We start from the raw sequence: 59341 nt of genomic DNA, 5'->3' as shown, positions 1-59341 counted from the left end.
TGAGAACGAAATATGATAATTATTGAAATTTATTAGATAAGATGAACTTGTTGATGTTGATTGTAATTGTACTTGATCAACGTAGTAAGTTAGGGCTTCTTACTTTCCACCTGAAGAAAGCTCATGATGATATTGATGTAGAAGAGTTGGTGTCGATTGTGAAATAGTTATTTGCAGACTTGTACATGAAGTATAATGCAACATTCAGTTCTAACTCGAGTAGCCGAAACAAGAGCCCCTTCCAATATCTACAACCACAAAAGATGGTGAAGATAATCTTGAGTCACAACTGTTCTATGAGTGGTATCAAGCATCTTTCGCACTACATTTACAGTTTCCAAAACAAAGGTGGACTGGTATTTATCATGTGGTTATGAGGCACTCAACCCATCTTTTGACTTGTTAATTTAGTAGAAAATTAGTGAGCCTAACTATCCTAAACTTGTGAGGATTGCATGAGAATTGTTGGTTGTGCTTATTTCTACAGTTGCATTTGTCGACATTTAGTACGGGAGACTGTGTACTTGATACTTTTGGGAGTTTGTTGGCTCTGAAAACAGTTGAGGTACTTATTTGTACTCAGAATTGGTTGCAACATCTATCAACACCAATTGATATCCAACAGTCCATGGATAATATGGAGAGTTTTATAGTAAAATCTAATCATGTTTTCCTTATTCAATATTCATTTGCTTTTATAATTTTTTATTTTTTATTTTTCATCATTCAAATTTAATAATTTTGATATTTTAATCTTATTACTGTTTCTTTATAGAGTTGAGAGCACAATCAAGCCTAACAACTATTGAAAGTTAAAGAATTAAGAAAATCAAGAATTATTGTAATTTATTTATCTTATATTTTTTAGTTGTATTGTTGCTTTGGAAGATTTGTTTTTATTTGTAATGTTTATTATTTAGTGGAGTTTCTATTTTTTTTAAGTTATCTAGTAATTAGTATAGCAGTATATACTTAATAGTTTCTAGTTCATTACTATTTTACTATTATTAATTAATTTTTTTAACCTAAGGATAACATTACAAATGATATTAAAATTAAAATGAAATTTAATATTTAAAATAGGTTTTAAAAACTCAGCAAATTAGAATTTCAAATCAACTAAATAAGGTCCAATAAGATCTTGAATTGAGCAAAAAGAAAAGGCCTAAAAAGATGTTGAATTGGGCAAAAATAAAGGCCCAAAAACAACCCCAAAGAAGTGGCCCAAACTGGCCAAGAACCAGTCCGGCTTACTTCACCCATTTATGTTAGTCGATTTCGGTTGGTTTTTCCAATGAAAAATCACCTGTTGATTGGTTTCGGTTTTGGGCCAACACCGAATCTATTGGTTTGGTTTTCACCTTAGGTCATAGCATGACTGGATGCCATGTGGCAGACCCTCATTCAAAGGACTGAAGAGTTGGTAGGTCATAAGAAGATACAAACTATGGTCCAGTCATTGGAGATTTTTGGATGGATGGATGGTTTTATTTGGACAATGGGCGTTTCTATCTAGTGAAATTTATTGTATGTGTATTTAGTCCATTCCAATATGTAGTAGAGACATTTTAGACCAACATCGAAACTATAGTAGGTGCACTCTGGTTGGATTAGTATCCATAGCAAAGATATTTCAATTCATGATGAGATCTGTAGAGGGGTAATTTAGGTCAAGTCATCACAAGAATTTCTACCAAATAGAATCTAAACTCGCCCTTTATTATTGATAAATTTGACTTATTTTTAGCCTAGTTATCATCAACCCAGCACATGGATCACTTTTAGCACTTTGAGATCCAAAACTACTATGTATATTCCAGTATTTCTATTTTATGCATCACCTTATGTTACTCTATCCTAACCCTTCTATAGTTGCAACAATTTATAATCCTTCACTAAACATTTAGTCCCTTTATATTTAAGTAGATTTCAACGAAATCAATATTAAGTAATACCCAAAAAATTTAAACCATGGTACAAGTTCTAGAAATTGTAATAGAAAATGCAATATGATAATAAATAATTCATAATAGCCTAGAATAACCTCAAACCATTTTTTTGGTCCTTCACCACATAAGTTTAATCAGCTTAAATTTTATAAAAAAGAATAGGAATTGATCAAATGACCTCAAACCCTTTTTTTGCATTTCTATATGTTGACTGAACCACTGCACGCCGACTCCAAAATTTGTATCTTGAGCCCCAATCTCTCTCTCTCTCTCTCTCTCTCTCTCTCTCTCTCTCTCTCTCTCTCTCTCTCTCTCTCTCTCTCTCTCTCTGAATTTCCTCCCTCATTTCGTCAAGCTCTATTTCCTATTGTATTTTTGCACTCTTGGTTAATGTATATATCTTTCACATTGTCGTGGATTTTTTTGGTATTTGTGATTTGTTGTCTTTTGATTTCACGAGGGTTGTAGGTGTTGTTTATGGTTGTTGAAAATGCTTAAAGGAGAGCTGCTAGAAACATAAAAGGATCCTACAAACTGATGTGACACCCTATCAGTATAATGTCCCGGTCTTGATGAGGTGGGAGAGTTACTTCTTGTCACTCAAACTTACATTCCAAAAATATATTTATAGACTCTAATTTCTCATTCATTTAAAAATTATTATTTCAAACTAACTATCTCAATATAATCAATTTCCAAAAATACCATGATACCAGAATACGACAAAAATACTTAATAAAATTCGCCAATACTCATTAAAACTTTCTATGCTTATCTCACTAATGCTCTATAATCTCAATCCTCAACTGGAATATTTAAATTATCTAAAAAATATTGTAGAGATAAGAGATGAGTTATCAACAACTTATTAAGTATAGAACATATATGAGTGTGTAAATATGAGCATTTACAGAGTCTAAAATACAAAGCAAAACATCTTTACTTTCATAATGTAGAAATCAAAATGCGTTAGCAAAAATATCAAAGTGAAATTTCAAAATATTCATATTCAAAAGTATTATCTGGCATAGCATAACTGAAAATCATCATCTTATTATATCATATCAGATTATTATATAATAACAGAGACTATGTTTAACCCCTATAGTAGGATTGTGCATTCTGCAGAAAGCCAAGCAGAACATAAATCATCATAACACTAAAGCTATTGCACTTAGAATATAAATCATTATTATATTCTGGGGTGGGGCTAGAGGCCACTATTATGTCCCGTGGGAGGGCCAGAGGCCATTATCATGTCCTGTGGCACACTAGAGGTCACTATTATATCTTGTGATAAAGTCAGAGGTCACTATTATATCTAATGAATGAGACAAAGGTTATTATTATCACCCTTGACAAGACTAGAGTCTACTATTATTACCCATGGCTGGGCCATATATTAGAAAAAAAAATAGAATCATAATCATTGAATCATGACTAGAAACAAAATCAGATGCAAAATCAAAAAGTTATGCCAAAGATTTTTCATATGCCATGTCATATCAAAATAGAGTACTGAACAACTTCATATCATTTTCACATATTTAAAACAGATTCAGAATATTTTTATATAACATATACAAATTTTCAAATTTCATATTTGTTATTTTTGTATAGTTAGAAACAGAATGCTAAAATTTTGCTTATGTCTACTTCAATCATAACAAAAATACTTTTATCTTTTATACAAATTTCATGAGTAATAAAGAACAAATAACTGAAATTGTTTCAAATTTCTTTTCATAACAAAACATGCATATTTGTTCAAAATCAATCACAGTTCATTTCTTTTATATAAAGTCTAGCATAAAAATCTCGCTTACGTGAACTTCTTAATTTCTCTAAATTTTTTTCACAATAGTGCCAAGAGAATATCAATTGTCACCTATAAAAAAAGTCATGTAACTTGAGTAAATTTCTAATTGAACACGTATTTCATAATTGCACATGAATAATTAAATAGGTTATTTAAGTATTTGCACATGAAATACTTAAATAACCTATTTAAATTCCTTAAAACTTAAAGTTCTACTAACTCTAAAATATTATCACTTCCCAAATTTATCGATATCTAGTAATTTATTTGACCAAGACATTAAACTCAAAATTATTTAATACTGAAATCTAACTAAAACATTTGTATAATAGATAATATAATTTATATCAAACTCTTTAAAGTATACAACCAAATTTTGTTTTAATAAAAATAGACTAAATTAGATTTAAAGTGTTTCAAAATAAAATTACACAGTAACTATATAATTCTGAAATAAATTATAAAAATTAATACCTAGCAACATAATTTAAATCCTTTAAATATTATATATAAAATTAAAGTTTCTGAAATATTATAAATTAAAACTGAGCCCACTTAAAATATTAAGCCTGATCCATTAAGTATTGTAACAGTTGTTGTAACCTAAATATTACCAAACACAAGATGATTTTGAACAAATCCAACCAAATAATGTCTAACTTCATAATCATTCAACGTTACCCAACCGGCTAACTTCAATTAATAACAAGCCGAGTACGTAAACAAAACCCATGTGAGCCCGAGCGCCAGCCCAAGCCCAATTGTATTATTAAGGACATAAAGATAATATCAGTTAAAAGCTTCCTTTTATTAAAAGAATTTTAATACGTATAAATAAAATTACATAATAATTTATATATTAATATTGATTATTTTATATATAAAATTTAAATTAATATTTTTTTAATAAAATTTATTTTTTAACTAATCATAATAAATTAATCGACATATTAATACTGCTCACAATTAGAATTTTTCTTACCAGACCTAAAGAACATATTTCAATTTTGTAAACAGAACTCCACTGAGCAGAGAGGAGCCGTGCAACGGATCCTTACCGAGAGCCTCGTGTGGTGGCGATCTGGGTGAATATCAACGGCGGCGCGGCAGGGTTCAACGGTGGTGGGAATTTTGAGAGAGAGAAAGACAGAGGGCGAGAGTGTCTCGCGTTGAGAGAGAGAAAGAGTCGAGGGAACTCACAATCCTGCAACACGGAGGAGCAGCGGCAGAGGAGGTGGTTGCTCTGTTTTTTTTTTATTTTTAATGTGTGGGGTGAAACAGAGGGTTTTGGTTTGGTTTACGGTGGTTTGCACCAGTCCGTGGGGCAGATCACGGTGGCTGGATTTGTTGGTATTGGGTCTTCAAGCAGTGGCCACTGGTTGTTTGGTTTCGGCGTGAGAGGGTGGAGTTCGATCCTTTGTAACCTGGGTTACTGCCGATCGATGGATAGGCTGAGGTGGGGCTTGGGAAACAAGATTCACAGAGAAGAAGGAAGAGAGTTCGGCTGGAAGAAATGATATCTAGAGGGCTGTTGGGCAAATAAGAAACAGAGAGGTAAGAGGAAAAACAAGAAGAGAAACTGATTGAGGGAGAGGAAGAAACCGAGATGTGTAGAGAGAGCAAAGTGAGAGAATAAGATTGTGAGATGTGTCATATTGTGCTCGTTGTGTCTGACCAGAATAACGAATGGCCCCTGTTTGTTAAAACCAATTATTGGGCATGTCTTGTTTGAGAAAAGTCTCAGCTGGGAGTAACATAGAGATAGGAGAATATCATAGCTAATCGTGCATGAGAATGAGGACCCACATCATCAATTTCATAACCAAACACCCCCACCAGCCTTCCATGGGTGTCCGGTCGAAAGTGACCTCTTCCCAGTATGTAGCATCAAGAGCTAGAGACCCTGTGTTTGAGAAACTGATGGACAAGTACAAACACCTTGTCAAAGTGATTGCCATCCAAGACCTCATCCTTGCAAACCCAAAGAACCAATGTGTATCTCTTGACTTCTTGTCCAGGCTCTCCCAAAGGCTCCACCTCAACCGCGGTGCTGCTGCCTTCCTACGCAAATGTCCTCACATTTTCCACATTTTCTATAATCCCACCAAGTCCCATCCCTTCTGTAGATTAACCGATACTGCTTTTGATATCTCGTGCCTTGAAGCAGAGGTTATTAATGCTTCATTGCCACTTGTTGTTGACCGTTTGTTACGGCTTCTGTCAATGTGCCAATCCAAAATGTTGCCACTTCGTGCCATTTTCAAAGTTTGGAGGGAACTTGGCCTTCCTGATGATTTTGAGGATTCGGTGATAGCTCGAAACTCTCATCTTTTTCAGCTTTGTGATGCTCATGAACCCGGTACGCATATCTTGAAACTGGCCGATGTGAGTCCTAGTTGTCGCTATATGGCAGCAGTTGAGAATTGGAGGGTTGGGGAATGTTGTAAGCAGGACTGCAGCGTTGATAGGATGGAAATGAGATATAGCTTTAAACATGGGTACCCTCCAGGTATGAAGTTGAGCAAGAATTTTAGGGCCAAGGTTAAACAATGGCAGAGACTGCCTTATGTGGGACCATACGAGGAGATGGGAGAGGAAAGGGCTAAGGCTGGAATGATGACACTGGAGAAACGGGCTGTTGCAATCGTTCATGAATTCTTGAGCTTGACAGTGGAGAAGATGGTGGAAGTGGAGAAGATCAGCCATTTTAGGAATTGGTTTGGGATTGACTTAAATATTAGGGATTTATTCTTGGATCATCCGGGAATATTTTATTTGTCCACCAAGGGAAAGAGACATACTGTCTTTTTGAGAGAAGCATATGAGAGGGGATGTTTGATTGAACGAAATCCAGTTTATAATGCCAGAAGAATGCTTCTTGATCTTGTTGCCTTGGGAAGGCGTGGTTTGTTTACTGATGAATGAAGCCAAGTACATTATTGGTTGCACTTCAAGGAGGCTGAGTTGCAGAAAGAGGACATGACACCAAGATTATGACTTTTGAGTATCCTGACTAAAGCCTTTCAACTTCCAGTACCAGGTGCATTATTTTTTCCATCCATTTCTGTTGTTCTATTATTGCTTTGTGCTAGAAGTTATCATGTATCCTAGGTGTTCACTTCATTGCCTCAGCGTGATTGTAAATTAAAGGGTGCAAATTTGTGCAAGATGATCATATTAACGAATCTTGTGGAGGTGATACCCCTCTCTCTCTATCTGTGCGCGCGCACATGACTTACATGTCTGTGCACGCCTGATTGTTGATGTGTAACATATATGCGCGTCTGATTGTTGATGTGTAACATATATAGTATAACTTTAAGCCCGTTAAGTCCTATTTGCAAAATTTAATTTGCTGCATGGAAAGTGGCGATTTTTATTTTTATTTTTACTCAGGTGGACACAGATATTTTTTTTTTTTTTTTGAGAAATGAAACTATATTCATTTAGATTAGCAAATGATGGATACAAGAAGGGACTCCCTCCAAACTAATGCTCTCCTTAGAGAGTTTAAGTGCATCATTAGCTAAACAATGAGCAACACTATTAAATTTCCTAGAAACATGCATCACAGACCAACTCTTTAACTTCTTGAGCATTGTCTTGATGTCTTGAATAATCATCCCTGCAGTACTCCAATTCATAGCTTCACCATGGTTTCTTTTACCACATTCAGCGCAGCTCCCTCGAGAATTATCTCCTGCAGGTTTAGCTGGTTGCACAAGATGACAGCCTTTAAAGCAGCAACTGCCTCAGCTAGCATTGCATCAAGAAACAAGTCTCTCCAAGATCTGAGGGTGGCTATCACTTTGCCATTCCAGGCTCTCACTACCACCCCTATGCCCACTCTGCAGTGTACTCTATCCACTGCTGCATCTGAATTGGCTTTGTACATATTCAAAGGAGGAGCTGTTCACTTTTGAGCCACAATCCCTTCTGGTCTCTCCTTACTACTTTGCTTGCTGTTTGCTTCCTTTAAGTCAAGTGATAACTGGGTAGCATATTGCACCACTCTCTTTGGTGCTTCGAACTTCCCTTCAAAGACATACAGGTTTCTTCTCTTCCAAAGTTGGTAAACTATAGAAGCAAAGATAACCATTTCATCCTCATCAAGAGCAGAGATCAAGTGGCATACTATTTCTTTGAAGCTTGATTCTGAAACACTCTCCTTTTGTAATTTCCTTGACTTGACTCCCCATACATCTTGATCTGATGAGCAAGACCACAATGCATGTGTACTCGTTTCTGGCTCTCTTTTACACAGGGCATAGTGGAGAATCCCTTATCTCCCTTCTACTCAAGTTCTGGCGTGTGGGCAAGGACTCATGATAGGCTATCTAGAGTAGCATTTTGGTTGTATTGAGCACATTTAGCTTCCATAACTTGGACCATATTTCACTATTCCTTGAACTGTTAGAGGATTGACCCTTTGAACACAACTTCATCTCACTAAGTAGGTGGTAGGCACACTTAACAGTGAACATTCCATCCTTTGTGTGTCTCCGTACCAATTTGTCTGAGCAACTGCTCAAGCTTATAGGGATTTTACTTATAGTGGCTAATTCATTTTCTACAAAAATCTCTCTCAACACAAACATGTTCCATGCCTTGTTTTGTTTATGAATCAGCTCACTCACCTGCCAACTTGCATGCCTGTCAGTTAAGGGGGATTGAATCTTAGAAGTGGAAGGTTGAGGAATCCATTTGTCTGTTCCTATGTACACTAAGTCCCTATTTCCTATCCTTCAAACCAGGGCTTCTTCCAAAATTGGCTTAGCCTCCATAAAACTCCTCCAAAGGTAAGAATCATTACTACCCACAGATTTTGACTGGCTAATTATTTTTCAATGGATCCATGGAGTCTTTGTCTTGTCTCCTCTGCTTCCCTACCAAAAATATTGCATTTGTATTGTCTCTGTGACTTATATCTCTCCATAAACTTGTCGAATTTGGCTTGTCTCTCCATTGGATGACATTCTCTCGTAAGTCATCAAGCTGACCCTTATAATTTGAAGTAGCTTTTTCAAACTTTTTTGCACGTTTTGTTAATTCTGCTATTCGAGCATTAGCTGCTTATCTAGATGACTCAGGAATAACCATCTCGTTGAGCCCCTTTACATACCCTGATTTGTGGTCCAAAACTTCCCTAAAGATTGTTGTTGTAGCCTCCTTATTCTGTTTCTTAGGCTCCAGCTCTGACATCTTTGCAGCAATCTCCAGCTATTAACTATTGAAAAATCACACATTTTAGGATTTTACTGTAACATTCACATATTTCTCTTCCGCAATGGGAGTCACAAATATGTTCTCTTTCTTTGACCACCTCACTTCTTTAAAGAAATCAACCAAATTCTCTTCATTTTCAGATTGCAAATACAAGCAAATTAGATTCAACTTAGACTTAAACTATATCATTGTAATTCTTCTTAGTCCAATCGAAGATGAAGTCAGGTTAGGGACAAACAGCAAACATATATATATATATATATATTATAATTAGTGCTACAAGTTTTACATTAGCAACGTTGGGATTTCAATTACTCTATTTCATTATGTATGAAATTCTTGTATTTTTACTTGAACACGTGTAATCAATTCTTACTTCTCATTAGCTAGTATGGCGTACCAGTTAACATGACTCAAGTTCACATGGTGCTTGACCAACCATGTAACTCTTGTAGTAAAAATGGTAGCATTTACACAATAAAGTGCAGTCTCACCAATTCTCAGGGGTATCCTTCCATGCTTTCATAGCTTTCCAAACTCTATGCTTTCTGCTGCTCCTCGCCCACGCTTCTGCTAGGTGGTGCTAATGTTTTCAATTGCCATGCTAGCATCATATATAGTTCAATAATCAAATTAATCAACATGAAACATACAATGTAAAACAATACCAATGAAAATTAGATTAATACCAGATGAGTTTGTACTTAGTGAATCGACTGCTGGCATGTCATTTGGTTTTGTTCTCAAGATGCAATCAGGTGGCTCAGTTAAGTCATCTGAGCTTGAGAATGCATCATCTCGGGCAGAGGGCAGCAATGGGTACTGAATTCTGAACTTTATCATTTATTTGAGATCTACCTCGACCGTAGCTCATGCCATGTGATAGATCTCGACCTCTTCCAGTTATCAGCATATCCAAGGTTGTGCAACTGAAATTATCCCTACAATCACACTATATATATATATATATACTATTAGACCAATAAACTTTGCCAAATTATTTGAAAAATGGATGTGGGGATTCCTCAATTGTTGCTTGTACTTAATATACCAATAAACTTTGCCAAATTATTTGAAAAATGGATGTAGGGATTCCTCAGTTATTGCTTGTATTTAATATATCAATAAACTTCGCCAAATTCTTTGAAATATAACAAACTAATTAATTGTCAAGCGAATCACACAAAATGATACTAAATTGAAAAGAATACTTCTGTTCGAGAGAAATGCATAAGGGTGTGAACACATCCATTATTGGAAGATCTGATATTCTTGAAGTATCAAGAGCATTCAAACATCAATACAACAAGAAATTGCACGCCGCTAACGACCTCCTAACTCCTGCATTAGATAAGAAAAGATGGAAAAGACAAGAGTATAATTAATGGAAAAATGATATTTAGAATAAGCTAAACACAATGGGTTGTATGGAGTAACGGGATTATTACCAGCTTTCATATGGCTAGTTCATCTCATCCTTCGTTGAGAGACTATCTATTTCTATGCTACCCTCTAGTTCGGCGTTGTGAGTAGAATTGTCTTTGCTGCTATCGTCCTTAATAAAATCTTGCTCAAAGTGGTCCCAATTAGAACTTTGTATTACTGATGTGTCAACATCAATTTGCTCCGGCTCAGCATTTGGCCTTTGCATGTCTGTTTGCAGTGGGATGTCATCAGCATGGACACTTAAGTAAGTATCACCAGAATTATCTTGTTGGTATGCATCAGTTTTGTTAGAATCAAATTCATCATTTTCAATAAGGGATTCTCATGGAAGGTCATAGACATTTCTATGTTTGACCTTTTGCATTACATACGAATCACCACGGATGCTACAATTTTTTACCTATGATGCTTGACACGCCAAAATAAATGGATTGTCCTTATAAGCTATCCAAGACATATTCATACTAGTAAGATGTTGTTCCATACGTATCCCTCGTTTGGAATCAGAGATGTCAAACCATTCATATTTGAATAAGTAAACACGACGCTAACCCATGTAGCAGACTTCCAAAATATCTGTTAGTCTACCAAAGAACTCGAGTTTTATAGATCCTAGTTGTTCGCTAATGACCATGACACTTGAGATTTGACTGCAATGATGTTCTTCACAATTTTTGTGTGAAATCTTATACCGTTGGTTATGCAATTAGAATAGGACGCATCCAAGGGTTAGGACCACATGCTAGGGCATATAGATTCTCCAAAACTTCTCCAAGATTATTAGCATGCCTACCTTCAATTTATCACAAGTTCAAACAAGGAATCACATAAAGTAAAAAACAAACATATGTGGCTCGAGGAAATATGGGTGAACTTCTAAATGAGTTTGCATATGTGTGACTTGAACCAGTCTGAAAATTTTACAGTTTGCATACTGTCGACATTATCAGGATACTCTTCACTCACATGTAGTGCTTACTAGACAAAAGGTCAACACTGGTTAATAATTATATGTAGGGGAGGCAACGTAATCAGTATATTGAGAATGAAAAATTACTAAGTTGGTAAGTAATTTGGTTACTTAAGGTATTCTTCAATCTCTGTGTAATTATTAAGAACATACCATATGGCTTTTATGAAAATGTTATCGTCTAATCAGTGACGTGATGCAAAACCCATGGATTGCACCTTCTGTTAAAAATCAAATAGTCCCTCTCGTACACCTTCTTCTGCTTCATCGACGTCATATTCGGGAGGATTGAATCTAGTATCAACATCATGAAGGTATATGGAACAAAAATTCAAGCATTCAATATGAATATAAGCCTCAGCTATTGAACCTTCCGAGTAGGCCTTATTCTAAACATATTTATTGAATTTTCCAAGATACCTCTTGAAAAGTTACATCTATCTATATTAAATTGGTCTTACAAGTAGGACTTCACGTGGCAAATGGTAGGCTAGGTACACCATTATGTCAAAAAAGGTAGGTCGAAAAACCATTTCAAGCTTACAGAGAATGACGATGATATCAACTTGAAGTCACTCTAAGACATCAATCTTACATGTTTTAGCATACAATTCTTTGAAGAAAGTGCTTAGCTCAGTTAGTGTCAATCATACATCTTGGCGTAAATATTTAAAAATTGCAACAGAAAGTAATCATTGCATGAAAATATGGCAATCATGATTTTTCATCTCCAAGATTTTGCAATCAATTACACTAACACATTTGGCAATGTTTGAAGTGAATCCATCTGGAAATTTCACACTGTGCAACCAATTACAGGAACCAGTTTGCTCAACTCCATACAAGTATAATAGGCATGTGGCATACTAATGCATTGTCCATCCTAAATAAGGTGTAACTCCTTCCTTATATTGAAATTGGAAAGGTCATGACGTACATTAGAATGATTTTTAGTTTTGTCAGAGATATTCATTAAAGCTCCTAAGATTTTGTCACATATGTTCTTCTCAATGTACATTACATCTAGATTATGTCTAATCTTTATAATCGACTAATACGACAATTGAAAAAAAACACTTTTCTTGGTTCAATTAAACTCCTCTGTGGTACGCTTTCTTCTCTTTATGGTTTTGTCAAAATTTACATCAAGAATATTTTGGAGTTGAATGAGTATATCTTCTTCTGAATACATTATAGGTGGGTCGCAATACTCTGCACTGCCATTAAAAATAGTATTTTTCTTTCTCTAGATGTGGCTTGGTGGCAAGAATCGGTAATGACCTATATAACAATACTTTCGGCTATATGGAAACTACATGGAATCTATTTCTTATTTGTACGACGGACCCGCCATTCTCTCCTTACCCCTTAGTGCTCCACCTGGAGAGGTTTCCATAAGCAGTAAAGTTGTTGATTGTCCATAGTAATGTTACATGTAATTGGAAAGTCTCTCTGGCCTTTGCATCGTATGTATCAACACTATTATCCCATAGACTAATCAATTCATCTATTAGAGGCTAAAGATAAATATCAATTTCATTTCCTAATGATCTTGGTCCAAGAATCAAGAGTAAAGTGATAAAAATCGATCTTTCATGCATAACTATGGGGGCAAGTTGTAAATGACAAGAATCATTGGCCATATGCTATAAGGCGTAGCCAAATTATTAAATTGGTTGAAATCGTCGCTAGCTAAACCAAGCCTGACATTTTTTGGATCTTCCACAAACCAAGCAGGCTCTTGATCAAATGTTGTCCACACCTTAGAGTTAGTAAGATGACTTAGAATACCCTGCTGAATGATGTGCTGATTCATGTGCCACAGCATATCAACTGATTTTTCTTAGGACATAAACAATTTCTTCACCCTTGGCTTTAACGGGAAATGTCGTAGAACCTTTTGAGGAATTTGTCTCTTTTTAGTGTCACTGAATTTCCACCTTGGGAGTTTATATTTTAGGCACTCATCTTTATCTATATTTTTCCTCCAATAAAGTATGCAGTCATTCAGACAAACATATATCTTCATGTAAGTAAAGCCCAGCTTTTTCTCCAAGTTACGTGACTCTTGATATGAGTTTGGCAAAAGGGCATTGGGAAAGTTGACTTTAGCAAGTGCAAAAGCATGTCAAAAGACTTTACACTCTAACCACCAAGTATTTTAATAGAGTTTTGTTACATACAAGCACAGTCGCGTACTAATCTGTGTACCAATACTGATTTATTCATACTTAAAATTTAAATTAATATTGTTTTCAATAAAATTTACTTTTTGACCAATCACATCACATTGGTGTACAGATTAGTACACAATTGTGGTTGCAACTATATTTTTCCGTTTTAATATGCAACAACTTGACAGTGAATGACAGTTTAGAATACTTTATACAACCTTTATAAAGAGGATGTCAGAAATCAGCCAACAGCTGGTCGAAAGTGCAAGATGAATCAGTATCAACCAATGGCGAACCTTTGGCATGGAATGACTCGATTATGAGAACATTAGGAAATCCCCCAGCCTGAATATCTTGTAACATAACATCAACGTCATCAATGAAGTCATACTCTTGTTCGGGATCATGTACATCATCATCATCACTTATGATTAAATCTTCTTCCTCATCATGAAAAATTCATAACGTGTAATTCTTTTCAATACCTTTAATGAACAACTGTCTTTGTACCTGACTTACAGGTAGGAAGTAATTATTTGAACATCGGACACATGGGCAACGAATTTCCTCACTTGTAGTATAAGTTCGGGCTAAGGTAAGGAACTCCTTAACTCCTTTAGCATATTCCCTAGATTCAAATCTATATGTGATTTGCATCCAAATTTTCCATTTAGAAATAAGTAGAGGTGCAAAAGTTGTTTAGTAAGGGATAAATGCAGCACAATGTAGATCATAGGTTAAGTAAGTTGGTAAAAATAATAAAAAAACAGAAACTTGAGAAGAGGAAAAAGAGGGAGAGATAGAAATGCTCCATGTTGTATGTTTGTTGAGAGTGTTACGCTTTCTTTGGAGATGAGAATTAGAGGCTAATGTTTGAGGGAATGTGGAGATGGTTATGGCGTTTTATAGGCAAGTTTGATTTTGAGTTTGAAAGGGTAGGCAACTTTACTCATTTGAATACTAGGTTAATTGGTAAATTGGTCTCCACCAACTTGTTTAATTTTGGATTAAAGATGTATAACTCATTGAAGAAGTTTAGGGGTCTATTGATAATATATATGTATATATCTAGAAGAGGGGCTGGAATCTCAATCATGTATTGATAATATATTCACCTAAATTCTCACTTCCCACAGCTCATGAGTCCTAAACACTATCCAACTCAAACCATAAGCTAATCAAGATTCTATCTATCCTATATGGCTCACAGTATATCAGTAGTCATAGCTATAGAAGGGTCATATTATATATCTTAAAATAATGGCCTCTTGTTCAACTATTATAAGCTATATAATAATAGCATGAAAACCCAGCACCGATTAAGTATACCATACTATTACATTCTAGCCTAATAAAAGTATGATGATGTGGCAGTCTAGGTTTTTGATAATCACAAGTGATTTGTGAGTAAATAACTCAATTTGCTTGTTTCAAGTTCCATACTATACATATTTTTTAATCTCTCCCTTTCAATAAGAAATATGGGATTTATTAAAATGGATGAATGATTCTACCATTTTGAAATATTGGAGCATTAAGTAGGGAAATTACCTTGAGTAATTCTGCACTAGATGGAGAAATATATTTTTATTGAAGGTCTTAAGCTGATAGTTTGGGTTCAGCTGTGTATGTTAAACTTTATTCACTCTATGTTGCAAGAAACTTTAGAATTTGTGGTCTCCAGCCAATACCCAATAGCTATGAGATTAAATCAAGCAACCGACCAAAATGAAGACCAAATATGCATAATGAATGTAATGTTCCATTATAACTACAAGCATATAATAGAGTGAATGGCCACTTTGCACAAGAAAATTTGATCAAAAGTTCAGTTGTAAAATGTATAGTAGCTAAGACAACAGAAACTGCAGATGATTCGAATAAGTAGGCCTTCAAATGACTCCAATATGATTGTCTGGTATTAAACATTTGAAGATGCCCTTTGCACCCTTAACCACATCCCTCTAATCTGGAATAATATTACAGTATCTCGGGTCTCAACCACCTATACAATTTATATTTTAGATTTTTTAAGAAAGAATGAACAAATTCTTTTGAAATTATTTTTATTTATTTATTTAAAACAAAGGAACAGAACACGGAACCTTTCTCTAATTAGAACCACCACTTAAATATCATTTCTATAATGTTATCCCAAGTACATTATATTACGGGAATGTTATCCATTCACATCCTTTAAGCATAGGATTAGTTGTATAAGTTTAATGGATAGTTGTATAACTTTTTTCTTTGACCTTTATTCTTTTGTGACTTCAATATGTTAAAAATGAATAATAATGTTTATGAGTCATGAGTGAGAGAGAGTACTGAGACCACTTGATTAGTTTATCATTTCCTTAAATTATGCAGATCTTATAATAATGTTTGTGTGCTTGTATCTTATTTAGCCAATAAGCTTGTTTCCTAAATGAGTAGATCTTGAGGCTCATAGGCAACTTTCCTATCAAGTGTCTAAACTGCCCTTCTTGATCTGATGGTTATTACATGTGGAACAGAAGACCTTGGAGTCAATCAAAGAGGTATCATAGGCAAATAAATAAATGACCAATGATTTATTTCACTTCAAACTTTTATCTCAACTTCATTTCTATAATTTTCTGCAATCTCATGTTTCATGAAGGGAGAATTTATTTATTTATTTTTAAATCCCATTCTCTTGTCTATAGATTATATATATATATATATATATTTATATGAAGTGGCCCTTTTCAAAAAATATCAAATTCTGCATATTTTTTGAAGACTTGTTGGATATGCCACTACAACATATTTGGTTTTTAGTGACAGTTGGGAAATTGTGATAGTCCCCAAACCGTCACTAAAAAGTATTTTCTATGACGGTTTTGGAAACCATCACTAAAGATCAGATGAGTTTTTTTTACATTCGAACGTTACATATACGTTTGAACATTGAGGCTATTGACGAGCGAACATGAAATGGTTTGGAGCCAACGTTCGAACGTTAGTAATTAACGTTCAAATGTTAGTTGTAACTTTAAGTTAAATATGATTCTAATTTAAAAATTATGTAGTTTTTCAAGTGCATAATTTGTGAACAAGTCTAAAAAATTGTAATATATATTTATATATACACAATTTGTAAAATATAATTATATATTTATATATACATATATAACAATATATTTATGTCTATATATATTTGAAGTGCAGTGATTTAATGTTATAGTTAAAAAATCTAATATTAAAGAAGATTGAGAATTGAAATTAAAAAATAATAGATATATTAAATAATATTGTTCCTTACATATACTAAAAGCAAAATATAAAATATGATAGAATTTTGTAAATAACACTGATGAATGTATTGTTCACGAAATTTGTACTCTGTATCTCCTCAGTCAAGGATCCAACCTGTCATTGAAGATATCTATGCGATGGGCTATCTCGACGACATACTTCTCTACATTCACAATCTGTCAATTAATATGTGCAGTCAGCTGTAAGATCATCGCATCAATCAAAGCAGGCCGTGCATCTCCCGCAGATGTACTCGTTGGCTGCTGACTACTAGTCCCCACATCAGGTTCGGGTTGCGTCGGCAGAACTAGATTCGCTACAAGGGGTGGCTGATGTCGAGGATCCCTCCTCACTTGTCTAATGCTACGTTGATACATGGTCATGTCGAGGGGGCTCATCTGCTCTGTGACCCGCTCACCCAACTAGACTGGCACGCTCCGATCAAGTAATAACTGGCTGATGATGACATCGTATGGGAGCTTGTCCATGGAAACGATGCTCGCCTCGTAATGGATCCTCTCAAAGATGCGCATCGGGAAATCGAGGGGATCTTCACGTGCCACTCGAATCAAAAATTGTGCCTGAGTTCGACTAAACGTGGTCTTATGTGCCACAGGATCCACGTTTGTTGTAACAATAAGTTGTAACATGCAAAAGAAAGGTAGTAAATGTATTTGGTTGAAGGCATTCTTTCTCTCGATCAGCATGCAATCTCTCCAGGTGAGGATGCAGAAATCCTATTCTCGGCCATCATCCCAAACCTCATGGTCAGTACCCTTGGTCTCTGACCAGTTTGCACCTCCAGTTGATGATGGCTCAACTAGGCCAGTAGAAGTCCATTCACCTACCTCGAGTGTGTCATGTGCAGATGTAGATATAAATGTGCAAACCATGGTTGCATCGCCAGTCTGAAATTTAGCTATAGTCAATGTCTCAACTGCTCGACGAATCCCAAGGTAGTCGGTGATGACAGCTGGTGAAATCTCAAATGACACACTGCATATAGTCACAGTGTGAGAGGATGCATCTTGAGGCATGGAGCACATCCCCATATAAAACTCTCGAACTATTGAGGGGTATACCTTCTCCCTCAATGTGCAGATATATCCCCAGCCTCTACTGAGGAAGACATCTCTAAGGCTCTTATACTCCCATCTGAACTCGTTAAACTGATTAATTAGGACCTCTCACTCTACCATAACAGTGCGAGCCCCGATCCGAACAATCTCCTTAGTGGCTACTTCCCTCCTCCATTTTCTTGTATGCAAAGGATGAGCCATATTCTGAAAATAGAAAATGAAAAAAAATTATTAGCATCAGAGTAGTATTAATTTTAAACTGCTCTACATTCCACCATCTTGTTGAAAAAATGGTAATTAATAAATTATATAATTCATTTATTTTTCTGATATTCTTTTATATAAGTACTAACACTATCTTTTTAAAATTGCAAATGTCACTTTGATAGAAATGTGATGATCCTGAAATCTTTTTCCTCGTTTATATCTATGTTGCTGCTGACACTAGTAAACTTAGTGAGTGGATGGATCCTGTCGGTGTAGATAATTATGTAAGCGGTGTTAATTTTGTTAAATATATTATGCAACATGTTATCTAGATTATTTTTTATTTGTATTTCTTTTAATACATTACTTATTGTGTGTTTTCTTTTAAATTGTAGGAAAAAATGATGAAAATGCAGTCAGTTTTTGGAGAATTCACTCTGAGTGACATAGACATATTCACACAAGTGTTCGGGCCCAAGTCCAATATGGCAAGAGGTTTAGGACGATCTTTCAAGCATTCCTCCTGTTCATCTTCCTCAATCTCATCAACTTCACAAATTAAAAATCTTACAAAAAATTTAGAAGCTACACAGCCCGAAAATGAGTATATAAGGTTGAGACAGTAAGAGTTGGAGTCCCTCTTAGAGAGAGTCTCATTTAGAGACGCATTTGCAGGACCAATAGAGAGATCAAGAGCAAAGAATACGCAGTGAAATCCAAGAACAAGTGCAGTAGGAGATGATGGTGCAAATGAAGCGTGTTATGTCTTTGCAATAGAATCACAGGGGGAAAGGACAAAAAAGAAGAAATAAATTTTATCAATTTTATCAGTGTTTTAATATCTAATTTTGAAACATTATAAGACATTATTAGTTATTAAATAATGGTGTGTAAATATGATACAATTGATATGCTTTTTAATTTTTTTTTTTAATTTGGTAAAATTAATATTTCTAATCTATATATTTGAATATAAATACAAAACGTTTGAACATTGTTTCACTTTCGAACAAATGTTCAAACATAATTGAACAAAATTTAAAAATAAAGTTCCAACGTAAAACTAAATGTTCGAATGTAAACATACTCAAACGAACAAAATGTTCAAATAGTTAAATGATTAATGTTCGAACAAACATTTGAACGTACACACATTTGTTCGAACACTTCTTCGTTAACATTTGAATTAGTCTCCAAACGTTATACTAGTTACACGAACATTGGTCCGTTAATGTCTGAACTAAAATTAGAACGATTATTGCAATTAATATTCAGATGTATCAACGTTTGAATGTTTACTGATACGTTCAAAAAATTATCAACGAACGTCAACTTTTGTCATTCGAATGCCAATTGGTCAGGTTTTAACGAACGTCAACTTTTTTCATTCGAATGCCAATCGGTCAGATTGACGTTCGAACGTTATGTCATATGTTTGAACGTTACTTTTTGTGATAGTTTTCAACCGTCACAAAAAAATTTCACATTCAAATGTTATACCAAACGGAGCACATCCAACCGTTACTAAAATTTTAGTGACATTTGCATAGTAAACTGTCACCAATTGTACCTTGTGATGCACATTAGGTGACGGTTTCAAACTAACACCAAATGTATTTGGTGACGTTTTGGTCAGTTTTTGTGACGTTTCCTCTATCACAAAATATAAATTGTGTTGTAGTATGCTTAATTTCTCGAGTACTTGGTGGCATGCAGTACTTTGACATTTGCCTGTAGAGTTGGAACATAGAGTATATTGGGCCATTAAGTAATGCAATTTTAACATTGATAAAGCTGGTTGTGTGAGAAAATTGCAGTTGTCTGAGTTGGATGAGGTGAGGATGGATGCCTACAACAACTCTAAGTTGTCCAAAGAAAGAATGAAGAACTTCCATGACAAACACATCTAACGTAAGACTTTTGAGTCTAATCAAAGAGTGTTATTGTACAACTCTCGGTTACACTTGTTCCCTGGTAAGTTAAGGTCTCGATGGAGTGGACCTTATGTGGTACAAACTGTTTTTTCTCATGGTGCTATAGAGATAATGAATCCTCTCAATGGTAACATTTTTAAGGTTAATGGTCAAAGGCTCAAGCCTTTTATTTCTAACTTTGCACCTGAGGAATCTACTCTACATTTGCTTGATCCTAATTGATGGTTCTTGATCTATCAATTTCTTTTCATTGTCTTCTTTTGTTCTTCAGTTTTTATTTTTTATTTTGGCTGCATTCCTTTCAAAGTTATCCAGGTACTTCCTTTTCCTCTTTCCTTCAGTTTTTCTTTGAATTTTCGGTTCTTCTTTTAGTTGTTTTGCCCCTTAACTGCTCTCTTTGTATAAATTTTTTCGATTCTCTTACATCATTGAGGACAATGCTACAATCTAGTTGGGGGTGGAAGAGAATTTATTTCTCTGTTTGCATGCCTTAGACATATTTTGGTCCACTTTGGGGGAGTGTTAGTAATGAGTTGAAAGCAGATTAAATCCCTCATTCTTGAAGTTTACACGTTGGAAAGTGATTCAAAAAAAAAAAAAAAGAGATTTGTTGAGGTCATGGAACATGTGGAATGTAGTGCAAATATGAGTATATGTCAAAAGAGAGACTTATCCAGTTTATTTAGTTGTTAAACCAAGGGAAAGATGTTAAAAGTTTTGCTAAAACACACACAACACATACCCGGAAGGCCTAGAAAGACTACATTGAGTCATTGTTGGTTGATTTACACTTCAATCGTTTGAGACTCTAATGAACCATATCCTAATGGCTTAGAAAGAAATTTAAAATGAATTAAATGAGAAAAGGGACAAGCCAGGGATCAAAAAAAAAGAAAAATCCTTTAGGTAGACTAGTGGTAAGGGCTGACTTGTGAAAGTGTGGGTAGGCACACATTTATAAGTCCGATTCCCCCACTAGGAAATCTAAAAACATAAATTACATCTGTGTAGTGGAAAAGACTGCCTACTACCGGGGTCCTTACAAAAAAAAAAGTAAGTGCCTTTCAAAGTGTAATAGCGTGAAAGCCGCCACTACAATGGTTTTGCATTAGAGTAAGACCATGTGGTTTTCTCAGATTGGTTGTTGTAATTGAAACTATTAATATCTCTTGGTAGTCAATCTTGAAATTCTAACCCCATTTCCATGCACTTGAAAGAAAGCAAGCTTTGTTACATGTAATTCCCTTGGTTGATTAACTAAATGGTGTATAAATCTCTCAGTTGATACAAAATTCATATTAATCTATCTCCAGTGTTCTTAAACTCAACAAGTCTATTTCATGGCATGTGATCTTCGAACTTCTTTTGGAATTGTAGTTGGAAAACTCACCTTCACATGAATTCATTCACTTTATTTGCTAGAGTCTAGCAAAAAGCTAGTTGGGGGATGTGATGAAGCGCTAAAACTGCATGATTAAGCTCCTTAAGTGAATAAATTGTTTAATAAAAGATGATTTAAGTACTTAATTATGCAATAGATCACAATACTTGAGTCAATTGATAAATTCTGGTATTTTTGTGCTTAAAAAGATTTATTATACAATTGTTTCACATGAAAATAAATATTTCATTTTTATTTCTCTCATAACAGGGGTAGTTTGGGCAATACACAGCAAAGATATCATTTAAGTGTGAATGCACACGTGCAGCAACAGACTCATTCGGACACAGCACGTTGCAGAAAAATGCACACATGCAGACCAGCCTTCGAACAACACTCATACCCATTCACACATGCAGACCAGTAAAATTGCAGGACAACACATAACCTGGACGTTGTAGACGTTGTACAGCAACAAAACAAACTCACTCGGGCACCACATGGACAACACACAGCTGGACTCACACATGCAACACACATGCAGAAAAGTGACACCAACTCACACATGCAGAACACTCACACATGCAAAAAGAAACTCACTCGGACAGCAGCCACTCACACCAGCTCACACATGCAGAAAAGTGACACAGCCGGACTCACACATGCACACATGCAAACCAGCCTCATTCGAACAGCACTCACTACACGTGCTGACCATTGCAAGACAAGCAGCTCACATGCAATAAACGTGACAGCAGCCACACACACATGCAGAAAGAAACTCACTCGGACGGACTCACACAAGCAGAACACTTACACATGCAGAAAAAGATCACATGGAAGCACTCGAACGTGCAGCAGCAACTGGAGCAGCAGAGTTTTATCTTATTTCTTTCTTTTTCGGTTAGCTGGACGTACAGGAGATGAGTTATTTATTTAGTGGCAGCAGCAGAGAAAGGAAGCAATTTTTTTTACTTATTTTCTTTTCGTTTAGAAGCGAGCGGCAGTTATTGTTTCTTTGGTTTTTCATTCGGCTACAGCTGAGCAAATGAGTTTTTGAAGTTTTTCTTGTTTTCCCGTTTGAGTTTTTCATATATAGCAGTAGGGCAATCTTGAATTTTATTTCTTTCCTTCTCGGTTAGAGAGGCGGCTGGTATTTAGTTTATTTTGCACTCTGTTTTTTGTTAGCAGCAGCAGCAGCAGATTAGTTTTTGAGTTTCATTTCCTTTCTCTTTCGATTAGTAGCAGGCGGCTAGTTTTTTTGTTTCTTTCGTTTAAGCTGGACGTATTTTTTTCCTTTTTTTTTTTACGTTGCAAACGGGAGGTTTACGCATATTTTTTTCTTCTTTTTCATCCTTCGGACAGTTCAGTAGCTGAGCTGGGAGTTCTTAGTTTTTCTTTTCTTTCGAATAGCTTCACTTTGTTTTTCATCTTTTAGATGCTAGCAGCTGTTTTTTTGGTCTTACACACATTTATTTACTTTGCTTTTTTTTGGTTTAGATGCTAGGGGCAGCAGGAGTAGAGAAGTCTTTTGAGTTTTAACTTCTTTTCACTTTGCATTTTCGTTAAAGATATTGAGTGGCTTAATATAACATTTTTCTGCTTCTTTTGGTTTTCGTTCGGCGTAGCAGGAGTAGTCTTGAGTTTTTTTTTTTTTGTTTGAGAGAGAGACGGTATCTTTATTTTTATTCGGTTGCTTCTTCGTTTTATTTTTCTGGCTTGCTCTTCGTTCTATTTTCTGCACTTTACGCTTCATTTTTCATTTTAGTGTTTGTTCTCCTGCGGGTAGTGGCAGCATCTTTAGGATTTATCTCATTCGGATATTTTCTCAGATTTTGTCATGACTCAACTTAGATTTATTTTTATCGCTAGAAACATCATGTGTAGCTAATTTTAGAAACTTGGGTTGTGGAATGAGATTTAATTCATTTTAGGTTCTAGTTTAATGCAATATTTTGTTGTTGAATGATGATTTCACTATATTACTAGTCGAATTTGAATTGAAAATAGATTGCGGCTCTTTCTCTTGTTTTGTTGTTGACGTAAGGCACAACAAAAGCTTGAAAATTATCAAGGCTTCTCTCGATTATTTGTTAATGTGTGTTGGGCTAGTAAAGTAGAGAATCCCTTAAAAAAAGTATTGCAAAACTTGAGCATAATTTTTTATCTTTCGTTTATCAATGCCTTGACTGGATTGTTAATCGAGAAAATTATCTAGAATCTGAAAAAAAAAGAGTCTCATACCCAACCCAAGTGTTCGTTAATTTGTTTTTTTTTAGAAACTCTAATTTCAACTTCGATTATTCAATTGCATTGCAATTGAATTTTATTTTCATCTCTCATACTTGATTCATTTGTTACTCACAAAACTCTTATTCGCTTTGATAACCCATTGTCCCTGTGGAATACGATCCTGAACTTATCCTTGATACAACTTGACACTTCTACACTTGGAAGCACATTCGACCACGAGTCAGAGAATTATAGAGAGAGAGATCGATGGAGCCTAAAAGTTTCAAAGAGAAACTCATCGGCGTCGGCAAGAAGCATAGATGGTGGCAAGAAGACTGCAACACTGGCAATGATCAGAAATCCTTGTGTCAAACCACATAGAGAGAGAGAGAGAGAGAGAGAGAGAGAGAGAGAGAGAGAGAGAGAGAGAGAGAGAGAGAGAGAGAGAGAGAGAGAGAGAGAGAGAGAGAGAGAGAGAGAGGGAAAATTGGAGAAACTGTGAGAAAATAAGGCACAGGAGGGTAAATGAAGACAAATTAATAAGTAGAAAATTTTGCCATAACAAAAGCATGTAACAAAAATCATCAGAAATAGTGATTTTTTCTGGCGATTTTGCAGACTGACACAAAGGTTTTTCCAAAATTAAAAAGGTACCTTTTTGCGACAATAATTATATTGCTGGAAATAAAAATAGTTGTAAATTCTATTTTTCTTGTAGTGTTTATTCTTGTCGAGCACAAGGATTGTTCATCCGACCCAATCCAAACTGAGAGATAGTGTTCCGACCTGACTTGAAATCAGCTAATTCCAAAAAGGAGAATTTTCGATTTCCACCATTACCCAATTAACCGAATCCAAATTTGATTTGGATGAAAGCGGCTATTCCGACCTCAAGCATCATTAAATAATTTAATAAATAATAAAGAATACTCTCCACGAAAAGTAGTTGAGACTTGAGTGGATCTTTTACCGGGTCAATAAAAGGGAAGCCATAGTTACTAGAGATTTTCGTGATCTGAAGCTCTTTGGGTCCAAGAGACTCGATCGTCTCTGGTGAAACCTGTAGGTATGGATTTTTCGAAAATAAGGAAGCGATCGGAGGGAAATAGTTGTGCTGTATCATGGGTTGCTGACTTCGATTGAGACTAGTTCAGCTAAAGGCATCAAGGACTTTCACATACAGAAGGCAATGAGGCACTCAACTCGATATTTTAGAAGAGAAGCACATCACCATGGAAGATCCATATTTTGTCGTGACATATGAGATAGAGGCAGACAAGACATTGAAGAGGGAAAAGTAAGTGCAGGATAGTCTGGATAGAGCTAAGCGTCCACTTTTTTGCCTTCTTTTTCAATTTTTATCAAGTTTTATATCCAATTTTGTAGAAAAGAAACTGCAATCATGATAGTTGATTTCTCCCAAGTCAAAATTTTTTTTTTCTCTATTCGATTAATGAAGCCAATTCGGCTAACAGGTAATTACCCGAATCGACCCGATATCAAACGGTTAGGAAACAGAATTACCCGTTTCCGACCCACTTTGTTTTGGGTTGGTTAAAATCTAACGGGTTGGATTGAATGATCGGGTCAACTGTTCACCCCTATTGAGCACTAATTTGGTTATTTTTCAGTCAATTGAAATCCTCTGCCGAAATGGATTTGGGCATTTTTAGCCACTCTAAATGCTTTGCAAAAAATGGTTAGTCCTTCATTCTTTCATTAGTCTAGTCCTTTCTTCTTCCCTTAGTCCCTCTCTTCAATCACTAGTTCAAATATTGAGATGCTATTTCTTCTTGAGTAGATGGGTTGCTTGTTTCCTTTCATTTCTTTTGTTTTTTTAATTATTATCAAAAGTTGACATGGCAGTTGCCACATCAGTCGGTTACACGACTATTCCGCAAGGCGGTTGTATGTGGAAGAATTGTTTTTAACTTAACACTTATTTATATTCGGGATTCACAACCTTTTTTAACTTCCCATAAATACATATAAACTTATCTTAACATTCAAATACATCTAAATTCATTTCAGGTGGGTCTCACAAAATCTACTCTACCTTCTCAACTCACTATTATTCATAAAAAAATCAATTTATCTTAACTCAACTCAACTTCTCAACAGGGCCTAATAAGTTACACATACGAAGTTGGCCACATAGCATTTATTTAGTAATTAATATTGTTAGAGAAAGTTATTTGGATGATTATAAGTATAGATTCATTTTATGTGTTTATTTTTCTTCCACTCAATGTAAATCTCTAGAATTCAGTCAAGAACTCTAGGGAAGTCAAATCCTTATTTTATTATCAAAAGATTTAAGTACTTGACAAACATAGAACTACAAAATATTATATCAGGTTACAACATTTAACACAAGTTAATTAATATCATGAGATTCAAGTCTTTAGTTCCAGTCACTCGATAAACAGTATTTATGAAATAGATATTTCTTATATATCTACCCAAAACATGATTTGATGCATGCAGTGATTTTTCCTCGCCTCTGAATACCAATGGACAGACGCCAAGAATCAAGAACAGTGTCAGGGAGGAAACGTGCAAAGCACCACTGAAGTGAGTGAGCCCAGTAGGGCGTGCATCGCACTTCATACCCAATTCGGCGAACAGCAGCTCTTGCATAATCCTCTGCCGATGGTGTAAACATGGACGTTCTCTCAATCGCTGCTACCTTCGAACCCATTTTTGTGGCCACATATAATGGTACCTGAAGATCATCAGCCCACTCCGCAGCCCATATTCAGGATCCAATATTCAAGGCTTTGTAATTTACTTCTTTAACGTTCTACTTGTCAAGAGTAATATAATATTTTCTATTTTTCATTGGAAGACGGAAGCAGAGACGTCACCAGAATGTCGATCGTACCTGACACTGGACGTGGATTCCGTACTGCATGTATTCCACATGTAAAGATCTTGAGAGCTGATCTATGTAACTGCACATGCATCATATTCTCCATTAAAGGTTCGTTGAAATGAATTCGAAGGTTGCATTAAATACAGAGACCAAACTGATCCTACGTCTTCAATATCACTGTACCGTACGCATGCAAAGAAAAGAAGAGAAAACTCCTACTTTCTTGTCAACTACAGGAATCGGTCATTTCCATACGGTATATTGGTATGGGAAATACTATTTGCACTTAAGATTTTTATCGAAATTGTTTACCGAAAACTTTTTTTTATTTTTTTTATTTTTGTACTTAATAATTAAGTAAGTATATTTTAATAAATATGTAATTTTTTTTATTTTTAAAAAATGTTTAATTATTTTAAAAAAATGGTGAAAAAAATTACACTAATTGGTAGGAAATTTCAGTAAAAATCATCTGTATACGTGGCAGGCTCCTATTGGTTTACGTGTGTGATTGTGTCTCCATTAATAGGTGATTTTTTATTCACACGGTTGAAAAATAAATGCAAAAGCTTCAGATGGGTAGGGAAAAAAATAAGAGAATTTTAAGAGTAATGTTATCTGCAATAGATGATCCTTTTTATCATCATTTCTTTTACTATTTTAAAAAGATGAACGATCTAACCACTAAGGCCTCATTTAGATAATTAGATGCGATGGAATTATATAAAATTTTTTATAAATAATAATAAGTTAGTTTATAAATAGTAAGTGAAATATTTTGAGTTAAGATTTTTATTGAGTTTTGAAAAAGTAGAAATAAAAAAAAAGTTGAATAAAAATATTATAAAATTAAAATAATGTTAGAATATAATTTTTATTTTTTAATATTATTTTTATATTGAGATTTGAAAAGGTTGAATTTTGATATGTTTTATATGAAAGTTTTAAGAAAATTATGATGATTAGATGCAAAAACATGAAAGAAAAATTTAAAAATCATGTTTGTATTTGTGTTTGGATATTGAGATAAAATAAAATGAGACCAACTATATATCCAGATGTACGGGGCATATATCAGATTTTCAATATTTATTCTTACATTATTAAATAAATTTATCAATTTTAATTATTTCTCCTTTTTAAAAAAATCTTAATTTATCAATGCATCCAAAATTAATATGATTATTCATGATATGGAAACGCCTCATATAATATAGTATATAGTTAATAATTTAAATAAAAAAAGGGCTAAAATTCTGAACTTAAGTTTAAAGATGTTATATGAAATCATAGCATATATATTCTTTTCTTTCAAAAAAGAAATAAGAAAAGGACTCCATGACTAAATAAGAAACAGGGTGGCCACCGTACATATATCAAGGGGTCCGACCGCTGCCCAAGCCAGCATTAAATAATCATTAATATTTCTTTTCGTAAATTATTGCATACACATATGACATATACACACACAGGCATTTACAGATAGACACGTCATCATCTTGCATGATTAGTACTGAATTAAAGCCCTCGAAATTAGATATCACCAATTATTCACTCTATAAGAAAAATAAATTTTTTAATTAAAAGAATTATTTTTGACGAAAGCGTACTGAGTGATAAAATTTTTTGCAATATAATGTAGGATCATATTAATATTTTTATATGTAATTATTTTTATATATTTTATTAATGTGATTGATTATATCACTTTTTTTAATATTGAACAGCAAGCTATAAAGTATGTAGGTAATATCTTTTAATTGAATTAATATTAATTGGTCTACATGTACACGTACTTATTATATCTAGATCTCATCTAGTTTCCGATTTATTTATTTCTCTCATGAATTCATCGTAAAGTTATATATTTTATGTACTTCTTAATTGTAACTAACAAAAATTTCGATGGGAGTCATGCATGCATTAATCCCAAATATATATAATAAATATTGGTTTACAGCTATAAAGAAATTTAATAAAAATAAATATGAATATTATGATAATATTTATATTTAATTTTTAATTTTTCTTACTGGAAAATGAATCATTTCCATTCAAATAAAATTTAAAATTTTGAAAAAAAAAATGAAAAGAATATTCAAAATATTTTTGTTTATCATTGTCAAGATGGTTTGTATAAAGTGCCATGCATTCTTCAATATTTTTGAAATTAAAGTACCGTGTGACTAATTAATATGCGAGACTTACGCTTTAGTAGCAGCATAGATTGTGTAAAGAGGATGCGAAGGTACGACAATGGCGGCTCCAGAGCCAATATTCACAATCGTCCCTCTCTTCCTTTGCATCATACCTGGTAGAACTGCTTTCGTAACCCTAGTAGTCCCCTCCAAGTTCACCTTAACAACATTCATCCACACCTTCTCATCCACCTCATGAAAATACATGGCCGCAGGATATGTAATCCCCACGTTGTTTATCAGAATACCGACGTCCAACCCTTTGATGGCCTCCTCTAACAGCCGGACGCTGGCCAAAATGTCGCCGGAGAAATCAAACCTAACAATCTTAACGTGGGTATTTGGAAAATCAGCTTGAATTTCCTTCGAGACAGTTTTGAGCTTGTTGGGGTCTCTGCTGACAAGTATTAGGTTTAGGCCTTTGCCGGCTAGTTGGTAGGCAAAGGCTTTTCCGATGCCGTCTGTTGCTCCGGTGACGACCGCCCAAGAACCATATGATTTCTTGAGATTTCTTGGGGGTCTTAGGAAAGTGATGAAGACCCATTTGAAAAGAGAGATGGAGGGTTTCAGGAGGGTAAGAAAACCGGTAAATGAGAGAAAGAGAAGCCATGGAGGTTGGGGTTTGAGGTGATGAATGCATGTTGATAGCATTTTTGTGGGTCTTGAGTTTTGGGTAGTTAATGTTACTGCTTTGGGTTGGTAGATTTTATCTAGATTCTTTCTCTATAAGATGCTGGTCTGTATTGCTGTTTGGAGGCTTCTAATTTATAGAGTGAACGGATTGAGACCTCTCGCTTCGAAAAAGAAACTGTTAAAAATCCTACCTTCTCTGGTTGGACATCTCATTTCAATAATTGTATTGGAAAGCATTTACACTACCCACCATGATCTACTTATATGATTTAATTTAAAATATAAATTTTAAAATTTGAATTTTACTAATTAAATTATGTTTTATAGATAGTGTGCAGTGTAAAGATCTTCAAATGATAATATTCGAGATTGTATATAGATCAATGCAATTTCATGAGATTTGAAACAAATAATCCATGATGAATTATATGACATGAGGTATAAGATCATTAATTGTTCATATTAATTAATAGTAACTTTATTTATTATTTATGAATATTATTTAAGTCTAAAAATATAATTATCTGAAAGAAAAATATTATTAGACAATTTTAAATCTTAAACATATGGATTAATACTTTTAAGTCTTCTTTTCTTTATATAACATATTGTCTTCTCTATTATAGAAGTAATTTATAGAATCAAGAGCCAAATTAGAAAGACAATTTTCATTCAAAGTAGGTTTTTGAAAGAAGAAATGGTATTTGTAGTTCTAGGGTGCGCAAACCTCGTGCGCCCATTTAAAAAATAGATAAATCCTAGACCCATATGAAAAAACTAATTTTAAATGGTGGCTTTCACTTTTTGTCGAATGGAGTATGCGGAATTTAAATAGTTTAGAATGTTATATAGCATTACTCTTAAAAAATGATAGGATGTATCCAGTAAAAAAAAAAGGAATGGAAGAGATTTATCCATTTATGAGAAATTTTACATAAAAGTCTTGAACCACACACCTCTACTTAATTAATATGTGATTTATTATTTTTGCAGTTTTATTTTAATGCTTAAACATGTATATATTTAAATAGAAAGAGATAAATAATAAATCACATATTAATTAAATGAATGCATGATATGGTATAAAACTTCCAACTTGTAGCATTTATCCTCCATTTATTCATCTAAATAGATTTTTCTTTTTTATTCACCGAACTTCTTTTCACTAATGAAAACTAAACTCCATTATAATTTTTTTTAAATACAAAATTCTCATCTTATTATTATATTTTTTTTAAATTTTTATACAAAATATAATAAATAATTTAAATTTTTTTAAATCTCAATTCAATTTTTCTAAATTTCAAAATAATAATAATAATAATGATAATAAATAATATTTTAATTAACTTTCAAATTTATTTCAAATTTAAATTTTTTATCTCAACATCCAAAAGTGATGTAAGATATATAACTAGCAACTACACAATTAAAATATGATCAATTAGGACGAGAGAGAAGATAATCAATTAAAATATAATAATGCAGCATCGCACCGCACCCGGCGCATGGTGCAGGAGCAGGGCTACTACCAATTACGAGGAAATCATGTCCTTGGCCAGATGCCATATATTTTCTAGTAGTTCACGCCATTGTTACCGTTTTTTTAATTTTCGCTTGTAGTTTTTTTTTTTTTGTTACTCTTCATGTTTGACCCAAAGTGAGGAGCTGCTAACTCGGACATATTTGAGGTAAGAGCTGGTTGAGAGTGGCGGGCGATATTATATTCAGTAGTCGTATGGCTAGCTTGAGCGGTAGAGGTTGCTATCCATGCATGAGTTGAGTGCTCATGCTGTTTGGGCTCGTGATGTTGATACTTGTAGGGGGCCTACCGTTTGGGCTCATACTGGTGATTGTGATTTTGTTGCTTTTGTTGTGTTTTGTATTATAGTTTTGTATTGTTTAATTATTAATAAAGAATAAATAGGCTATTGGATTTGATATCCATAGTAATAGTGTCTCATACTCCGTCTCTTTGAAAGAATTGAGGGGGCTATTCAATTCTGTTTATACAGAGCATTTTTTATATTAGGAGAAAGTTATTGAGAGAAGTTAAGGCAATATCCACAATTATGTGTGCAGGAATGCCCCAGAGTAGATGCGTAGTTTGACTTATATTTTAGATTTCCTATATTGATAAGTCACTGTTGTAATTTCGATTCATAGAATGAAATGAAGTCCATTTCCATAAAAAAAAAAAAATTTAAGCCTAGGAATTTTGATTATGAAGCGTTTGGATAGATAAATACTTTCAACTTATCTTATCTTATTTTATTATTATCATTTTTTTTAATTTTTATACAAAATATAAGAAATGATTTAATTTTTAAAAATTTTAAATTAATTAATAACATTAAAAAATAATATTATAATAATATTTTATTTAACTTTTAACTTTAATATAAAATCATCTCATTTCGTCTCACTATCAAAATAATCTTTATATATATTGTTATTAAGAAAAAGAAAAAAAAGGATAAAAAAAGATTAAAAAAAAAGAATAATAATAATAAATGTTTCCACGAGGGCTAGATCGAAGGGGGCATGGTTTCATTAATGACTCACACCTACTATATATTCACGCGAAAGTAATGTGATCATTTAGTAATGCCATGCCGACCGCCTCCCAAATTTGTGGTGTGTGCGGTTCGGCACATTATACATTCAACTAGCCGACCATCTCCTCCTAGGTTGCCACACCCAATCTATAAAAATCGTCTAAAAACAATCTTACAAGGTAAATTTTAGAAAAATATATAGTATATATATACATTAAAAATAATGTTACTTTATCCTTTTCATTTCGTCTACTTATTTTGACCGTTCATATATTTATTTATTTTTATTTATTGATTAATAAATTGATTATTACTGTATTGATATTTCTTTTATATTTTTAAAAAAAATTAAAAGATGAATTTTAAATCTATTTTATAATAAATAATAGTTTACAATTTATCATAAGGTACTGAAATATGATACATGCAACAACCAAGATTAAAGCTGAAGCTAGGTCTACACGTGCCGCGTTGTTTTCTTCATTGAAGGATATATTGGCGTTTATTTTGGAACGACTAGAGAGCTTAGTTGGTTATATGCATATCACGTGCCTTAATTTCCATTTTCTTTACTATTTTAAACCTTATATATATACATATCAAATTATTATAATTATTATAGTCAAGCAATGGAATCTGAGCAGAAGGTTCCCTCTGCCACTTAATGGCATATTATAAATAGGAACCTTTATTTACTTTCTTAGTGGGTCACCATGCTCGCTTGACATGTGTAAGGTAAGATATACCTCATGCATAAGGCATATTTCAGTGTCAAGCAATCTAAACCTAAGCTAAGAATTGCGGACCTTATTTCTTTACGTGTATCAGGGAAAACGGGAGAAGCATGAAACAACACGTAGATAGGTTGTACAAATTGTACTTCTTTCTACGAGGAAAACGAACATAAATGCTACAACTACTTTTTGAAGTCACCATTGAGACGTGCGACCAAGGTGCATGTGACCATATGTATAAAGAACAGGTGTATTATTATGACTACAATAAATACGGCCTTTTATCAAGGGAAAGATTCATGGCAAAAAATTGACTTTTTGTGGGAAAAGTTTTATTCCCACAAATTATTGTTGTGGACAGCTCGTGGCATAAAATTCGTCGCAAAAAATATTATCACTTACGAAAGGTTTAATTCGTGACCAATACATATATTTTTCCACGACACATTTCGCAGTAAAAGCCAATGAAACTCATTACAAAAGCACGTCCATTTTCGTTTATGCTCGTGGGAGTATGAGCAATTACCATGAGAGGTACTGGTGGGTATTAGTATTAACCCACTACAACATTTGTAGGAAAAAACTTCTTTTGGCAAAAAAGTCCGTATTTGCTGTGAGTTGTCTTTGCGACAAATGCTAAAAGAATTAAAAAAAATATAATTGTAAAAGCCAAAAAAATGAGGCTAAGCAAAAAATGAGCATAAAACATTATCTAATATAAGCTAAAAAATTATATACAAACCTCTAAGATTCAAATTGACACTAATAACACTTTCTAAAAAACAAGCAGTTAATTCTACTAACATGTTTACAAGAAAAACCTTGTTGCCCATGTAATCCAATCTAATACAAATGTAGATATTTAATCTATCTAACACTTGAGTTCAACACAATAAATAACACAACTGTATAATCATAAAACCAAATTCACATATCACTGAACTGGTCTGCTAAATAACTGGAGATCTTCCTTTAATCCACAAGACCTAGTTCAAGCCAGCTAGTTCAAGTCAGATGGAAGGACTCTCTTATAGGACTAAAGGTCTTCAAAACAAAGCCTGGATAAGAGAAGGAATATAGAAGACATAATTGAGTGTATTGAGTCAAGTTTAGTAAATACATAATTATAGGTGAGGGGATAAGAACCATGCCGTCTTGATTTGTATGACCATGATATATAGTACAATAAGTCATTCAAAAAGTAGAGCTTCAGACTTTCACAAAAGATTGCTTCATTTTTTAAATGCACATGTTCAAATTTACCAACTTGAAGACACTTGCACATCCTAGCATACGACATATTGATAACTTACTTTTTCCTTTGAAAAAACCTTAGATAAAGCATCAGGGGGGACTGAAGGCCAAATTGCTAGCTTAGGCCAAGGAAGCGTGCTGAGTGAAGCACTGCTCCAAAGAAAAGATAAAGCTTAAAGAAAAAGTAAGATTCCAGAAATTACTTATACCAGAAGGGAAAAAGAGTCTAATCATATGATAGACTTTTGCTCTTAGAAAAATCTTATAGGCAACCAAATTTAGAGAATGCTAAACTGGGTATTTAAACTCAAATATGTACCTGTTGACAAGACTTCTTTCTATCTCTATTCCATAACCAATTAAATATGCAAGCCTTATGAACTGCCAAAATCATAAATAGAAATAGCAAAAGTGAAAATATTTTGTAGTAAATGTAAACAACCACCAAAAAGGTTGTCAAACGCTAAATCAATGCATTCAGACAAATTTCAAAATATTAAAAAATCACATTCCCAATTTAGTGAAAAATTTCATAGTAACTTTAGACAAACTGGTAAATCACCAAAAAGAATACCGAACTAGACAGAATATGCAGTAAATTTATTAACACAAAACCAACCTTAACCCGACACAGTGAATAAAGGTCACCTTGAAGTCGGTACAACTCCTTTTCTATATCAGGTGCCACGAGTCCATCAACATAATGAGAAGCAGTTGCATTGACTACATCCAAGCAAGCAGTTATTACCCAAACTTCACGCATACAAAAGGGTAGTATATTCTGATAAGAAGAAGAGAAACAGGACAAGGAAGCACTAAGAACCAATATTCTTCAATTGAACCTCAAAAGGAGTAACATATATTAACAAACACATAACTAGATGATTATCAGATACCTCATGCAGTGCCAGGGCCTTTGAGAAGCTTATATATGAATGAATAATGAATTAACCCCTTGATGCAACCTCAAAGAGATTCAGCTTAAACAGAAGCTACAATTTGATATATCACTAAGATGCAGCACCAATTTTTAATTTCAAGAAACAAAATCTACCATGTAGACCAATTTTTGAGAAAACAAAGGCTCAAAAGCAACTTTGTAGAAAATGTTATGTGCATTTTTGAAAAAGAAAACAGAGCAATATCCTTAAATACAACTACTATCTATTATCTAATCCAGTTTGCTCTTTGTACAACCATTTAAGTATCATGTAAGGGATTCTTAGTTTTGGAAACCTTTGATTGACAGGCAAAGAGATACTGCCTAAATTCAAACTCCCAAAACAAGTCATCTTGAACAATTTGTGTCAACGGTTTGTTTCCAGGATTAAGCAATACTGCCTGATCATCACCACGGTCTACTCCTCCAAAGTCTCTATGTTTTCCAATCATATTGACTGCATAAAATTGATTTAAGTTTTGATCCTCTATTTTTCAGAAGTAATAAGAAAAGAAAAAACTTATTTCACTAGTAAATAGAAGCATAAAAGAGTACGATCAGATTAATAAGCATATTTCTTTTCATCAGGAATGATAACCAATTTTTTATTTTATTTTTATATAATTAGGATAAAACACAAATACCAAATATATATCCATTAAATGTATAGATGTGGTACCTCAAAATCCTGAATTAGAATAAAAAGGACATTACCAATTCCACAATCACCAATAAAAATCTATCTTATAACTCATTTTCTGAGAACCTGATAGAATAAATGACACATGCTTGTTACTAAATAGGACTGGCTTCACCTAAGGAGAATGATCCCCTTGAATTATTATTTTTTTGATAAGTAAAAATTTATTAAAGCCAATAGGTGTAGCCAAGCACATTCCCTTGAATTATTTTTTTTTATAAGTAAAATATAACGATTTATTTCTTTTTCTAGAGATAATACATATATTCAAAGATATGTAAGCATGTTCATATCATTCGAAAAAAAACTGCAAGGAAAAAAAAACTGCTATGAGAATTAAGCCACGAATTCGTGTAGCAGTATACAAATAGCAACAGGCAAAATAATTGAATTAACACAATCGTGGTAAACGTTTCAATATCATTTGAAAATGGGAGAAATTGATCACGAGAGTGGATTTCGAAAAAACCCTAATCAGAATTTAATTTAGAGAATCCATTTCTCAAAAGCACACTCAACATAATTAAATCTCCACCATTGGTACCGAAGTAATTCAATCACCAAAATCCATTTCTATCAAGATTAGGGCTTTTTCTTTTCTGTTTCTGATGTGAACCCCAATCGACTCGCTTTGAGACCCAACAACAATATTGGAAAACAAACCCAAGAACGCCAAACTCAAGTCTATGGATGGAGAATTTAGACCCGTTGAAATCTCGTTCCAAGAACCTAGATTATATTAAAATCTAGACCCAATGAAATCCCGTCTCAAGAACCCAAATTACAAGGAGGAACGCTACAAAGGTTGTGATTTACCTTTGATAAGTTCAAGAGTTCAATTAAGAACACGAGGAGAAAACTCACTCACAATGAAAATTCAATAAAAAATGTTTTACCTCTCAAATGAGGCTACAAGTGCCTTAAATAAACAATTCCCAAAACCCTAAAGGAATAGTGCCTCGGGTACTGTAGCGTGAACAGTGCCGCGCTACAGTAACTTCTAAAACCCTAGTTCACATAAATTAATAACTTTTCAAATATGCCCTTGGCCAAAATACAAGGCCTTCCCAAAAACCCTAGTTCATTAGAAATAAGACATATGGGCTAGACATCTCCCAAGCCCAATTATTCTAGAATAATTCCTTTGACTAATAAAATAAGTCATTTCAATGAAATAAATAAGTCCATGGTCTTTAATAACAATTGGCTCAAGTCGTGTCTTCCATAGCTTGGATTAAGTGGATCAAAACTGGTTCTCATTCTTTCAAGCCCATCATGTGTGTTGGGCTCTTGCTAGTTTCATCCCAATTGGATTGCACCAATTCTTGCATTGCTCCCTTAATCTTCGTGGCTCTTAATCTTGTAATTGATCCTTAAGACTTGGTCCACCTTGGGGCCCATCATTCCCCCTCTCCTCAAAAGGATTCGACCTCGAATCTCCACCTGGATCAAAGGGAAAAAGATCAGTAAAAATGAAAATAGCAAACACGTGATACATACTTAGAAGATCCACTAGGTATGAAATATCATTAATTTTATCAAGAATTTGGAAATGTCCATCCAAGCTACTTCTGTCATCCACAAACAAAAGTATTAGAGTTAAATGAGTAAGTGGATTAAAATCATAAACAACTTTAAAAGGAGAATATGAAGTAGTAGTATGCAACGCCCTATTATATGCAAACTCTTTTTTTTTTTTTTTTTTTGAAAGGAAATAAACTTGTATATTCAACTTAAAGACATGGAAGAGAACATATTACAATGAGGCTGACTGGCCCTTGTAGATGACTCCCCTGAAACCTCTAAAGCTTCCCTAGCTAAACAATGAGCTTTTTGATTGCCACCTCTTCTTACAAAGGAAACACTGCAGTGAACAAACCTAGAGAAAAATGCTCTAGTGTCTAACAAGATCAAGCCAACATTATCCCATCTCTCCCCGCAAAGGCGAAGACCTTGGACCACCTGTAGAGAATCACCCTCCAGCACCACTGAGGACAGGTTGAGCTCGGCTGCAAACATAGCTGCATGAAGTCCTCCCAAAGCTAACGCCATTAACGGAGCAACATAGCCCTCCCTAGCCACCCTTTTTATAGCGATCACATTACCCCCATGATCCCGAGCAACAAGACCAATCCCCACCCTGTCGTAAGCTTCACTGACGGCTGCATCCCAGTTCACCTTAACAGTTCCCTCTGGAGGAGGAGACCATATTGATGCCTGGTTGTTGTGCACTCGGGAGTCAGACTTTGAAACCACCTGAGCCAGTTTAAATTCCTTCAGTTGATGGGCAGCCCTCTGTGCTAGAGTTCTAGGATGCAGAAATGGTCCCTCAAAAACCAGCTTGTTTCTTCTTTGCCAGATATCCCTTGCTGTCATAGCAAAGGCCCCCATTGTTTGTACGTGACATAGGTCACTTAGCTCCTCAATGATCTTAAAAAAGCTCTCTGCCCTCACAGAACTTTTTTGGATTCTCTTTGGACCATAGCTCCACACATCCATGGCTGAGGGGCAGTTCCACAGAATGTGTCCTGCTGTCTCATCAGAACTGCAGCAAACTGGGCAGAGAGGAGAGCTCACTATTTTCTTCTTGAAGAGGTTCGACATTGTAGGCAAAGATTCCAGGCATGCTCTCCATAGAAAAACCTTGACTGCATTGGGAATCTTTAATTTCCAAAAGCATGTCCAGTTTTTGAAATCAAGAGATCCACTTGATGACTGGCCCTTCTGTTCTGCTATGAGTTCCCTTTGCATGTGATATGCACTCCTCACTGTGAAACCACCATCCTTAGTGCCTAACCAGACAAGCCTATCCCTTGCTCCACTCGTGCTCACATGGATCTTCTGGATCACTGCAGCATTTGAAGGTCCAAGCAACCTTAGGATCTTTTCCCTGTCCCACTGTCTGGTGTTTTCATCTATAAGCTCAGAAACCATAGCTTCCTCATCCATGATTTGCCCGTGTCCTTGGACCATGTAAGATGATGGTTGAGGTAACCATCTATCTTTCCATATTTTAGTCTCCCTTCCATTACCAATTCTCCATATAGATCCTTTCTCAATTAGAGCCCTTGAGGAATAAATACTCCTCCAAATAAGAGAAGGTCTGGCCCCCAACTTGGACTGAAGAAAATTAGAATTCCTGAAGTATTTTGCCTTGAGGACTTGGGAGGCCAAAGATGCAGGGAACTGAATGATACGCCATGCTTGCTTAGCCAGTAGAGATGTGTTGAAAACCTCAAAATCTCGGAACCCCATCCCTCCAGACTCCTTTGATTTTCCCATTTGACTCCATGAGACCCAATGCACTGTTTTACCCTTATCCTGTTTGGCCCACCAGAACTGGTTCATCACCTTGTTAATTTCCATCAACAGCCCTTTAGGGAGCTTGAAAACTCCCATGGTGTATGTTGGAAGAGCCTGGACGACTGCTTTGAGGAGGACCTCTTTCCCTGCCTGTGAGAGGAGCTTTGTCTTCCAGTTGGTCACCTTACATTTTACTCTGTCAATCATGTTTTTGAAGGCTTTGTACCTTGATCTACCTACCAGAGAAGGTAGACCCAGATACCTCTCATAGCATTTGGTAGCTCTAGTGCCAGCTAATCCCAGTATGTAGTCTTTAGCTTCTGGTTTTGTATTGGCACTAAAGTAGATTGAGGTTTTGTCCTTGTTGATCTTCTGACCCGAGGCCCCTTCATAAATACTGAGTAGCTGGTTAATAGTGACCCATTCCTCAGCTTTAGCTCTACAAAACAGCAAACAATCATCTGCAAAGAGTAAATGGTTTATGTTAATCTGCCCCCTACCAACAGGAAAGCCATGAATCCTTCTATTCCTTTCAGCATTATTGAGGAGACTACTAAGCACCTCAGACACCAGCAGGAAAAGGTATGGGGAGAGGGGATCCCCCTGCCTTATGCCCCTTGATGGTTTAAAGAAACCCTGTGAGGACCCATTAAGGAGCAGAGAGTAAGATACACTTGTTACACAGCCCATCACCAACCTGATCCACTTCTCTGAGAATCCCATCCTGATCATAACAGCTTGCAAGAAGGCCCACTCAACCCTGTCATATGCTTTGCTCATATCAAGTTTAATGGCCATATGACCTTGCTGCCTCCCCCTTCGAATTGACATAGAGTGCATGGTTTCAAAAGCAACAATTACATTATCGAGGATCATTCTCCCAGGGACAAAAGCACTTTGAGTTTGGGATATAATTTGAGGGAGGATTAACTTAAGTCTATTGGAAAGGACCTTTGATACTACCTTGTATAACACATTGCACAGCGAGATAGGTCTGAACTCCTTGACACTTTTGGGACCTTTGGTCTTGGGAATGAGCACTATAAAAGTTTGGTTTATACCACTAATATCTCCCCCTGAGTTTAGGACCTCTAGGACAGCATGAGTAACCTTGTCACCAACTATATTCCAGTGAGCTTGGTAGAATTCAGCAGGGAATCCATCTGGTCCTGGTGACCCGCGGGGGTTCATCTGAAACAAAGCTTCTTTTACCTCCCCAGTTGAGAAATCTGCATCCAGTAAGGAGTTCATGTTCCTGTCCACCTTCCTGTCGAGCCTGGTTATACATTCCTCAATACCCACAGGGTCATCTGAAGTGAAAAGGGTCTGATAGTAGTTCCCAAAGCACTCAGAAATTTCCATTAAATCCCTAGACAGGCTACCATCCTCCCTAACCAAGCATTTGATCTCATTAGTTTTCCTTCTCTGGTTTGCACATCTATGGAAGAACTTGGAATTTCTGTCTCCATCTTTAAGCCAGACTTGCTTAGCTCTTTGCTTCCATTTGGCATTTTCTTCTTCCAGTAGCCTGTCAAGTTCCAGCTGAACCTCTCTGATTGTGTTATTATCTGTTCCAGTGTTGTCATCCTGCAGGGTAGCCAGTTGGGCCAGCTTCGCTTGAATCATTTTCCTTTGCTTTTTGAGGGTGGTATTACTCCACTTCACTAGGCCTTCTTTGCACTTGCTCAGTCACTGCTGTGTCCACCACAAATGCGAACCTCTTTGGTGCAATTGAGGGGACCAGCAGTTGGTGACTATTGTACTGCAATCTTCATACATTTTCCATGAGGCTTCATATCTGAAAATTCTCTCATTCCCATTCTCGTTGCTGATATACCTTCCCCCACCCTGCTTTAGATGCATTACAAGAGGACTATGGTCTGAAGAAAGAGCTGCTAGTGCCTGGATGCAACATTCAGAGAAGTTCAATGTTAATTCCAAATTTCCAAATGCACGATCAAGTCTTTCCTTGGTGAAGAAAGGCTCCTCTCTATTATTACACCATGTGAATTTATTGCCTTCAAACCCCATATCACTCAGACCACACTCCATCAAACCCCTGCTAAATTCTTCCATCTGGTGATGAGGTCTCACTGCTCCCCCCTGCTTCTCATGTATATGCAGGATCTCATTGAAGTCTCCAAAGCAAAGCCATGCCAGACCCTCTCTTGGTTTCAACAACTTAAACAGCTTCCAACTGTCTCTCCTATGAGCTGTGACTGGCGATCCATAGAAACCAGTTAACAGGATATGTTCCCTGTTGTGTTCCATTTGCAGAAGCATCGAAATGTGGTACTGAGAGTAAGATTGTAGGATGAAATTATCTTCACTATGCCACATGAAGGCCAGACCTCCACTCAACCCCCTACTTTCCACCACTATAGAACAGTCAAAACCCACCCTTGATCTCACCTCTTCAACTTTGTTCCTACCACATTTAGTTTCTATTAGGAAAATGAATTTGGGCCACTTAGTTTTAACCAGCATTTGGAGCTCTCTAACTGTACGGGGGTTCCCAAGCCCCCTACAGTTCCAAGTAAGGCCTATCATGGCCCTTGGTGGGGCTGTAAAACAGCCTCCACCAACTGAGAACTGGAAGTGCTTACTGTAGTGGGACCAGACAACCTGATCTTCTTACTTGACAGGCCCACCTCCCCCTCAAGGCTACAGTCACTGGAGCCCCTTTTCTTACAACTAGCTTCTCTGGCTCTAGTCACTCGGGGACCCAACTCTCTAGCTTTACTTTTCCACGTAGCTCCCCTTTTCTTTGTTATGCTTCCAGCAGGGTATTTGTCCACCTCATCTGAATTACGAAAAGTTCCCAAAGGGTCCTTGCCTATGGTGCATGTACTCTTCAGCAGACTAGGTTGAGAAGTCTGAAAATCATCTGTTTCCACCTGGATCATGTCCCCTCGGGTGTACACCATTTCGGTATCTATCTGAGGTCCTACCTTTTCCATAGCCTCTTCCTTTACATCCTGGCCTTTCAACTTAGCTTTTTGATCTGGCTTGTGTGTCCCATCCTTCGAGCCAAGTACCGTGCAATCCTCACCATCCCCTTCTGACTTGGAGGGCAGAACTATGGTTCTCCTTGTAGGAGGCTCTTTGATTGGCTCGAGGTGATTCACCAAGTTTCTTTCTCTCACATCTTTCTTTTCGTCATTAACTGCGGCTGCCTCTGCTTCTTTGTTCCACCCCTGCTGGTGGTTAGACCCTCCTAAGCCACCATACTTACGGAAGTCAAAAATGGAGGAGTTCATGGGTTGAGCTCTGATCCATGGACCAAACTGCTCTCTTGTTATTCCATCCTCTGGTCTCTCCCCCTTAGATTTACTGCATATTCGACCTTTGTGTGATAGGATGCCACAAGTGAAACATATGTTTTGGAGTCTTTCGTATTTGCATGAGATCCAGTATGTTTGGTTTCCCATCTCTAACCACTTCCCCCTCAGTAATGGTTTGTTTAGGTTCACAGCCACTCTTATTCTCATACATCTGCCCCACGCCCATCCATTTGAATCAGCTTGTACATGGATTACTTCCCCTATGGCAGCACCCAGCTGGGTACCAACTTCCACAGTCATTGCAACCAAGGGGAGCCCATGCAACTGTACCCAGAAAGGTTCGAAGTTGAAGTTGACAGAGTTCATGGGCATTTTCTCATCAACCTCTTGTAGGGACAGGAGGTTACGATCAAAGAACCAGGGTCTTCCTCCTAGTACTCTGTCTTTATCAGCGAGATGTTGGAATTCAATCAAGAATTTGAGGTTGCCCAGTTCCTTGAATTGCACCCAGCCATCTAACTTCCACACCTGAGACATTGTCAGTCGAAATGCTTCATGGCTTATTCCTTTGTCCACTAGTATACCACCAATGACACAGTGCTTCCATCTTGTGGGATTCCCTGACTTACCTTCATCAGAGACATGAAAAACCTTATTTTCCTCTTGGGATAGATGCAGTCTCTCCCACCTCCTGGAAAGGTCCTCTTCCTCCATTACCAAGGACTATATTGACTGTAACTCTCCCTTGAGAGACAAGCTCTCCCTACTGGCGTAAGAAGACTATAACCACACTCTTACTCAAAGGAGGAAGAGGAGGACTGGTCAATCCAAGGTGGCCAATGTATATGCAAACTCTTTAAATTCATAAGAATTTAAAAACTTGGGAGGATTGTTTGCCATATATGCAAACTCTTTAAATGGCAAACAATCCTCCCAAGTTTTTAAATTCTTATGAAGAACAGTGCATAAGAGCTGGGTATAAGAAACAATCCTCCTAGGTACACCATGAAGTCGCACTATCCCCCTGAAAAATAAGTTAGCTATGTTTGTGGTATCATCAATTTTATGACATGGAATGAAATGTGACATTTTACTAAATCTATGCACAACCACAAAAATAGAATCACTACCACTTTTAGTTGTACGCAGCCCCAAAACAAAGTCCATAGATATGCCTACCAATGGTTTACTAGAAACAGGTAAGGGTGTATACAACCAATGTGGCAAAACCTTAGACTTGGCCTTCCTACATGTAATGCACATGCCACAAATGCAATTGACGTCTCTTTTCATCTTAGGCCAAAAGAAATGTTCATCCAACAATTCAATGAATGGCAAATGATACTCCCACAAACGTTCATGAAACACATCTAAGGTTTTCTTTGTACCAAAATGACCATTCCAATTATATGCAAATTCAATGAATGGTAAGTAGTACTCCCACCAATGGTCATCCAACACGTCTAAAATCCTCTTTATATCAAAATTTCCCAACAGACCACATCCATGCACAAGCAACTCACGCATAAGACTAGTAGGCACACAAAATCTTTTCTCTGTAAACAAGTACCAATCTAGTCTATATAAATGAGAAAACGATGCTTTCTTACGTACTCCATACACACTAGTCATGCCACCATCATTAACAAACAAGTTCTTATCATATTTAAGTCTCAATAACTTTGCATCTATAATGATGACAAGGACGTACCTTATTGCATAAGCATCAACCACAAAATTTTCTTTACTTTGTGTGTACTTAGTTACATAAGGAAATGTCTCAATGAGTTGCACCCACTTGTCATGCATTCTATTCAACTTACAGTGTCCTTTCAAGTGCGTCAAGGACTCATGTTCTTCAAAGAAAGGTCGAGTAGGGATTGTCGCACTTGGTATAAAATCAATGTAATGCTCTATCTCTCTAATAGATGACAATCCACTAAACACTCCGCTAGGAATTACGACCTTATATCCCTGCAACAAAGAGATAACAATACTAGGCAAAGATTCATTAAATCCGTTAGTAGTAAAATTCGCCTTAGCATAAAAACTCACTTCTCTCTTTGCTTTTCTCTCACTTTCTTCACTCCAGCTTTTCTTTTCACTCTCATTTTTCTTTTCACTCTCTTTTTTTCTTTCACTCTCTTTTTCCTTTTCACTCTCTTTTTTCTTTTCACTCTCTCTCTTTGCTTCAGTCTCTTTATTCTTTTCACTCTCTATTTTTTCTTCACTCTCTTTTTCCTTTTCACTCTCTTTTTTCTTTTCACTCTCTCTCTTTGCTTCAGTCTCTTTATTCTTTTCACTCTCTATTTTTTCTTCACTCTCTTTGTTCTTTTCACTCTCTCCTTCTCTTGAGGTTTTGGCCTCACTATTTCTTTTTTGATCAACCTCACCTTTCAACTTCAGTTGGTCCTCATGGACCTGTGTTGGAGTTAAAGGAGCAAGTTTGATTCTTTTTCCATCATTTTCAAAACTGTACATGTTTCTAAACCCATCATAAATCACTCTCCTATCACACTGCCACGGCCTCCCCAACAAAATATGGCCAGCATGCATAGGCACAACATCACAAAGTACATCATCCTTGTACCTCCCAATTGAAAAAGAAACTAGCACTTGCTTATTTATCCTAACCTCCCCACAATCATTCAACCACTGCAACTTGTATAGTCTAGGGTGTTTCAAAGTAGGTAGATTCAATTTCTCAACTAAAGTAGTGCTAACAACATTAGTACAACTCCCTCCATCAATAATCATACTACATACCTTGTTGTTGATGTGGCATCTAGTACGAAAAATGTTCTCTCTTTGCTGCTCTATACCATCCATCTTAACACGCCTAACAAGAGACTCGCCATACTCTTCATTCTTATTGTACCTATTCTCAATACTAGGCTCACATCTCCTCCTATCTCTCCCACCTTGCAAATTTCTAATCAATGCACCTTGTTGTTCCATCTTATCCATCACTTCCCCCAGCTTCAAATTTAACCTTTCAAACTTTTGTTGCATGGACTGCAACAAAAAGAATGAATTGTCTGACATCCCCTTTGGTTATGAGTCACTTTAATGAGACATTGTATGTGCTGCACAAAAAAGAATGTTAGTGGAAAAAGACCTCACATGCTCTCCCTCACGTGTTTACACTCAAATAATGGCACTCCACTCGTGTTTCACTCTTAATTGGCTTTTTCCCGATAATGATCTCACACTCTCTTGCCTTTTACCTCAAGAGTTTTCCCACTCAAGTTCTTTCAAAACTAATTGAACTAAATCAAGGCAATACAACCTTGTTTTATCCCAACTAATAATTAGATCCAAGAAACAAGAACAAGAGAAACACGGAATGAATAAAATGACAAGGGAATCAAGGAAATTATTGGAATGGAAGGGTAACTATAAGAGAAGATACCAACTAGAAAGAGGTAACAAGAGGTAATTCAGCCCCTTTAAGGACAAGACCCAATCAACAAATTTCTTTCTTTCTCTTTTATTGTAACTATATAGCAACCACTGAATACTCTACCTCTACTTTCCTTCTCTCTCCCTTTTTTTTTTGAAATTTTTTTTTTCGAATTTTTTTTTTCTTTTCCTTTCTTTTCTTTTCTTTTCCTTTCCTTTCTTTTCCTTTCTTTTCCTTTCTTTTCTTTTCTTTTCTATTCCTTTCTTTTCTTTTCCTTTCTTTTCTTTTTCTTTTCTTTTCTCAAAAATTCAACCACAAACAGGAATATTCAATTGTGATAATCAAACAATTGAATTCAAACACATACAAATTGGCAAGGAAATAGAAGGAAATCAATGAAACCCTAGATGGTGCAAATTTTGGCAGTCCTAGGAAAAACGAATTTTTGTGCTTTTTTTTTTTTTTGGCAATTCTAGAACATTGAAGCTCTAGAATTAACAATACAATAAATAAAAAGATAGAATCAGACCTGATTGGAAACCTTGCTCTGAATACCAAATGATGTGAACCCCAATCGACTCGCTTTGAGACCCAACAACAATATTGGAAAACAAACCCAAGAACGCCAAACTCAAGTCTATGGATGGAGAATTTAGACCCGTTGAAATCTTGTTCCAAGAACCTAGATTATATTAAAATCTAGACCTAATGAAATCTCGTCTCAAGAACCCAAATTACAAGGAGGAACGCCACAAAGGTTGTGATTTACCTTTGATAAGTTCAAGAGTTCAATTAAGAACACGAGGAGAAAACTCACTCACAATGAAAATTCAATAAAAAATGTCTTACCTCTCAAATGAGGCTACAAGTGCCTTAAATAAACAATTCCCAAAACCCTAAAGGAATAGTGCCGCGGGTACTGTAGCGTGAACAGTGCCGCGCTACAGTAACTTCTAAAATCCTAGTTCACATAAATTAATAACTTTCCAAATATGCCCTTGGCCAAAATACAAGGCCTTCCCAAAAACCCTAGTTCATTAGAAATAAGACATATGGGCTAGACATCTCCCAAGCCCAATTATTCTAGAATAATTCCTTTGACTAATAAAATAAGTCATTTCAATGAAATAAATAAGTCCATGGTCTTTAATAACAATCGGCTCAAGTCGTGTCTTCCATAGCTTGGATTAAGTGGATCAAAACTGGTTCTCATTCTTTCAAGCCCATCATGTGTGTTGGGCTCTTGCTAGTTTCATCCCAATTGGATTGCACCAATTCTTGCATTGCTCCCTTAATCTTCGTGACTCTTAATCTTGTAATTGATCCTTAAGACTTGGTCCACCTTGGGGCCCATCAGTTTCATTAGCTAACTTGGGTATATTTTCATTATTAAAATTGAGAAATAATTACATATCTAAAACCAAGATCTGAAAAATCAGAATAAAAGAGGGGGATTTAAAGTTTTAGGGGATACCTCGGTGATTTTATTTCCCTGCATTAGAAAGGACTGGATTGATTGTTTGGTGTTTGATGAATTAGAGGCATCGAGAGAAGCTAATCCCTCATTACCGTTCTCCATTTTAAGCTGTGTATTGCTGCGGGGGGGGGGGGGAGAAGAAATAAGGGGGAACAGAAAATAAGGGAGAGAAACAAAGAGAGAAAGAGTGAAATAGAGAGAGATACAGAAAGGGGAGGGAGGGAGGTCGTAGGAGGGAGGCCATCGGAGGGAAGCCATCGGAGCTAGGCCATCAGAGGAAGAGAAGCTTACTGGCGAGAGTGGCGCTGCTGGTCGCTTTGTGCTGTGAAGAGAGAAACCGATGGCGAACCGAAAAAAGAAAAGTGGGTGTCGGGCTGAGGAAGAAAGAAATAAGGGGGAAATGTAAAATTTAATATTTAAAACTATTTGTGGGGATTTGTTTTTGCCGTAATATGTCATAACTTTTCATCGCAAAAACAAATAAGTCATATACTTTGGTGCATAATCTTGGTGCTTTATTTGCAGCAACTTCACGTCACCGTAAAAAATCGATTTCTTGCCGCAAAAAGTGGCTTTTACCACAAACTCTTGCTCGTCGCACGTAATTTCGTGGAAGATCACATTTTTTTTTTTTTTTTCCTACGGACAGTTTTTGTGTCATAAATTAAGTATTTGCCATGAATGTAGACCTTGGAAAAAAAGTCTCATGAGAAAAGCCAATATTTCTTGTAGTGTATGCTAATAAACATATGCTGGTTAATTAGTTATTTGTCATATGAGACTTAACTTGGAGGTAACATAATGACTTGGACAGCAAAAACTTCTCAGGTTTCTTGCCAATTTATGAATTCATAGTGTGGAGTATAAACCACAATGGTCTACACTATCTTCAAAAAGATAATCAAGTAATAATATTAACTATAACATGATGAAATTGTGTAGAGGGAGTAGGGGTGGTGTGAAAACCACACTTGTTGTAGGTAGGAACACCCTAAATGGTAGCACCTTATTTCTTAAGATTAAGGGGCCGGGGTACTGAGGGAAGGTGGTTTTGGGTGAGGAAGGCGATCAAGAGTAAGAGAATGCAATATTCAAGCGAGCAAAAACAAATGGGAGCAATAACCAAGGGCAAGCATCATGGGATAGCTAGCAATTCTCACACACGATAGCGAGTAAGTCTAAGGGCGAGCAACATGCGATAGTGAACAAGGGGCAAGCAATGCACGATAGGAAGCAAGTCCAAGAGAGAGTAATGCGCGATAGCGAGCAAGTCCGAGAGACTTAGTAGAATTTGACCAAGTGCTTGGGAGCATTCGAAGTGTTTGCTCGGTACCTTTATTTCACCTAACACCTGGATGGTGGATGCTTGCCATTCAACTACCCAAGCTGCGTCAAGAACTATTAGTCATGTGAAAGCAAGCCCCTCCCTATAAATACCTCCACGCAGATCGATCTCAAGGCAAACTCTGTTTTCTAAAACCAAAAATCTCTCTCTCAACCCCAAAAGCACCCCTCACTTCCAAAAGTTCTAGACTCACGTGTGAGGATAGTAGTAGGCTAGCATACTCAATGTGAATTTCAGAGCATCAATGACTAGTCGATAAACATAATTGCTCGAGGTAAGTGCCCTCTTTGATAGTGCTTATAGTGGGTGAAAAGTGATTGTATCATATGCATACAATTTGTTCATTAAGCTCGAGAGATCCATCCTCACAAAATTGTTCGCGGTGAATGGAAGAGTCAGATAACTCTGTGGAAGATATAACAAGATACATCGGTTCCTAGTTTTCCTGGCATAGCTCGGTTGCTCGACTAGATTCTATTTGATCGTGTAGGGTGTGGTTGGATGTTATTTCTCTCCTTTTGGCATTTAAGCTAGTGAATCCAAGTCTTAGTAGTCCAATTGGTAGGGTCTAGTGGTGGCTGGTGTTCCTCATATGATAATACTCGTTTGGTTTTAATATTTCTCTTCCCTTTGTGACCCAATGCTTGCATCCTACGATATTCCAAATTTTCTCTTTGAGTCCAATAAAAGGCAACCATATTAACCAAACTCCTTGTTCTGCCTCTTCTCTCTATCTCCATACCTACCTAGGAGTCAAAATAGATCATTGTGCTGCTCTCTTGCTTCGAGTCTTCTCTATATTGGTTTTCATTTTATCCTTCTTCTCCCAAGTGGCTTCTCTAGTGTTGTGATTTGGCCAAAGCACCTTCCTAAAAGAAGTTTCTGATTCCTAACTTTTTGTTCTTTCCAATCTAAAATTGAAAAATACTTATTTGTATGTTAAGTTGGGTTGTAACGAAATGTCCTCCAAATCTTCAGGTCGAAAATTACGGCAGCTAACTCTAAGTCGTGGTTGGATAATTTTGCGTGTGGTTTCTAAGTTGTTGAGAAGCTAGGCAACAACTTGTGGGCTAGGGGTATTTGGCATATCTTGGGCTTGAGAAAAACAAATGGTATAGTGTATGTACGCTCCAATTAGAAGAATGAAATAAAAGATAAGGCGTTGGGCTTCAAGGGTTGGGCTTTGGTTGGGCCAAAAGTGCAAGCCTTGGATGTGGACTTTGGAGTGGGTTATTATATGGACCTTATGTCTAGATTTGTGGGGCCTATCCATGGACTCAAAGGCCTACTAGATTGGGTCCTAATCTTAGGTCTTTCTTAGTATGGGCCAACGACCTTCACTCTTACTAAGTTAGACCCAATGAGCCTTATGCTTACTAAGTTGGGTCTATTATCTTAGGTCTAATAAGTTAGGCCCATACTTTTGTGTCCAATAAGTGAGGCCTAAAATCTTATGTTTTCCATGTTGGGACTAAGGCTTTCATTCTTACTAAGTTAGGCTCAATGTCTTTGTGTCCTTTACATTGGTCCTATTTTCTAGTGTCCTCCAAGAAAAGCTTAAAACTTAATTTATATATCTCAAATTGGGCCTATGGCTTTTTAACATCTTATTCTTAGCCCATCACATCCTTAGTACATTAGGGCCCTAAAGTCTAAAGTTTTATATCCATCAAGTAGAGCCTAAAGTTTTATTGCCTCCTCTAAGCATTATAACCAAAAAGTTTGGGCCCTTAGTAAACCACTCTTTGTTCCTTCAATAACTCCATCAAATATTTAACCCAAATTAATTAATGTGGCAACCTTCCAATATGCCATCTGTCATTCCCTTATAGGGCCTCTTGGCTTCTTATATGCTAAATTGATAAAGCATTAAAAATTCTCCAAAATGATATTATTAAACCAATCAAGCTCCAAAAACTTCATTTTCCTCAAAATCAATATTGCACTAGAATCTTCTAATAATTCTACTAAACTCAAACTATACAACCCTTTTGTCAACTTAAGCTCCAAAAATTTCCTTTCTTCAAAAATCTTACACAAGCTAGGATAATGGATGCTAAGGCCAAGTCCTACTGGGCTTTTTGGGTGGGCTATTACACTGTAGTTGTTCTTTTAGTGGGAAGTGTTTTCCCCTTTGCTGTCTCTCCATGTTGGAAGCCACCAAAAGATTGTGATAGTGGTATGCCAAATATTGAAAAATCTCGTGTTTAGTATCTGCATAGGCCTCTTAAGATAGACTATTACTGTATTGTCCCTATGTTATTGTTATGCACCCATCACTTTTTGTTGTAATGATGGCTTGTGCTCTGATAATCCCGATTGGGATGGGAAAAAATCTTAGTTATTAAAATTGTGGCTCGAGTAATTTTATATGTTTGCTTTTGCCATTCATTTATCTTGAACGAGTCTCATCTATTTGGGTTATATTCTTGGGCTTTCTAATAGGATCTTAGTAGTTGCGAAAATATAAGTGCGATTTGCTTTTTCCTGTGAAGTGAATTCATGACAAGCAAGATTTAATTGTGTGTCAAGCAAGATTGGCTCTTTCCTTTGAAGTGCATTTATTTCACTTCTACATATATAACTGCTTGTCGTGAATGTTGATCGAGAGAAATCTTAGAATCAATAAGCTTCAAGCAAAATGTGTCTTGAGTTCCAATAGGTGTTCTTTTTCTTTAAGACCCTGGTTTGGGGCCTTAGATGAAATATAAAATTTTTATCTGATTTCATTTCATCTCATCTTATTCTCAAATATAATTCAAATATAAAATTTTCAAACTAATCTTTTTCAAATTAATCCTTACAACTTTTTCAAAATTTCAGATAAAAAATAAAAAAAACAATTCCAACTTTCTCATATCCCAAACAAAAATAATATTATAAAACTATATTGTTACAATATTTTAACTTTATAATATTTTTTATTCAACTTTTTCTTTGCTTTTTCAAAACTAAAAAAATACTTTACTCAAACTATTTTACTACTATTTATAAATTATTTTACTACTATTAACAAAATTTTCATCTCATCTCACTCTCTAAACCTCTCTTAAATATGTCTGATGGTTATTTATATGATCTCTTTTTGGCAGAGGACAAGCTAAAAAAACTTATTTGCATTAATGGGTCCCAGATTTCTTGTTTCTATTGCATATATTGGTCTTGGAAATAAATAATTATTTTACTCTCATTTTCTTATGTGCGGTTGTGATGACCCGCTTTTACGTGTATTTTCACTGAATGGTTGTTTTTAATTTAATTAATATATTAGTTTATTTATTTTAAATTAATGTATTTTAATTGGTTTTAATTTATTTGATGTTGTGTTTAATTTATTTTAGTTGTTTTACGGTTTTTAATATCGTTTTCGGCGGATCTGTTTTGGTTTCCAAAGTGAGGACTGACCTCATTTCTTTTCTCTTATCTTTTCTTTTCTTTTCTTTTCTTTCTTTTTCTTTTTTTTTTCTTTTTCTTTCTTTTTCCTTCTTTTTCTTCCTTTTCTTTTTCTTTCTTCTTCCTCCTCTCCCGCCTACGCACAGCAGCCCATTTTTCTCCTTCCATCGCTGCCTGTTTGTCAGCCCAGTTCTCTGCCGTCCGGCCACCGTTTAGTGCACCGCCGCCACCATTCTCTTCCCCTTCCACCAGAGATCATCTCCACCAATTTTTCGAGCCATCGGACCAGCCGTTAGCCTTCGAGAGTTGCCAGAAGTCGCTGCACCTGCTCTGTTTTTACCCCTGTCGCCGGTTGCTTTCGCAGCCCAGAACCGCCGGTCGCCGGTGGTGTGGCCTACACCACCCATCTAGTTTTCTTCCCCTCTCACCGGTGAACATCTCCACCAAGTTTCACCTCCATCTGAGCCACCGTTAGCTGCCACAAGCTCCTCCAAGCCATACGGTTTTTCACCGTTTCTGGCCCCGTCGCACCACCTCCGGCCACCATCTTTTCACAGCTTCTTCCCCTACCTCTTGCCGACCTAAACCACCCATTTCCGGCCTCGATCCGTTGCCGAAGCAGCTCCCACGAGCTCAACTCCGTTCAGCCCCTTTTTGGCCTTCGACCGCCATTTCCACCACCACCCACGGCCAAAACTCATTTCCCTTAACTTCATAAATATCTCAAGGCCATTCCCTATCAATCCCGAGCCTTGGTTTGTCCCCGTTCAAAAGTGAATATTTTACAACCCACGACCACAGTGAAATTTGCACTGTTACGTTGCTTTCCTTCTGCCGTTTGCAACGCCACGTATTTTCTAAAAATACCATATAGCGCTGTAAGTATTTTCCAAACCTTACTTTCAGATTTAAATATATTTTACTCATTCAATAATTATTTATCTGTTGGTTGGCTGATTCCGGACTGAGTCTGAGGAGTTCGGGGGTCGGATGGATGGAAGACGGAGTTGCTTGTTTTATTGATTTATGGATGGTTGTTTATTTTTTGTGCATTGATATCGCATTTACATGGTGCATGCACATGCATTTTTGTTTAATTGAGAAAAGCCTGTTTTATTGGCGTAGGTGTATTTTCGGGTGCGTGTGTATCACGACCCCAAGCTGGGATGAGGTATTATCTCGGTGGAGCTCCTCTGGTCACTCGGGAGCGGAATAAATTGAGTGACGTCCCCTGAGTTGTCGCTGGGCGACGACGGGAGCGGGGGCTAGGGGATGCTTGGCTACGAACGCGCCGGGCGCAGAACCGGGCATCGCTCTACGCACCGACTCCGTGGCCCTTCGCCGGCGAGGGCTAGAGGATGCTTGGCTATGAACGTGCGAGGCGCGGAACTGGGCATCGCTCGTTAGGTGTCACATACGTGGTCGTAACCTATGATGTGGCACTGGAGCCAGGGTGTGCGGATGACCCCTAGGGGAGGTCATGGTGCATACGGATTAATTGGATAATGGGTTGAGATGGATATGGGCCAAATGTGACTTTTGGCGTGATATTTGGAAAGGATATGTTTTTGGGCCAAATGGGATTTTTAGCGTGCGTGGAAAAAAATATGTTTTTATGGGTTTTGAGATGTGGTTTATGAGACATGTGCATTGGGAATACTTCATGCATATTGTTTGACTTTTATATGTTTTAATCTGGTGGTGTTTGGATTTTACTTACTTGCGGCGCCGTTTTTGGTTCTGTAGATTTTGGTGCAGGGTTCGATGAAGAGGAGGAGGCTGAGCCCGAGGATGCGGCTCCGCCGAAGTTTTGAGTTGAAGTTGTGCTTTGTAGCTGTTTTTAAAACTATATTTGTGTTATGTAATATTTTATTTATGTATATTTTAAACAGCTTGTATTATATTAAGAAAAATTCTGGTACTTAGTTATATGACTTTCGTTATCCGCTGCGTTTCCTTTTGCACATTTGTTGCTCTTACACACACCTGACACTCGTCGTTAGGGTGGTGACCCGAGTTGTCATCATCCGGACGTCTCGATTTTCCCGTGTCCGTGCGTAGGGATTTGGGGGCGTCACAGCGGTCACCATAAATCATGTGCTTACTAACATGTATACCATTCTATATATATATATATTTTCTCTCAGTTGAAATAGATTTTAAGTCAAGTGCACAACTCAAGTACGAGGTCCGTATGTCATCTTCTAATGTAGTTATTTCCCATTGAAGTTCAGTAGAACTTGGTACTTTCAAAAATTATGTGCTAATTACTCTTCGGAGCATCTACTCTTTGCCAAGGAGCCCCCTCTCCCTGCATGTGTATGTGTTGAAGATCAATAGAGTTGCTGAGTTGGAAAACCAAGAAGCACAGTTACCCTCACCTACATTAGCATTGGATGGCAGGTCAACAAATAGGAGAAACAATTATGTAAAGAAATAGGAGAAGAATTCTAAGCAATGAGTATTGTTTTTATGTACAGTTATGTCCTTTTTTGTTATCTGTTTCATTTTTTGTAAAAGCAGTATTGGCAAGGTAGTGATAGGTAGTGCGTACAGAGGGAAAAACACTGCAATTTTTCAATGAATATTTTCCCACACTTTATTCATGTAATAAGAGCTGACTTATATACATAGCTAGGAAAAGCTATTTACAGTAATGTACATCAATGATGTTAAAACTATGTAGCAGTTATAGATTTGTCTAAGTCAATGCAGTAGTTACAAAAATATACAAAATTGATTTTGAATGATCTTAGTTGATTGTAGGCTAGATGTGCTCTATTATGTTTTTGTCTTGATTCTTGAAATATGTCTTTGTACGCCCCCGCAAGATTGAACTTCCATCAGCAAGCCCAATCTTGTTTCTCAAGGTTTATGTCCTTTGTCTTGATAATGGCTTTGTCAACAGGTCAGCCAATTGATCTTGTGTATCAACATGTCGAACTTGGAGAGAACCACATTAAACAAGATCACGCACAAAAATGTTTCATTTGTGAATGTTGGACCGGATTTAAACTTAGGTGCGTAGCACCAAGATTATCACACATTAATAATGGGGCTGCTTTTAGTGGAAAACCCAGCTCGTAAAGAAGTCCAAGAAGCCACATTGTTTTGGATGCTGCATTTGCAAGGGCTTGGTATTCAGCTTTGGTGGTAGATCTTGCAACTACTCTTTGTTTCTTTGAGCTACATGAAATGAGGTTTGGGCCTAAGAAGTTGATATATCCATATGGGGAGGTTCGGTCATCAATATTTCCAGCCCAATCTACATCGGAGTAGGTGATTAAAGTAGGAGGTCCAGATTTTGTGAGTTGTATACCATGAAAAATGATTTGCTTTAAGTACCGAAGAAGCCTTTTTGTTGTTGTGAAGTGAGTGGTGATAGGCTTGTGCATGAATTGTGACAACTTGTTAACTGCAAATGAAATATCGGGACGCGCCAAAGAAAGATACCACAGGCTGCCAATAATTATTCTAAATTTTGTGCTATCCACATTTGCTGTGCCATCAATTAACTTGAGAGATTGAGTTGTTGAAAGAGGAGTTGAGACATCTTTGGCACCACACATGTTGGTATTTGACAATAGCTCTCGAATGTATTTGTGTTGTGATAAAAAGAGTTTTGCCCGAGTAGATACAACTTCCACACCTAGGAAGAAATGAAGTAGACCCATGTCTTTGGAGAAAAACGATCTCTCAGTTTCTTGATAATTGAGGCCACAAAGTTTTGGTTGTTTCCTGTAATCATAAGGTCATCGACATATACCAAGAAATAACAAATGATAGAGTCCTTTCTATAAATAAATAAGGATGAATCAGCTTTGAAATTTTCAAACCCAAGCTCAAGCAGTGCATTTTTTAGTGTAGTGTACCATGCTTGAGGGGCTTGTTTAAGTCCATATATTGCTTTTTTGTAGCCTGCAAACATGATTGGGTTTAGATGGATCTTTGAACCCCGAGTGTTGCATCATATATACAGTCTCAGATAGTGCACCTTGTAAAAAGGCATTATTCACAACTCCCAACTATTCACAACAACAATTGACAAATTTGTTATAATTGTGACTGGTTTAACTACTGAGCTGAAGATCTCTTTGTAATCAAGCTTGGGATGCTGATTATAACCCTTTGCAACTAACGGGTTTTGAATCGACCAACTGATCCATCAGATTTTCTCTTAACCCTGAACACCCACTTGTAGCCCACTGGTTTACAATTCAATGGGATTGACACTAAGTCCCAAGTTCCATGTTTCATGAGAGTTGTAAGCTCATTTGACATAGCATCACACCACTGTGGTTGAGATAAAGCCTGACTTACACTGGTTGGTTCAATGGTCTCAGGGAGAGGATGTTTAGACACGGTATTGAGTTGTTTGAGTTAAAAAAATTGGTTCATAAACTGAGTTGTCATTTGGTGTTGATAGGTTTTGGGCATTAGGGTTTTGTGAGATTTCGACTTGTCCTAGGGTTTGTGCGATAGGTGAGGGGTGAGGAATTGATGGAATGAGTGAGTTTGAATCATGCAGACAAGTATTTGGACTAGAGATATGAGATGAGGAATTCAGGTGCAAGGAATTATGACCTAGATTTTTAGATGAAATATGAAGGGAAGAAGAAAGAGGGTTAATGAGATTACTTGAGGAGGATGCATCGACGGTGGCTACACCTTCCAGAGTCGTTGATGAGGGCATCAATGCAGATGGCATTAGCGAGGGCATGGGCATCGAAGAACAGAGGAACATGGGTGTGTTTTGGCATTTGGCTTTTCGGGTTTGTGGAAGACACAGTGGGGGTATTTGGTTCATCGAATAGTACGTGCCAAGATATGTAAATCTTGTGGGTTTTGATCTCAAGACATTTGTAGACACTTTGGGTTTAATAATAGCCAAGAAATACATAAGGTGTGGATTTGGACTGCATTTTATGAGTTTTGTAGGTCGGGTAAGTGGATAGCAATGACACCCAAATTTTCTTAATTTGAGGTAATTTGGTGTTTAACCAAAAAGAGCATCAAAAGGAGAAAAGTTTTGAAGAAGAGGAATGGGTTGCCTATTGATTAGATAGGAGGCTGTCTGGAAAGCGTGAGGCCAATATGAAAAGGGTAGTGATGCATCATGGAGAAGAGTGAGACTTGTTTCAACGAGATGATGGCGACGACGCTCGGTAACACCATTTTGTTGTGAGGTGTGTGGGGGTGGTGGTATAGTGACCAATACCATTGAGCAATAAAAAGGATTTTAAAGCAATGAATTCACCATTATTATAAGAGTACAAGTTTTTTATTTTGGTTTGGAAGCGTGTTTCTACAAATTTTTTGAAGTGAGGAAAAATTGTAGACACCCCAGATTTTGTAGCCAATTGATAGAACCATATATATTTTGTGAAGTGGTCAACCAAAATAATTGTAAATAAGTTCTAGCGGTGCATGACTTTGAAGACTGTTGGCATGAAAAGGTTGTTGATGTGCTTTATTAATGGAACATGAACTACACAATTGATACAAATTTTTTGTTTTGGCAGTGGGAGGGGAAAAATTCTTAACAAGATTTTGAACTATTCTAAGGGATGGATGCCCAAGATACTTGTGCCACCCATCAATTGAGGTCTGTTCATGCACATTAGCAACCATTTGGGAAGGGGGGAGACATCATTGAGTCCGAAAAAGTGTAGACACCATTTTCACATGCTCCTCTTAGTAGAATCGCCCCCGTGATCTTGTCCTTCACAAACTGAAATTAAAATTTTGGAAAGGTTTGGAACACAAAGAGTATCACACAAAATAAAGGTGCATTTGGGTGAGTGTAATTCCAAAGAACCAATGTGTTAGACAATCAAACCTAAACCATCACCAAGAATTACTTCGTCAGTACTATCATATTCAGAGGGAATTGACAAATTTGCAAGATCACCTGTTATATTGTGAGAGACGACTGAGTCCATGAGCCATGTTTTTTCTGTTCCATTAGAAGAGGTTATGTAGTTGGCTATGAAATCATTGGACTTTAGCTGAGGACAGTATTTTGCTGTATGGCCCATTCGCTCACAAAGTTGATAGCGCGGCTAGTAACATTTCTAGTTGTTATTGGGCTTTCCATACTCATTACTGGAGTAGCATCCATCATATTGGTAACCATTTGATTGGTGGGCTGGGCTTTGGCCTTGGTTACGTTGAGGCCCATTCGGTTTATAAGACTTCTTTGAAGAGTCACCTCTAGGCGAAGGCTTTCCCTTGTTCTTGTAGTTCGCAGTCATCACCATCTGCTGAGTAGCAGCCTCTAGATGCTAGAGATGGAATTCGTGATCTACTAAGAGGTCGTGCAACTCTTCAAACACCAATGATTTCTCTCGTGCTCGGATTGGCACATCTATTTCCCGAAAATCAGGCCCTAACCCATTCAAGACATATATGGTTAAATCGTCATCGGAAATTAGATAATCAATGATGGTGATTTCATCTACCAGGGCCTTCACAACATGCAAGTAGTTAGAGATTGACCGATTTCCACGCTGAATCAAGGTGAGTTCCTCCTTGAGTTGCATAATCCGTGTTCTTGAATGGCTAGCATATAATGTTTTAAGTTTATTCCAAGCTTCATGTGTTGTTTTTGTTGTGGCTATGAGTAGTGTAATTATGGGAGATGTAGAGGCTAGGATGGCACTGAGGATAAGTTTATCCTATCGAATGCAATGGGTTTTGTTTAGTTTGACAGTTAGAGTGCCGGCAGGAGAAGGGAATAAGATGTGCCATGGACATAGTTAAGCAAATCATAGCCAATAAGGAGTACTTTGAATTGAGCACACCATTGAGGGAAAGTGGAGGGTGTTAACTTTTCATTGATTTGGGCAGTGATATTGAGGGCAATAAGTTGTTTATCAATGCTGAGGAGGGATGAGTGTTTAGTGGTAGGTGATCTAAGGAAGATGATATAGTTCGGATCGTATACTCTCGTGAGAATGACTCTTCTGATACCATATAAATGAAATAACACTACTATTTTTCAATGAATATTTTCCCACACTTTATTGATGTAATAAGAGCTGACTTATATACACAACTAGGAAAAACTATTTTCAACAATCTACATCAATGAGGCTAAAACTATGCAGCAGTTACAGATTTGTCTAAGTCAATGTAGCAGTTACAAAAATATACAAAATTGATTTTGAATGATCTTGCTTGATTGTAGGCTAGATGTGCTCTATTCTCTTTGCCTTGATTCTTGCAATTTGTCTTTATAGTGTGCACATCAATGTTTTTTAAGCTAGTGACATACATGTAAGGCTATAAAGAGCAGGCCTTTGTACATACAAATAAACAAAAATATAGAAAGAAATTCTTTTCAGATTTTCCTCATCATTTTACCAAGTTCTTGCTGGTTTCCATACATTCATCTGCATTTGTTTTATGGAAGAACATAGCTCAGAAAGCCAAAACCAAAATCAAAACTCAAAACCCAAACCCAACCAAAAACCCTGCTCATCCAAGCAGTCCATACTACATTGGCACAAATGATGTTACTGGCTCCATGCTTGTTACTCATAGCTT

At 36.3% G+C, this 59341-nt stretch overlaps 3 protein-coding genes across 8 annotated transcripts; 1 reads left to right on the top strand and 2 right to left on the bottom strand.

Moving 5' to 3' along the window:
* Positions 1–4747: 4747 nt before the first annotated feature.
* LOC122313733 (protein ROOT PRIMORDIUM DEFECTIVE 1) lies at positions 4748–18944 on the top strand. Of its 6 annotated transcripts, none has more exons than XM_043128928.1 (2): positions 4748–6808; positions 18545–18944. In XM_043128928.1, the coding sequence occupies exon 1, from the start codon at positions 5557–5559 to the stop codon at positions 6691–6693; it is 1137 nt and encodes a 378-aa protein (XP_042984862.1). In that variant the 5' UTR covers positions 4748–5556; the 3' UTR covers positions 6694–6808; positions 18545–18944. The 6 variants fall into 6 exon arrangements, with proteins under 6 accessions (XP_042984862.1, XP_042984863.1, XP_042984861.1 ...); XM_043128929.1 differs by lacking the exon at positions 18545–18944 and adding an exon at positions 14106–14180; XM_043128927.1 differs by lacking the exon at positions 18545–18944 and adding an exon at positions 7475–8697.
* A 7035-nt stretch (positions 18945–25979) lies between these two features.
* Positions 25980–29544, bottom strand: LOC122313072 (very-long-chain 3-oxoacyl-CoA reductase-like protein At1g24470). The gene is made up of 3 exons (XM_043127788.1): positions 28780–29544; positions 26581–26650; positions 25980–26421 (listed from the first exon to the last, which is right to left on the bottom strand). The coding sequence occupies exons 1-3, from the start codon at positions 29418–29420 to the stop codon at positions 26155–26157; spliced, it is 978 nt and encodes a 325-aa protein (XP_042983722.1). The 5' UTR covers positions 29421–29544; the 3' UTR covers positions 25980–26154.
* An 11036-nt stretch (positions 29545–40580) lies between these two features.
* On the bottom strand, positions 40581–41441 carry LOC122312673. Its single transcript, XM_043127337.1, has one exon. It carries the CDS (start codon positions 41439–41441, stop codon positions 40581–40583), a length of 861 nt encoding a protein of 286 aa, XP_042983271.1.
* Positions 41442–59341: the final 17900 nt, after the last annotated feature.

The sequence above is a fragment of the Carya illinoinensis genome, chromosome 6 (assembly GCF_018687715.1).
Source record: "Carya illinoinensis cultivar Pawnee chromosome 6, C.illinoinensisPawnee_v1, whole genome shotgun sequence".
In the NCBI taxonomy this organism is placed as follows: Eukaryota; Viridiplantae; Streptophyta; class Magnoliopsida; order Fagales; family Juglandaceae; genus Carya; species Carya illinoinensis.
The sequence above is the reverse complement of the archived record's forward strand: the minus strand, read 5'-3'. Positions and strand labels throughout refer to the sequence as shown.

Coding starts and splice junctions, on each gene's coding strand:
- LOC122313733 (XM_043128928.1), top strand. CDS start 5,557: ATGAGAATGAGGACCCACATCATCAATTTCATAACCAAACACCCCCAC.
- LOC122313072 (XM_043127788.1), bottom strand. CDS start 29,420: ATGCTATCAACATGCATTCATCACCTCAAACCCCAACCTCCATGGCTT. Junction 26,651..28,779: donor ATCTATGCTGCTACTAAAGC/GTAAGTCTCGCA, acceptor ATGCATGTGCAG/TTACATAGATCAGCTCTCAA. Junction 26,422..26,580: donor GAATCCACGTCCAGTGTCAG/GTACGATCGACA, acceptor GATGATCTTCAG/GTACCATTATATGTGGCCAC.
- LOC122312673 (XM_043127337.1), bottom strand. CDS start 41,441: ATGATAGGCCTTACTTGGAACTGTAGGGGGCTTGGGAACCCCCGTACA.